Source organism: Phyllobates terribilis, unplaced genomic scaffold (assembly GCF_046119375.1).
Source record: "Phyllobates terribilis strain yellow unplaced genomic scaffold, ASM4611937v1 Scaffold_10__3_contigs__length_209671492, whole genome shotgun sequence".
NCBI classification, from domain to species: domain Eukaryota; kingdom Metazoa; phylum Chordata; class Amphibia; order Anura; family Dendrobatidae; genus Phyllobates; species Phyllobates terribilis.
The window spans coordinates 63,669,391-63,741,479 of NW_027362770.1; positions in this window are offsets into that span (position 1 = coordinate 63,669,391).

Here is a 72,089-nt window from a genome sequence, read left to right on the forward strand (position 1 = left end):
AGAGGTTCCACCATCCGGACTCGTAACAGCTTCCGTCTTCACTAGCTTAAAAGACAACATTTCCAGCTCAAGCAGTCGTAAAATGTATGAATTTAGTAGTGTGGCCTGTGGGGCGTTGGCTGCGTATTTGCGTTTTCCTTCCCAACATCTGCAGTGTAGAGTTCCAATGCGTGGGGACATCACATACCAGTCGGTGAGCCGGATGCTGCAAACTCTGCTGAAGCAAGGCAAGGGTGGCGGAAGCTGTATCTGACTTTCTAAAATGGGCACACAGGTGGCGTACTTTGACAAGCAGATCCAGCAGCTCTGGGTAGCTTTTGAGAAACCGCTGAACCACTAGTTTAAGCACATGGGCCAGGCATGGTACATGTGTGAGCTCGCCTCACCTCAGAGCCACCACCAGGTTCCGGCCACTGTCACATTGTGGGGTTTGTCACCTAAGCATATTAGCTTCAGCACAGCCTGCTGCCCCTTGGCCGAGGCAGTGCTGCAGTGCTTCCAGCTTGTGACTGATGTGGTCATTTTGGAGATGGAGGCTGAAGAGGAGGAGGAGGCTGAAGAGGAGGAGGAGGCTGAGGAGGATGAGGTGCAGGAGCTGTAGACTATGGGGGCAACCCTGATTGACCTAGGGCCCGCTTCTCGGCATCGGGATGATGTGTTCCGTCCCAAGGTCCGACTGGGTCCCAGCTAACACTATGTTAACCCAGTGTTCCATCAGCGAGATGTACCGTCCCTGCCCACAATCATTTGTCCACGTGTCCGTGGTTAGGTGGACTTTCCCAGTAACTGCATTGTTGAGGGCACGGCTAATGTTGTGGGACACATGCTTGTGTAATATGGGGATGTTGAATTAGTGACGGCTGGGAACAGAGTACCGAGGGACGGACGCTGCCGCCATCAGGTTGCGGAAAGCTTCCATCTCCACTAGCCTTAAAGGCAACATTTTGAGTGCAAGCAATCGCGAAATGTGGGAATTTAGTAGTGTGGCCTGCGGGGCATTGGTTGCGTATTTGCACTTGCGTTCCAAGGACTGGAGTAGGGACAACTGAATGCTGCGCTGGGACAAGGACGTGCTTGCTGATGGTGCTAGCTGAGAGTGTGCAATGACAGGTGCAGGGCAGGAGGCATCTTTGCATGCACTATGGACAGGGGATTCGCTTGCATGCACAATAGCGTAAGAAGCTGTAGTGTTACTCGCAGACACTGTTCCTGGACCCTAGAGTTCGGCCCACAAAGTAGGGTGCTTTGCTGTCATGTGCCTGATCATGCTGGTGGTGGTCAGGCTGGTAGTTTTGCTACCCCTGCTGATGCTGGCTTGGAAGGTTGTGCAAATGACCTTTTTGGGGTTATAGGCAGAGTGTTTAAAAAATAACCAGACTCGGGAAAGTCTAACAGGTGTCCTGGCAACGTCTTTTGTGTTGGTGTTACGGAGAGCGTTTGCCCGCCTTCTGTCTGCGGCCACCACACTGCTTCTTCCTGCCTGTTGGGGTGCTCTGCCTCCCTTCCCCTGTGCAGCTGTCCTCACTCTGCATGTCCTCCTGCCAGGTTGGGTCAGTTACTATATCATCCAGCACCTCGTCTTCCACCCTGGTCCTCCTCCTGACTTTGTGCCAATTGTTTCTCATCATCGTCCACCTCTTGTGACAGTTTCCCTCCATCGCCTTCATGTGACTGTGGCTGCTCAAATATTTGGGCATCGCTACATGCGATCTCCTCTTGCCCTGCTTCAAGTGGGCCGGGTGAGAGGCCTGAATCTGTAAATGGAAAAGTGAACAGCTCTTCGGAGTGTCCAAGTATGGGATCAGTTGTCTCTGGGTACTCGGCATGGTGGGAGGAAGGAAGATCAGAGTGAGGAATATGCAGTCCAGACTCATGGCTTCTGAGACTTGACTGTGTGGTAGACAAGGTGGTGGTGGTGGTGGTGGCTAAGTGACTGGAAGAATTATCTGCTATTATACTTATTACCACAATTATATATGATCCGTGTGATGGACAAACCACAGTGTTAAATACCTGGCCTGTAGGTAACTATTTTTAACATCAAACTGGTGTCAATAGCTTCACTGACACACTGCCCCAAAATTTAAATGGAGGTCAGAAATCGCCATATTTTCAGCGCAAATATATGTGATCCATGTGAAGAACAAACCACAGTTTTAAATAGCTGGATTTTTAGCGCCATAATATGGAAAGGACCTTGCTGTATTCTGCAGTGCCAACAAGCAAATGGCGCAGATAAACGGTGTTCTCTGGATTGCTTTTTAAGCAAATAATCAGGATTAAGATAAAAAAAAAAATATTCCTGGCCCCTGATACCTGGGCCTATTTCTACAAATATCTGTACAAGCACCAGCAGACAAAACTGAAATGGACCCTCTTGCTATGTGCACTGCAGTCTGCTATATAACCTGCCTGCCTAGCACTAATATCTCTGCAGCTGGATTAGTCCTTAGAAGGACTGTTAGTTGAGATGGATATGTGTCTCTAATATAGTCTGGTATACCTATACTAACTAGAAACAAGCAAATCTCTCCCTACCTCAGCAGCATCTCTACCTACACTATCTGATTGCGGAGTGACTGTGACGAGCATGGCGGCGCCAGGTCTGATATAGATCTGATGACAATATGTGGCCAGCCAACCACTGTAATTCCACAACCTACAAGGCTGCGGCATTACAGTGTATGGCAGGCAATCCCTGCATGTTCATTGGCTCTGTAAAGAGTGCCAAACATGCAGGGAGGGGACTCGAACATCCGCCCGAGCATCTCGCAATTACTCGGCGAGCTCAGAATTCATTGAGGGGCCACAAGCATGGCCTGTGAAAGTGAACGGGCGGTGGGTAACAGCACTGCTAGACTCTGGGAATCTGGTTACCCTGGTTAGGGCCACTTTTCCACTCCAACTGATCCCGGGGAAAAAAGTCAGCGTACGGTGCTTTCATGGCGATGCTAAGGACTATCCAATGGCTGGAGTGGACATTGAAACAGCCCATAGTGCCAAGTCCCACGAGGTCGGCATCGTTCAGGACTTGTTGCACCCTATCATTATAGGCCGGGACTTTTGTTTATTTTGGGATCTGGGGGAAGGGTTCAGGGTTCACTGGTACGGTTGAGAAGCCATGTAACCCTGAAGAGGTATCACCACACCCAGAATCAGATGTGTTTCCCTGTTGTGTTTTTGTGGGGGATGAAGAGGTAGTGTCCCCTGTGCCTGACATTCCAGAGTTAGGCATGACCAGCGAAAATTTTGGGTCTACACAACATAGGGACCTAACTCTGAAGGAAGCCTTTAATAATGTCACTGTCATAAATGGGGTTGCACAGGAGCTGGGGGCTGATGCAAGGTTTCCCCATTTTATGATGAGTGGGGGTTGTTGTAACGTGTCATGAAAGTGAGGGAGGAGAGTGGAGCAGTTAATAGTGCCAGGACCCAATAGATAGACATTGCCCATTCACATGTCTTGGGGGGACATCTGGGAGTGGAAAAAACGCATGAACGGATCGTGCAAAGGTTCTATTGGCCCGGGTGTCACCGGGAAATACTGAAGTATTGCAGGTCTTGCCCTACATGTCAGTTAACCGCCCCCACCTCTCACTTTCGAAGTCCCCCCCGTGCCATTGCCCATTATTGAAGTGCCGTTTGAGAAAATTGCTATTGACCTGGTCAGTCCCCTGGTTAGTCCCCTGGTTAAATCTGCTCGTGGGCATCAATCTATATGGGTTATCCTCAACTATGCCACACGCTATCCTGAAGCAATTCCACTGAGAAACTCCACTGCAAAGAGTACCAAAGAACGGGCTTACCAAAGGAGATACTGTACTGACTGACCAGGGAACTCCCTTTATGAGTAAGGTGATGAGTGAGCTGTGAAAAGTCCTGCAAGTCTCCCAACTGAGGACTTTAGTATACATTTCCAGATAGATGGCCTTGTGGAAAGGTTTAACAAGACTCTGAAGAGTATGCTCAGGAAGGCCATAGAAAAGGACAGTAGAGACTGGGATTGTCTGCTTCCGTATTTATTGTTCTCCATTCGAGAGGTTCCACAGGCCACTACAGGGTTCTTGCCATTCGGACTCCTGTATGGCCGACATCCGCGGGGTCTCCTGGATGTTGCAAAGGAAACCTGGGAAGCCAAGGTCACGGCCCACAGTAGCGTCGAGCATGTCGTTCTGATGCAGGAGAGGATTGAGAAGGTGATGCCCATCGTAAAAGAACATCTCCTCCAGGCACAAGAAGCTCAAGCCACGGTCTACAACCGGTCGGCCATGGTGAGGCAATTCAATCCGGGAGACCAAGTCCTCATGCTAATACCTACGATGGAGAGTAAGTTATGGGCCAAATGGCAAGGGACGTTTCAAGTGGTGGAAAAAGTTGGTGAAGTGAACTACAAGGTTCATCAACCAGGATGACGTAAGCCGTCTCAGATATACCATGTCAACCTCATCAAGCCCTGGCAAGACAGAGAGGTGGTGGAGACTCCATGCTTGCTGGGAAACCCAGAAGGTGACATTGAAGGAGTCGCAATAGCGGAAACACTAGCGAAGGCCCAGAAACAGCAGTGTCGGGAGTTGTTACAGAAGAACCGTGATCTGTTTTCGGAACTGTTGGGCTGCACAGGGATCATAGAACACAAGGTTCTAACGGCTCCACATGTGCAGGTGAACTTGAATCCCTATTGGATACCTGAGGCCTGACGAGAGTTGATATCCAAAGAGGTGGCTCGCATGCTGAAGCTCGGAGTCATTGAGGAATCCAAGAGTGGGTGGTCGAGCCCGATTGTCCTGGTCCCAAAGCCCGATGAGGAATGGAGGTTCTGCAATGACTATCGGAAGCTGAATGAGGTCTTCAAGTTTTATGCGTATCCGATGGGTATGCGTATCCGATGCCACGCGTCGATGAGCTGATCGAGCGACTTGGGCCAGCAAGGTACATAACCACCTTGGATTTGACGAAGGGATATTGGCAGATCCCCATGGCACAGGGAGCAAAAGAGAAGACTGCGTTTTCTACGCTGGATGGATGCTTCCAGAATGTCCGGATGCAGTTTGGACTGCAGGGGGCCCCTGCAACCTTCCAGAGCTATGGATCGAATTATTGAACCTCATAAGCAATATGCTGTGGCATACCTGGATGATATTGTTATCTTCAGCCCGGACTGGGAGAATCATCTGGAAAAAGTCCAGGCAGTGTTTGATGTTCTCAGGAAGGTGGTGTTTTCAATAAACCCGAAGAAATGTGCCATGGGGAAAGAAGAAGCCAAATACCTGGGTTATGTGATTGGTAGAGGCGAGATCAAACCCCAAATCAGTAAAGTGTGGCAATCCAAACCTAGCTGAGACCACTATAAAAAAAAAACAGGTTAGAGCCTTCCTGGTTATCGTGAAATAATACAGAAGGTTCATCCCAAGCTTTGCCATGATGGCCGCACCACTGACTGACCTTCTTAAGGGGACAAAATCAGCCATGGCCAAGAGATGAAAGTGGCTCTGTGCAGGCAACCGGTCGTGGTTTCCCCGGACTTCAAGAAAGAGTTCATGCTCCAAATCAGATGCCTCAGATGTCTGTTTGGGAGCAGTCCTTTCCCAGGAGTAACATGGGGGGAGCACCCTTGTAGCATCGGTGTCTCTGCCCCTTGCCAGTCAGAGACGCCGTCCCACTCACCTCCTCGCTCCCCGCGCTCCCCGATCTGCGTTCTCCAGCGCTCCTCTTCCTGCTGCCGGCGCGCGCAGCTCCCCGGTCACTGTGCTTAGGGCGCGCGAGCGCTCCCTCCCTCTTAAAGGGGCAGTGCGCGCTGTCCTAAGGAGTCCCCGGCCAATAGCCGAGGGTCCTCCACTATATAAGGCACCTTCTCCAAAATGGAGGTACCTGAGCAAAAGTTGTTGCACAGTGTTTCTTACCTCTGCTTCAGCCCTCAGGTCCCACTGCTAGCCTGACTACGAGTCCTGCCTGCCAGCCTGTTAACCTGCCTGTTACCTGCCGTGCCTGCCAGCCCGCTCACCTGGGAGCACTTGCCTGTTGCCTGCCTGTTACCTGCCATACCTGTCAGCCCGCTCACCTGGGAGCACTTGCCTGTTGCCTGCCTGTTACCTGTCGTGCCTACCCGGAGGCTCCTGCCGTCACTTGCCGTGACCACCTGCCAGCCCATCTAGAGACCACCCGCCATCACTTGCCGTGACCACCTGCCAGCCCACCTAGAGACTCCTGCTGTCACTTGCCGTGTCTACCTGATAGCCTACCTGGAGGCTTCTGCTCGCCAGGCTGCCTGCTGTGCCTACCTGCTATTCTGGTCAGTCCCTGCCATCTGTACGGTTGGAGTCACCTGCTCCCTTACAAGGTCATCCCCAAAGTAGCACCTGGTCCCTCTGCTCGGTCCCTCCCTGGTCACGGAGTCATTAGCTGCCATACGACCAGGGTCGGTCCGAGTTGATACTTAGTTACGCCCCTCAGGGTCCTTCCTTGCACCGCGGCACAGAGGTTCCACCTCCTGGACCCGTAACAGTTTGCTCGGGCCATGGAATCCGGTGGCCCCCAGACCCCCGCAATCTCCGACCTGCACCAGGAGGTCTTACGTCAGAGGGCTCAACAGGAGTCAGTCCTGTCCTTCCTGCGGTCTGTTAAATCTCTCCTAGGCGCTTTGTCCGATCCGTCTGGTCAAGCAGCGCCTGCTTCCGCAGCACCACAACTTAGTCCTATTATGGCGTCCGGCTATGGACCCCGGCTCTCGGCACCTCCACGTTTTGCTGGCAACCCCGCCTTAGCTCGAGGTTTCATAAACCAGTGCACCCTGCACTTTGAACTCTTGGCACATCAGTTGATCTCCGACTGGGCAAAGGTGGCATTCATCATGTCCCATCTCACTGGGGAAGCACTGGCATGGCTAAATCCCCTGTGGGAGAGAGGGGATACCCTGGTGTCCGACCTTTCGTCTTTCCTCGCTGCTTTCCGGAGAGTCTTCGATGAACCAGGACGAAAATCCTCTTCAGCCTCCACTCTGCTACGTCTCCGCCAAGAGAGTCTCACCGTGGGCCAATATGCCATACGTTTCCGTACCCTCGCTTCTGATCTTGCCTGGGTCAACGAGGCTCTGGTGTCCGTCTTCTGGTAGGGTCTTTCCAGTCAGATTAAGGACAAGTTAGCCGGTCGGGACATTCCTACCACCCTGGATGACCTGGTGTCACTAGCTACCCGGATTGACATCCGTTTCCAAGAACGTACCAAAGAGACTACCCGGGAGAGAAAGTTTCCTCGCCTTGCTCCTACTTTCCAGAGACCTGCCTCTCAACCAGTCACTCCACGGGCGCACTCGCCCGAACCTATGCAGATCTACCAGACCAAGATGGTCAAATCTCGCCAAGAGTCACGCCGAACCGAGGGGAGCTGTTTCTATTGTGGCAGTAAGGAGCATTTCATCCGTTCCTGCCCGGAGAAGCCGGGAAACTCCAGTGTCTAGGACTGCTCGGAGAGGTCGTCCTAGGCAAAAGTAAGCCCTCTCCGTCCCTGAATTTGTCTGTCTCTATCTCCTGGGGAGAGAACCGTCACTTTGAAATTGCTCACCTGGATTCTGGAGCTGCTGGAAACCTCATTTCCCAGTCCCTGGTAGAGAGATACCGGATTCCCACCAAACCTCTGGCTGAACCATTTTCAGTCGCCTCCGTGGATGGAAGACTCCTTCCGGAGACCATCCTGCTCGTCACTGGACCCATAACCCTGCAGGTGGGAATGCTGCACTCTGAGAAGATCTCATTCCATGTGCTGTCCGGACTCTCTCACTCCTTATTGCTAGGTCTACCCTGGCTCTAGACACATGAACCCGTGCTGAAATGGCAATCCGGTGAAGTACTCCGGTGGGGGCAGTATTGCCATAGGACCTGCCTGGTTCCGGTTCGCCCGGCTCATCCTCCACCTACCCCGTCTAATTTACACGGTCTACCGGCACCTTACTGGTCCTATGCAGATGTCTTCGGTAAAAAGGAAGCAGAGACACTGCCACCTCATAGGCTATATGATTGCCCGATCGACGTGGTACCCGGCGCCACTCCACCCCGTGGGCGTATTTACCCGCTGTCGTCGGCCGAAACCTGGGCCATGTCGAAGTACATCGAGGAGAATCTGGCCAGGGGATTCATCCGGAAATCTACCTCCCTGGCTGGAGCCGGATTCTTCTTCGTCAAGAAGAAAGATAGTTCATTACGCCCCTGTATTGACTATAGGGGACTCAACCAAATCACAGTAAAAAACAAATACCCCCTGACGCTCATCTCCGAATTGTTTGACTGTCTTAAGGGTGCTAGAATGTTTACCAAGCTAGATTTTCGTGGGGCATATAACTTGGTCTGAATCCGTCAAGGGTCCAGTGGAAGACGGCATTCAAAACCCGGGACGGTCACTATGAAAACCGTGTGATGCCCTTCGGTCTCTGCAATGCTCCTGCCGTCTTCCAAGAATTGGTCAACGACATCTTCCATGATCTTCTTTACTCTTGCGTGGTGGTGTACCTGGATGATATCTTGGTCTTCTCTCCGGATCTTCCCACACACCGGAGGGATGTTCGTCAGGTCCTGTTTAGGCTCAGGCAGATTCACCTCTATGCAAAATTCGAGAAGTGCCTCTTCGAGCAGACCTCTCTTCTATTCCTGGGCTATGTTATCTCTGAGACAGGCCTACGAATGGATCCTGAGAAGCTCTCTGCTGTCCTAAAGTGGCCCCGTCCGGAGGGGTTGAAGGAGATTCAGCAATTCCTGGGTATCGCCAACTACTATTGTTTCTTCATCCCGCACTTCTCTTCCTGGACTGCTCCCATATCTGCGCTCACCCGTAAGGGAGCAAATCCCAAGGAATGGTCGCCCGAAGCTGAGGAGGCCTTTCCTTAAAGCAAGCCTTCTCCTCTGCCCCAGTGCTGCACCGTCTGGACTGCAACAAACAGTTCTACCTGGAAGTTGATGCTTCCTCCTCTGGAGTCGGAGCGGTGCTCACCCAAAAGTCTTCATCCGGTAGAATGGTAACCTGCGGCTTTTTCTCCAAAATCTTCTCCTCCTCTGAGTGCAATTACTCCATAGGAGACCGAGAATTGCTAGCCATCAAATTGGCGCTGGAGGAGTGGCGCTATCTGCTTGAAGGGGCTCTATACCCGGTGATCATCTACACAGATCACAAAAATCTGGCATATCTCCAAAATGCCCAGAGACTTAATCCACGTCAGGCCCGGTGGTGTTTGTTTTTTGCCCGCTTCGATTTCATCCTTCATTTCCGCCCGGCGGACAAGAATGTCAAAGCTGATGCCTTGTCCCAATCTTTCCTGTCCTCCGATCAAGAGGAGGAGCCTATGCACATTATAGACCCCTCCAAGGTGATGAATGTGGCCCCCTTGGATTTGACTCGTCTTCCACCCGGCAAGACATTCGTAGCGGTTCCTGACCGTGAGAAGGTTCTTCGCTGGGGTCATTCTTCTAAACTAGCTGGCCATGCCGGCCAAAAGAAGACCTTCCTGCTCATTTCCCAGCATTACTGGTGGTCTACCCTGCGTAAGGATGTGGTAGACTTCGTCTCTGCCTGTTCATCTTGTGGCCGCAACAAAGTTCCCAGACACATACCAGCCGGTCATCTCCTGCCGCTTCCCATACCTGTTGCCCTGTGGCAACACATCGCTATGGACTTCATTACCGATCTCCCTGTTTCTGCCGGGTGTACTGTCATTTGGGTGGTCGCGGACCGCTTTTCTAAATTGGCCCACTTCATTCCCCTGCCTGGTCTCCCATCTGCACCTGAGCTGGCTAAGGACTTTATCCACCATATCTTCCGTCTCCATGGCCTACCCCTCCACATCGTGTCGGATCGAGGGGTTCAGTTCACCTCACGCTTCTGGAGAGCCACATGTAAACTGCTGGATGTCACCCTGGATTTCTCCTCCGCTTACCACCCTCAGTCCAATGGTCAAGTGGAGCGGATCAATCAGATCCTTACCAGCTACCTCCGGCACTTTGTTAATGCCCACCATTCTGATTGGGCGGACCTCCTTCCTTGGGCCGAATTCTCTTATAATAACCACGAGAGCGAATCCTCTTCCAAGTCCCCGTTCTTTTGTTGTCTATGGCCAACACCCCCGGATTCCATTTCCCGTCTCTGCTTCTGTGGACAACCCTGCCGTGGAGTCTCTTGTCAGCGAGCTTTCTACCATTTGGGAGAGTACTAGGTCCACACTTCTTCAGTCCTCCGAGCGGATGAAGAGATATGCTGATAAGAGACGTCTGGATCCGCCTCAATTCCGTCCGGGAGACAAGGTTTGGCTCTCCTCCAAACATGTGCGGCTCAAGATACCCTCCTACAAGTTAGGTCCTCGCTTCATCGGCCCTTTCGAAATCCTCAAGCAAATTAATCCAGTGGCCTACAAGTTAAAACTCCCGCCCACCTTACGGATTCCCAACTCCTTCCACGTATCTCTCCTCAAACCCGTTGTCTTTAACTCTTTTTCTCACAATCCAGGTACTTCCCCTGCTCCGGTTTCCGCTGAGGACATCTTTGAGGTAGAGAATATTCTGGCCGCTTAGAGGGTAAGAGGGAGAACTTTTTTTCTGGTGGATTGGAAGGGGTTCGGCCCTGAGGAGAGAACTTGGGAACCCAGGGAAAACATCCACGCCCCACTTCTCCTTGAAAAATTCCTTTCTGGCCTAAAAAAGGGGGGGGGGCGTAAAAGGGGGGGGTACTGTAGCATCGGCGTCTCTGCCTTCTTCCATGCAGAGATGCCGTCCCTCTCACCTCCTCGCTCCCCGCTCTCCTTCCTAGCCTGCTGTTGGCGCGCGCAGCCCTGTAGCTTCGGCGTCTCTGCCTCCTGCCGGGCAGACACGCCGTCCCTCTCACCACGCTCCCCGCTCTCCTTCTCGGCCTGCTGTCTGCACGCGCAGTCCCCCGGGCACTGTGCTTAGGGCGAGCGCGTGCTCCCCGCCTCTTAAGGGGGCCACGGTCGCCGTCCTAAGGAGTCCCCGGCCAATAGCCGAGGGTCCTCCAATATATAGGGCACCTCCTCAAAAATGGAGGTGCCCAAGCAAAGTTGTTGTACAGTTTCTGATCTCTGCTTCAGCCCTCAGGTCCCTCTGCTAGCCTGACTCCTCGTCCTGCCTGCCAGCCTGTTATCTGCCCGTTACCTGCCGAGCCTTCCAGCCTGCTCACCTGGAGCGCTCACCTGTTACCTGCCTGTTACCTGCCCTGTCTGCCAGTACGCTCACCTGGGAGCATCCGCCTGTTACCTGCTGAGTCCATCAGCCCGCTCACCTGGGAGCACCCGCCTGTTACCTGCTGTGTCCGTCAGCCCGCTCAGTTGGGAGCGCCCACCTGTTACCTGCCTTGTCGGTCTGCCCGCTCACCTGGGAGCGCCCACTTGTTTCCTGCCTGCCTGCCTGGAGGCTCTGCCATCACTTGCTGTACCCACCTGCCTGGTAAACCTAGAGACTTCTACCTGCTCTGCTGTCACGTACCGTGACCACCTGTCAGCTACCAGAGACTTCTGCCTGCTTGCTGTGTCCATCCGTCATACCGGTTAGTCCCAGCCATCTGACCTCTGGGAGCCACCTGCTCTCTTACAAGGTCGTCCCCAGAGTAGCACCTAGTTCCTCAGCCCGGATCCTCCCTGGTCACGGTGTCGTTTGCTGCCGTCCGACCAGGGTCAGTTCGGGTTGATACTTAGTCACGCCCCTCTGGGTCCCTCCTTGCACCTCGGCACAGAGGTTCCACCACCCAGACCCGTAACAGATTCGTCCGGTGTCGGGATCAGTACGATGGCCCATTCACTCCGTGATTCCTCGATGACTCCTAACTGGAGCATTTGTGTTACTGTAGCCGTGATGGCTTGCCTCCGGGCTTCGGGTACCTGGTATGGTCTCATTCGTACCCTTACCCCAGGTTCGGTGACAATGTCATGTTGGAGAACCGCAGTCCTACCCGGTAGCTCAGAGAACACGTCGGTATTCTGCCGCACCATTGAGCGAGCCTCCCATTGCTGCTGTTTAGTGAGAGCATCACTTATCCTGACCTCTCCCCCGGACGCACCCCTGGCTGAGGGTACATGTACTACCACTCGATAGCCCTTGTTAAAAGACCTGACCGTGGCTCTTATTATATATGCACACCTGTGCTACCTGGGCATCTAACAGATGTCCTTTCACGATGGGCATGACCGCCGCGATCCGGTCCTGCATACTAGCCACGTGTTCAATTATACTCCTGTGTGAAGTCAGCTCTTGTTCCCACATCTCTTTGGCTACGTCCAACAGACCCCTTGGGTGTCTGCCGTACAAAAACTCAAAGGGACGAGAACCCTGTTGAAGCCTGGGGTAACTCACGGACTGCGAGCATCAAATAGGGTAGTAACATGTCCCAATCCCTTCCATCCTTAGAAACCACCTTTTTTTAACATGGACTTGAGGGTTTTATTGAACCATTCTACTAGCCCTTCGGTTTGAGGTGGTACGCTGAGGTGCGCAATTGTTTTATTTTTAGCAGTTTGCACAGTTCCCTCATCACCGTGGACATAAAATGGGTCTCTTGATACATCAGGATCTTCTTAGGTAGCCCAAGGTGACAGAACATGGCAAACAGCTCCCGTGCAATCAGTTTTGTCGAGGTGTGGCATAGCGGTATATACTCCGGGTACCGGGTGGTACAGTCGACGACCACAAGTATATGTTCGTGGCCATGAGCGGATTTTACAATGGGCCCTACCAAGTCCATTGCAATCCGTTCAAAAGGTACCTCTATCACTCCTTCAAGATTGTTGGAAGACCATTTCCGGTGACTACCTCTTGAAGCTCATCAAGAGAATGCCAAGAGTGTGCAAAGCAGTCATCAAAGCAAAAGGTGGCTACTTTGAAGAACCTAGAATATAAGACATATTTTCAGTTGTTTCACACTTTTTTGTTAAGTATATAATTCCACATGTGTTAATTCATAGTTTTGATGGCTTCAGTGTGAATGTACAATTTTAATAGTCATGAAAATACAGAAAAATCTTTAAATGAGAAGGCGTGTCCAAACTTTTGGTCTGTACTGTATCTACTATCTATCAATATATCTAACTATTATCTACTTATCTATAAATCTATTTATCTATCCATCTATCATCTATTTATCTATCCATATATATATTATCTATCAATATATCTATTTATCCATATATCTAACTATTATCTATCTATAAATCTATTTATCTATCCATATATCTATCGATCCATATATCTGTTATCTATCTATCCATATATGTATTAATCTATTTTTCTATCTATCCATATGTCTAACTGTTATCTATTTATTATCTATTTATCTACAGTAAGGTAGCGGTATTGATCATGTTGGGGGGGGGCACCCACTTCACCGGGTCAATTAAAGCACACAAGCCACGTTTTCCAGTAAACTAAAGTACAGCAATTTATTACACGTCATAAACTGCTTATAGCATAGTCCATCTCAGCGGCTCGCAAGAATGTTACACATGTAATGCCTTAGAGCCTTTCAGTGGCAGCTATACCCGCTTGGCTTCAGATACAGACTTCAGCAAGGTACAGCATCAATGTCCATATAAAGAACCATTTTAACTTTGCCGGGTCTTAGCTGCTTTTCTCAGATCTGTTCTGCCACAGCTGTGGCTTTAAGGCTCCCCAACCGTGGTCTCCAAGCCAGGACTACTGGTGTCCCAAACACAGGGATCAGGCCTCTTGTCTCTAGTGTTGAGCCACCCCCGTAGTGTTCGAGTTCGGTTCGTCGAACACCCGTGTGTTCGCCGAACTGTTCGTCGAACTGTTCGTCGAACACCTTCGAACACCGTTAAAACCAATGGCAGGCAAACAAAAACACATAGAAACACATAGAAAACACCTTCAAAGGTGTCCAAAAGCTGACAAACTGCTCAGAAGACACAACTAACACATGGAAAAGTGACAAGTACATATAGTCATGCGAAAAGAAAAGAGGTGGAGGAGTAAAAGGAGGGGGAGACACAGATATAGGCATGTCATGCCCTTCTAAAATCCAAAAAGTGAGAAGCCGAGACGGCCAGTCGGCTCCTGCCCGTGCCACCTCCGTGTCGCCGGGTTTGTGCCAGAGCCGCGGTGAACCCTGACGGCCAGCCCCCCTCTCCCAATACTGGTGCCTGTCCGCTGGTGGGTCGAGAGAGCCCCCCTGTGGTGGAGGCAGCTCTAAGCTTTTTAATTTAAATTGTCCCTCTAATTTGAATGAATACACTTTAAATCCATTTACAAGGATCTATTGGAGGGCAAGTCTCATGCCAGCAGCCGCGTAATTCCAGCTCCAGTAGCGTCCACTAAAGCTGCTGCAGTTAAAAAGCTTTTATAAGGATCGAGCTCGGCTGTCCACCGCAAGGCATCCTAGTGCCAGTCCCAGCCCCTATGCCTTGGGGTGCCTCCTGATGCTCTTCACTAAGTATCCCGTGGTCCCGAAGCATTTCCTTTGAAAAAATTAAGTGTTCAAACTACAGGTGGTGTAGCTTGCTTAACAGCCGGGATAATCCGCTGACTAGCAGACACTGCTACTAGGCACAAAGTATTTCCTGGGCTAGATGCAGTTAAAAATTTGTAAGTAGATACTCTCGTTGGATGCTGAGAAAGCATTCCATAGAGTCTCCTGGCACGCCATATATGATTCTCTTAAAAAGCTTGGGGTAGGGGTCTAGGGGACCCTTTTATAGCCAAAATCACGGCCCTGTATCACAATACGTCACCTAGGCTGAAGATAAATGGAACTGTAGCACCGAGGGCTCGGTTGCTACAGACGTATTGCACCTCACCCAGAGGTGTGATATCTCACTCTCAGATAAGGATGGAGTGTGGATCAGGACCCGACACCTGCATGCATTACACCACATTGCCGTGGGGCAGGGCGACCAATATGCCCCTGAGATGGGCACGACAGTCACTGTCCCTGGCTGGAGTGGGGGGAGGGAACACTGAGGAAGGGGAACCCTGCAGTGCAGGAGCAGGGAGGAAGCAGTTCCTGGGTGCATTGAGAAGGGAGTATAAATGGTGGGCACCATCTTAGTTCAGTGCAGAGAAGTCTGAGCAGAAGTGGCAGGGAGCAGGGGCTCTGCATGAGCTCTGCTCCGGAGGCGGGCCTAGTAACAGAGGCCCAGGCCTGCAAGAGGGAGAAGGAAGGAAGAGGAGCGGAGAAGGCTCCAGGAACGAGGAATGAAGGGATCCCAGGGGTGCGGACGGGCGAGTCGCCACCGCACGCCCGAATCCACCTGCGTGGAGGGGTCAGGCCAAAGGGGGAGACCGGTCCCCGAACTAGTGGAGGCAGGAAACGACCCTCAGCTAGAAACCGGAGGCTCTGACATTTTATGTGGCGCAGCCCCTTGCTCCACCCGCTAGGAAGGCACCACATAGGGTCAGGGAAACTGGCGCCAAGTTTACCAAGAGGAGGCCCGAGGCAGCCGGACAGAAGTGTTGGTAAGAAAGGCCAGACAAAGGACACACAAAGGGGGTCCTGTGAAGTGCTCCAAAGTTATCTGGGAGTTGTCTGAGCCCCTCACCTGGTGAGCACAGTACGACGTGGGCAGCCGTTACCTGCAGACGTGGTCTGGATAATAAGAACTGTGAGTAAAGGCCCTGAACTGCATCACCGACTCCGTGTCGTTTCTGCTGCTGCCCTGCACCATCACCCCCATCCTCCGCATACACTGCCCTGAGGCTATACTCCTCCCGTGGGGAGTTATGCTACGCTCTGCTGCACCCACAACACCAGCCTTAGCGGTCTGCCCTGTAGCGGCGGTTCACTCTGACCGCAATCCACGGGTGGCGTAGTCGGACATTTAAACATCAAAACCACATAAATAGTTCCGCCACTGGTTTGACCGCCCTGAGCCACGGAACCGGATCGCCGCCACGAAGACTACAACCACCAGCATCCACCAAAAAGGGTCCGGCTCCGGGTGTCCCAAGGCCCAGGGGGTGCGTCAGAACATTTTCATCACCTTTCACAATCACCAATGGGACAAGGCAGGGATGTCCTCTGTCCCCTCTCTTATACATCCTAGTGACGGAGCACCTGCTCTCATCAATTCGCCATAACCCCAATATTAGGTGGATTGAGGTGGGAGGCACCGAGTACAAGTGCTCTCTATTTGCTGATGATGTCCTAGTATATATCACTCAATCACATATATCCATCCCTGCTGTTATGGCTGAAATAGATCACTTTGTTACATGGTAAAATTTTAAAATCAATGCAGCGAAGTCTGAGGCCCTCGATGTCTCTCTCCCTAAATCCATATAGGATTCCATCCAGTCCAACTTTCCCTTTGCCTGGCCCTCACAGGGTATCAAATACTTAGGAATTCCTATTCATAGAGACCTCTCCCATCTATGTTATCTTAATTTTGGGCCCTTTATTGAACAATTCCATACAGACCACGGTTGGCAAGTTAGAACTGTAAGATTCACTACGTGAACCACTGGTGTTTTGTGGAAAAGCACATGTACACCGCGTTCCAAATTATTATGCAAAAAGTGTTTAGGAGTGATAAGGGAAGAATTTGTTTGTTTGTCAGTTAAACTCATTGATGGTGATGTGTGTCAGGGCTCTTTATATCACTGTAAGCAATTGCAGACACCTGTGCTAATTAGTTTGGCAGGTGTGTCCAATGAAAGGCAAGACTACTTAAGAAGGCTCTCTCACATTATTAAGCAGCCTACATTTTCTGCCAAAATGGGAAAGAAAAAGGATGTGTCGGCTGCTGAGAAGCAACAAATTGTGGAGTGTTTAGGTCAAGGCATGACTACAATCAACATTGTGCGATGATCAGGATGAAGTGTCTTGGCAATCAAGAAGTATGTAGCTGATTCACAGTACACACGTGTGCGTGCTGATAAGGGCAAATTGAGGACTCTTTCCTACAGGCAATTACGTCAGGTTGAAAGAGCAGCGGCAAAAAAGCCTTGTCATAGCAGCAGACAAGTTTTTGAAGCTGCTTGTGCCTCCAACGTCCCCCGAACAAAAAGATGCAGGGTCCTTCAGAGGTTTGCAGCTGTGCATACGCCATCCTGTCGACCTCCTCTATCCACTTCACACAAGCAGAAACGGCTCCAGTGGGCCAAACATTACATGAAGACTGATTTCAAAACTGTTTTGTTCACGGATGAGTGCCGTGCAGCGCTCGATGGTCCAGATGAATGGAGTGGAGGATGGCTGGTTGATGGACACCCCACGCAAACACGGCTACAGCGCCAACAAGGAGGAGGTGGAGTAATGTTTTGGGCTGGAATCATGGGGAGAGAGATTGTCGGCCCCTTTAGGATCCCTGAAGGCGCTAAAGATGAACTCCATAATGTATGTGGATTTTCTCAAACAGCACTTCCTGCCATGGTTCAAGAAGAAGAACCGTGTATTTCACAGCAAGATCATTTTTCTGCATGATAATGCACCATCTCATGCTGCACATAAAACATCTGCATCTCTGGCTGATATGGGCATAAAAGGGGACAAACTTATGGTGTGACCCCCATGCTCCCCTGACCTCTACCCCATTCAGAACCTTTGGAGCATCATTAAAAGGAGTGTCTATGATGGCGGGAGGCAGTTCACATCTAAGCAACAGCTCTGGGAGGGTATTCTGTCCTCATGCAAAACAATTGAAGCAGAAACCATCCAAAACCTGACAAATTCAATGGACGAGAGAGTTCAGAAGCTCCTTTCGAACAAGGGGTCCTATGTGAAAATGTAACATCACCTAGAATAAAGTTTTGAGTTGAAAACTGTTTGATTTCAGTTTCTAACAACCTGCTAATGCTTATAATTTCAAAAATGACCATTTTTTTGGTCTTTATTAAAATGAAAAGGTTGATCGAAAAGTTTGGGGGATCTAAGAGTGTGGCAACCCAGTAGTCATGATTACTTCGAATTCTGACAATATGAGGGTCATGCTGCAGGTAGTGCAGCAAGAAGGCACTTATGTGTCTTGCGCATCTCGGAGCCCCAAAATTATTTTCCCGGCTAGATGCAGCTAAAAATTATTTTTAATTTTAAATCTGGTGAAGCTTATTATAGATGGCCTAATAGGATCAGTGCTGCACACTGCTACAAAGCCCAAATTATTTTCCAGTCAAGATACAGATAAACATGATTAGTAATTTGAAAGCTTAAAACGGTTGGTAGGGTGATTTTAACCAATCATCAAGCTTTTACTCTCCCGAGGATGACACAGGGGTAGAAAAGTCGTTTCGGATCCATGATTTGTTCATCTTTATGAACGTGAGTCTGTCTACATTATCAGTGGAGAGCCGCGTGCGCTTATCTGTCAGCACACCACCAGCAGCGCTGAACACACGTTCAGACAGAACGCTGGCTGCGGGGCATGACAAGATCTCCAAGGCGTAAGTGGCTAGCTCCGGCCATTTATCCAGATTGGAAGCCCAAAAAGAGCAAGGGTCCAGTGACACAGTCGTGGCTTCAATGTTTACTTGGAGATACTCCTGTACCATCGTCTCTAGGCGTTGACTATGTGTCAGACTTCTTGTCTCCTGTGGCCTTGCAAAGGATGGGCTAAAAAAGTGGTGAAATGATTCCGCAAAATTGATGTTACCAGCAGATACTGTGGTTCTGTTACGGTTTGAGTGCTGAACACTTGACGGTCCCACGGTTGGCAAGTTGGAACTATGAGATTCACTACGTGCACCACTGGTATTTTGTGGAAAAGCACATGTAAGATTCTGCAACAGTCTCTGCTGATACTCCTGCATGCGTGCATCCCTTTCTATGGCAGGAATAATTTCTGCAAATTTACTTTTGTACCGGGGATCTAACAGTGTGGCAACCCAGTAGTCAGGATTATTTCTAATTCTCACAATTCGAGGGTCATGTTGCAGGTAGTGCAGCAAGAAGGCACTCATGTGTGTTGCGCATCCAGGAGCACCAAGTCCCTGTTGTGTTGGTGGCGAGGTAACAATCATGCTTCCTTCCTCTGTCCTCTCCCCCCAACCTCGCACAACAGAAATGTGATCAAGGTCTCCCTCATCTGATGAGTCTTCCATCAGTTCGTCCTCCACTTCTTCCTGGGCTCCTGCACCTTCCTCACTAGTTTGGCTGCTACCATGCGCCCTGGTAAAATCATCTCCCCCACCCTCACATGCCTGCCGCCCTGGTGCTGCCGACCGTCTGGACCTTGCAGATGTTAGCCCTTCCGCATACAACTCCTCCTCCTCTACTTCCTCCACCTCCTCTTGTGCCACCACCTGACTCCGAATTCTGTTTAACATGTGCTCCAGCATGTAAATCACCGGAATAGTCATGCTGATAATGGCATCGTCAGCACTAAACATCTTCGTCGCCATTTCAAAACTGTGCAGAAGGGTGCATAGGTCCCTGATCTGAGACCACTCCTCCAGCGTGATTTGCCCCACCTCTGAATCTCGTTGGCCCAGGCTATACGTCAGAACGTATTGCACCAGGGCTTGTCGGTGCTGCCACAGTCGCTGCAACATGTGCAGAGTTGAATTCCACCGGGTAGGCACATCGCATTTTAGCCGGTGAAGTGGCAGGCCCAACGACTTCTGTAGAGATGTAAGTCGCTGAGCTGCGGGATGCGAACGGCGGAAGTGAGCACACAGCGACCGTGCCCTCTGCAGAAGGCCATCTAGTCTGGGATAGTGGGCTAAAAATTGCTGGACAACCAGGTTCAACATGTGAGCCATACAAGGCACGTGTGTGACATTGCCCCGGCGAAGGGCCGCACCCAGGTTTGCAGCATTGTCGCACACGGCCTTCCCTGGTTTCAGGTCCAGTGGAGACAACCATTCATGAAATTGGTTCTCCAGAGCTGACCACAACTCCTCAGCTGTGTGACTCACATTTCCCAGACATTTCAATGTAAAAACCGCCTGATGACGTTGAGCCCTACTGCCAGCATAGTAAGGAGGTGTGCAGGATCCCTTCTGCGCAGTTAGAAAGCTTGTGGCATGACCAGACAGGCTTTGGGTGCAGGTGGAAGACCGAGAGGAGGTTGAGGAGGCAGAAGCAGTGGAGGAAAAATGACATAAAGAGGATTGACGCACAACTCGTGGGGACGGCAAGACTTGGACAGCAGCCCCTTGTCCTGCTGTCACCATAGTTACCCAGTGCCCAGTCAGCGACATGTAACGCCCCTGTCCATGCCTACTCGTCCAAGTGTCTGTGGTGAAATGCACCCTGTCACACACAGAGTTTCTCAAAGAAGCGGTGATGTTGTGTGCGACATGCTGGTGGAGCGCAGGCACACCTTTCTTTGAGAAGTAGTGCCGACTGGGCATCTGGTACTGGGGCACTGCGACGGACATAAGGTCTCGAAAATCCTCTGTGTCCACCAGGCGGAAAGGCAGCATTTCTGTAGCCAAGAGCTTGCAGATGGTGAAATTCAACCTCTTAGCTTTCTCATGGCTAGGAGGAAATGGTCTTTTACTTGTCCACATCTGAGGGACCGAGGGCTGGCTATTGTGCTTAGACGGGGTTGATAAGGGTGTCCCCGGCAAACTGCCGGTCTGTGAGGAAGATGCAGGCGGACATGTTAGGTTGCCTTGATCCAAAGGTGGTGCTATCGATGTCGGACAGCGCTCAAGACCAGCTGGTGTTACCACCTCCAAAGAAAATGATGACCTGCCAATCACGCTGGCTGTTGCGGGTAAAGAGGTGGCAGGTCTGCGCCCCAAAACAGGTGTGACTGCTGTCCCCCCAGTCACAGAGGATGAAGAGGCCGCGGATGCACAAGATATGGCAGACGGTGGTTGGCCCGGCCGGCTAGACCGCATTGTAGCACACTGAGCTTCCCACTGCAACTTATGCTTCATGTCCATGTGCCGGTTCATGCATGAAGTACTCAAACTATGTATTTTTTGGCCTCTACTTAGCTTTTGCTGACAAATGTTACAGATAACACGAGTTGGGTCATCTTTATCGATCTGAAAAAATGCCCAGGCTATGCAAGGCTTAGCACCCATGCGACCTGAAGAGCCACCACGACTTGTGGTGAGAGGCAGAGTTGTGTTTGAGGATGCAGTTGTTGACGTGCTTCCAGTACTACATCTCTGTCCAGGAAGGTGCAACCTGACCTCGTCGTCACTAGCATCTTCCTCCACCTCCTCTGCTGACCTCATCTCTTGGCTGACTGTGGGTTGACAGTAAGTGGGATCTCCGACCTCATCATCATCACCCTGTGCGTTATCACACCCGTCGTCCTCAGAGCCAACCTGTTCCTGCCCTGACAAAAAACTAAAGTTGTCGCTCCAATCAGGTATTTGAGTCTTATCATCGTCTTCCTCATTGTCTCCACCAACAGGAGTTACAGTTTGGGAATGAGGGTCTACATTATGGTCAGAACCTTCTGCGTCTGGCCCTGGATCCGACTCATAAAGATTCTGGGCATCAGTGCAGATCATTTCCTCGTCTGGATTCACAGAAGCGCTGGAGTCGACCTCTGATTCCCAGGCTATAGTATGAGTAAACAGCTCTGCAGACTCAACCATCTGTTCTACCTCATACTCAGACGGGCAGCTGGAGATTTGGGAGCTGTGAGGAAGCAAGTGCGATTTGGGTGACACCTTTGAGGACTGGAGTATTTGTGATGTTGAAGTTGATGTGGAGGAGAGCCCACTTAAAGGAGCACTTGATATCCGTTGAAGCACCTGCTGTTTTTGTGCCTCATCTGGAATTTGTAGCGATTGGCGTGGCCGTAAGAAAGGGATCTTATCACATTGTCCGCTAAAAGAAGTAGACATTTTAGTTTGGCTGGAAGATGGTCTTTCTTCTGCACCTACCCCACGGACACAACCTTTTTTCCCCTTCCCAACACGCCTATTCCCCTTTCCACCAGCAGCAGGCCTTTTTCCACTCATTTTGGTGGTTAACTAATTCACAACTCTGGAGTTGTTTGCACAAAAAAACAATGGATGGTAACCGAGCAGAGCTGAGTGGCCAAACTGTGGTATTAGGCCAAAACTATTGGCTGGGTTAGATGCAGAAAAAAGTTATTTTTAATTTGCAACCTGATGGAGGTCAGTATAGATGGACTAATAGACCAAGTCCCACACACCGCTAGAAGCCCAAATATTTTTTCAGAGCTAGATGCAGAAAAAAATTATTTTTAATTTGCAACCTGATGGAGGTCAGTATAGATGGACTAATAGACCAAGTCCCACACACCGCTAGAAGCCCAAATATTTTTTCAGAGCTAGATGCAGAAAAAAATTATATTCAATTTGCAACCTGCTGGATGTCAGTATAGAAGGACTAATAGAACAAGTCCCACACACTGCTAGAAGCCCAAATATTTTTTCAGAGCTAAATGAAGAAAAAAATTATTTTTAATTTGCAACCTGATGGAGGTCAGTATAGATGGACTAATAGACCAAGTCCCACACACTGCTAGAAGCCCAAATATTTTTTCAGAGCTAGATGCAGAAAAAAATTATTTTTAATTTGCAACCTGATGGAGGTCAGTATAGATGGACTAATAGACCAAGTCCCACACACCGCTAGAAGCCCAAATATTTTTTCAGAGCTAGATGCAGAAATTTTTTTTATTCAATTTGCAACCTGATGGAGGTCAGTATAGATGGACTAATAGACCAAGTCCCACACACTGCTAGAAGCCGAAATATTTTTTCAGAGCTAGATGCAGAAAAAAATTATTTTTAATTTGCAACCTGATGGAGGTCAGTATAGATGGACTAATAGACCAAGTCCCACACACTGCTAGAAGCCCAAATATTTTTTCAGAGCTAGATGCAGAAAAAAATTATTTTTAATTTGCAACCTGATGGAGGTCAGTATAGATGGACTAATAGAACAAGTCCCACACGCTGCTAGAAGCCCAAATATTTTTTCAGAGATAAATGAAGAAAAAAGTTATTTTTAATTTGCAACCTGATGGAGGTCAGTATAGATGGACTAATAGACCAAGTCCCACACACTGCTAGAAGCCCAAATATTTTTTCAGAGCTAGATGCAGAAAAAAATTATTTTTAATTTGCAACCTGATGGAGGTCAGTATAGATGGACTAATAGACCAAGTCCCACACACCGCTAGAAGCCCAAATATTTTTTCAGAGCTAGATGCAGAAAAAAATTATATTCAATTTGCAACCTGCTGGAGGTCAGTATAGAAGGACTAATAGAACAAGTCCCACACACTGCTAGAAGCCCAAATATTTTTTCAGAGCTAAATGAAGAAAAAAATTATTTTTAATTTGCAACCTGATGGAGGTCAGTATAGATGGACTAATAGACCAAGTCCCACACACTGCTAGAAGCCCAAATATTTTTTCAGAGCTAGATGCAGAAAAAAATTATATTCAGTTTGCAACCTGATGGAGGTCAGTATAGATGGACTAATAGAATGATGCTATGCCCAAAAGATTTTACTTCACTAGGTGCAGTAAAAAAATTGGTATTCTATACACAGGTGGTATATCTTGCAACACAGATAGGCTACTCCACTGACTAACACACTCTGCAATAGGCCAAAAAGGATTAGCTTTGCTAGATTCAGCCAAATGCTGTGAAAAAAACTTGCACAGCACTGGCACAGACCTGCCTGGCAAAAACTGATAGGAACTGATGTAACCTAGTCCTGAAAAGGACTCCAATTACAATTAGTCTTTACTCCCACAATCTATCTATTTAAGAGCACAGACCTGCCTGATAAAAGTCGTAGGAAATGCTGTAACCTAGTCCTTAAAAGGACTGCAATCACAACTATTCCCTACTCCCAAGCTATCTGTATATTTGTGCGAAAATTGGCTTGAAATTAACAAGGTATAGCGCACACAGCAACAGCGGTGCCGTCTAACACGCAGCTGCAGCAGTGAGAAAATGGTGGCGACGGGGAAAATGGCTTGGTCTTATAGGGCAAGGACATGTGACATACACTGCCAATCACACATGCCCTTGCTTGTGTGAAAAAAAGCACTTCGCTCCGTGTGTGCGCTGCTGATAGGCTGACAGATTGCACCTCCCCACTGCAAATGCGGGAAAGAGAAAAAAAAATGGAGATCTTCATTGTTCCTGCAGAGATCCATCCCCTGCCCCTCCCCCCGCCCCGCTGTACACTCAAACTGCGTATTAACATTAATTTTCATCATTACTGAGAAAAAATCCAGTTATGATTTTGGTGCACGAACAGTTATCGAACATAACCTCGAACAGCCGAATTTTTCTCAAATTGTTCGTGTTCGCCGACCGGCTCGAACACCGCCCAAAACAGCTCGAATTTGAGATTGGCGAACAGTTCGAGTAGAACAACGCTCATCTCTACTTGTCTCACCAGGCCTCTCTCTAACTGTTTCCAAACCACCCGGATTTATATATCTTTCTGTGCACACAGGACCTGTGATGAGGTCACAGTCAGGTGATCAGTCACCTGAGGGGAGGTACATGGTCAGCCAGAACACACCCCCTGGACATTTTAGAAATGCAGCAAGGCACTGCATTACATATCCCCCCCTCTATTCAAACCTGTGGAGTTGAACACATAATATACACATTCACATTATAACCCACGGTTCACACAGAGACCATGTACTTGACAATTGCGCTGCTCAGCCCCTGGAACATTAGTCATCAACATTAGCCCATTCCTTAGGGACCAACAATCTGTCATTGTCACTAACTTTGTCAAGTCACATTTCCGAGTCGTAACCTTGTCTGACCTCCCCCACTCCCAGCGGTCAGTACAGCAGTGTGACTCACATGCCCTTGTATCTAAGGTCCGGTCTGACTCCGTACTGTCCCGTACTCTATTGGGTCATTTGTATGGGCCCCTCAGACCTGAGTTACTGGAGGTCTCACTACCTCTAAACCCACGCCCACTATCCTCAGGACATTTTGGAAGGTCTCTAACTTCTACTGTAGCCGTTCTATTATTTGAAGGGCCCTTTTTTCTGTCTGGTCTCACAATTTCTAGACGGCTGCCATCTTCTGCTGCTCAGGCGATGCTGTCTTTCAACTCACAGTCTTGCGAGATTCAACTCTTCTAACTCCTGCAGGTAGGTCACTCGGTACTCCATCAGCATGCGTATATATGCAAGATTTTCTTCCGTTCCTACAGTGGAGAATAACACCATGCCGTTTTCATCTGGTATCCAGTCCTGACGATCACGTGGACTGCTTACTTTCATCACACCAGACTTCTTTACCATCATTTGCATGGTTCGGCCATTTCTCCCAATGAGCTTTCTTACCAGAGCATGAGGCACCCGGATAACCTCTTCCCGCAGTCTTAGACAACTGGAACTCATGAGAAAAGCTCAAACGGCTTGTTCCGTCTTCAACCGGACAAACCACTTCGTGCGAACACATCGCCAGTGAATGTCACTTAGGATAGCCACCCTCTTCACAGTGACTTCGATTGTGGACAGGACCACCAGCTGTTTAGCTTCTGAGGTCGAGTACACCTTATAGGCTCCCACGGCCTTCTTAAACTCTTCATGTGTTGACTTTCTGGTGCAGTCTTCTCTCAAATCTGCGGGTACATCTATGAGGCACTTGTACCGAGACGTTTCTGTCTCACCAGTGGTTTCCAGACGATTATCTGGCTCAGGTTTCAGGGACAACTGACTTTCAGCTTTTTCACCCTGTATGCTTTCCCTGAGCTGCCTCACAGCTATGAACTCAAAAATTCTCGTCTTGACAACTTCCATTCCATACTTATCTTCTTTTAACACTCTCTCAGCCCTACTCAGGTCCACCTTCTCATGGTCTAAAGGATTAAGGGTAATTTGTTTGCCCTTCTCCTTCTCCAAGGGGGCCTCGTTCACTCATTGGTATTTTGCCAGGAAACCTTTGAGCTCGACAACGTCTTCCTCTAGCTCAGCTACTCGCCTCTCAGCAACACATCTCTGAAGCTCATCCTGCTTCAACTGCTCTTTTATCAGCAGAAATCTCTCAGACCCCTCTGTCTCCAATGCGCCCACTCGGCTCTCGATAGCCAGTCTCTTAAGCTTCTCTTGCTTCAAATGGGCTTGTAATGCCTCCTTGAGCTCCTTGATCTCAGCTCTTACATCCACTGAATCATCCAAGCTTGCATTATTCGAGGAGGCATTTGCTTCATACCTCCCTTCTTTGATAGACTCCTCCATATTTTCCCGCTCAGCTTCCATCCTGCCGATTCTATCCTTAAGGCACATCTCTGCCCTCTGGAGATCATCACAGAACGTCTTCAGCTCCTTCACCTGAGCTTCCAGTCCCGAGATCTTTCTACGGAGATCATCATTCTCATCACGGGTGTCCTGTAGAGTAGTGTCAATCACTTGGCGCCTGTGCTCTGCATCCGCCTAATCATCCTCTAGTTTTTCCTTAACCTTGAGGAGATCCTCATAGTCTCTCTTAGTTTGTTGGAGTTCCCTATTGAATTTTTTCCGCAGTTGTTCTAGGTCTTGATCACGTCCAGAAACTTCATCCTTCAGCGTCTCCTTCTCAAGCTTCAACTGCAAAACCTCCTCCTTGGTTTTGCGGAGGTCCTCCTTATTTTCCTGGAACATTTCCTTCCATTGGTTGATTTCCTCCCTGCCTTCCTCCAGTTCTTGGTCATGATTGGCCACTTCCTCTTTCATGGCTGTCGGATCCTGATCCTTTTGTCTCAGTAGATTATCCTTCTTGTAATGAATCTGCAAAACTGCATCCAACTCTTCCATCTGATCTTCATTGTTGTCTGATACTGTACTGGAGGTTGCTACTGGCAATGTCACCTCCTCTTCTCTCATGATCTCCTCTGCTTCTAAAGGAGGATCCACACTCGGAGTAAAGGCACACAGCATTGCATTTTCTTTATCTGCCCTTTCAGCAAAGGCTACAGGAGCAACTTTTTTGTGGCCCTTGCGCCTTTGACGACTAGAGGGGGACTTTCTCACCTTGTTTAACTCCTCCTGACTGAACTCTCTTTCTACTTTTGTAGTGTCACCTTCAGCTGTGGGGTCTGTATCAATCCCCCTGGTGTTGTGGACTAACAAGTCACCTCCCACTTTGACATCAACCCCTTCTACTGGAGCTACTCAGTTATCAACGGTCGAATTGTCATTTTTAGGCGGTACCAACACGCGACCAGCAACCAACTTTGGTATTCTATGCTCCACCCCCTTTTGGACAACCACACCTGTAGGGGGTACTTTAACAAAAAAAAACGCAATAGTCTTAGGACCCAGTTCACAACATCTCTTACTAGCTCCCTGGGCACTCTGGGATAGTACCGGCGCCACAGGAGAACTGAAGGAATGGTCCGCTGCCACCATTCTCTAAGGTGCCAACAGCTCCTGCCATTCCTGCACCAAGTCCTGTTATCGTTTCTCAAATACCTGCTGTTTTTTCTCAAATACCTGCTGCAAGTCCTGTTGTCGTTTCTCAAATACCTGCTGTTGTTTTTCAAATACATGCTGCAGGCACTTTAATCGCTCAACAGTTTCAGTCTCATTTGCTGCTCCCTTTACAGCCATCTTTATCAGCTCCAGCATTTCTTCAGGTTGCTCTATTTTGTTGAAGAGCATTTGCAGCCAGCAATCTAACCCCTTCTCCATTCTGTCTGGGAATACTGCTCACAAAGCTCTCCCCGGAAAAATTTTCGTGGCCCCACCAAGCCACAGAAAACCAGGTTTGAGTGCGGCGACAATTTTCGTAACCCTGTCGAGTTACAGCCAGATGCTTTAATCTTCATGGCCCCGCCAAGCCACAGCAAACCAGGTTTGAGTCCGACGACAATTTTCGTATCCCCGCCGAGTTACAGCCAGATGCTTTAATCTTCGTGACCCCGCCGAGCCACAGCAAGATGCTTGCATCCACGTTCGTTGTCCTGTGCCATTACCCCTAGCAACCAGGCTGCAGTTGCCCGCATTGTCTAACCAATTGTAAGGTAGCGGTATTGATCATGTTGGGGGGTACACTCACTTCACCGGGTCAATTAACTCACACAAGCCACGTTTTCCAGTAAACTAAAGTCCAGCAGTTTATTACACGTCATAAACTGCTTATAACATAGTCTATCTCAGTGGCTCGCAGGAATGTTACACATGTAATGTCCTAGAGCCTTTTAGTGGCAGCTATGCCCGCTTGGCTTCAGATACAGACTTCAGCAAGGTACAGCATCAATGTCCATATAAAGAACCATTTTTTCCTTTGCCGGGTCTTAGCTGCTTCTCTCAGCTCTGTTCTGCCATAGCTGTGGCTTTAAGGCTCCCCAACCGTGGTCTCCAAGCCACGTGCCTTCCAGGACTACTGGCGTCCCAAACACTGGGATCAGGCCTCTTGCCTCACCAGGCCTCTCTCTAACTGTTTCCAAACCACCCGGATTTATATATCTTTCTGTGCACACAGGACCTGTGATGAGGTCACAGTCATGTGATCAGTCACCTGAGGGGAGGTACATGGTCAGCCAGAACACACCCCCTGGACTTTTTAGCAATGCAGCAAGGCGTTGCATTACACTACCCATATATCTATCTATTTATTATCTATTTATCTATCCATATATCTATTTATTATCTATTTATCTATCAATATATCTATTATTTACCTATCTATCCATATATCTATTATCTATCTATACATCTATCAATAAATCTATCCATATATCTATTATCTATCTATCCATATATCTATTAATCTATGTATCTATTTATCCATATATCTATTATCTATCAATATATATGTATATCCATATATCTACTATTATCTATTATCTATTCATATATCTATCTATCTATCCATATTCTGTATCTATTATGAATCTATTCATATATCTATTAATATATTCATCTATCTATCCATATATCTATTATCTATCAATATATCTATATATCAATCTATCTAACTATTATCTTTCTATAGATCTATTTATCTATCCATATACAGTATCTATGTATCAATCTATCCATCGATCTGTTATCTATTTATCTAGCTATCAATCTATCTACCTATCTATCCATATACAGTTGTGCTCAAAAGTTTACACACCCCGGCAGAATTTTTCCTTACTTGTCCTGGTTTCAGAGAATATGAATGATAGCAAAAAACTTTTTTTCCAGTCATGGTTATTGGTTGTGTGAAGCCATTTATTCTCAAACTACTGTGTTTTCTCTTTTTCACTTTTAATGACAACCAAAAACATCCAAATGACCCTGATCAAAAGTTCACATACCCCAGTTCTTAATACCGTGTATTGCCCCCTCTAACATCAATGACAGCTTGAAGTCTTTTGTGGTAGTTGTGGATGAGGTTCTTTATTTTCTCAGATGGTAAAGCTACCCATTCTTCTTGGCAAAAAGCCTCCAGTTCCTGTAAATTCCTGGGCTGTCTAGCTAGTAATAAACCAACCTCATCCTTACCTTTCCGCCTCAGTCCAAATAATGAAGGTCCCAGGAAGATCCCATGAACAGAGCAGCCACATTTTATGTGACTGCTCTGTTCATTTGCAAATCAGGTCACTGCATGCGCAGTGAGTATTTTTCCACGCATGCAATGAGTTGAACTGCAAGCATGGGAAAATACTCACTGCGCATGCGCAGACCTCATTTGTCAGCAATACATTGAGTCAGTGTATTGCCGGCAAATGAACAGAGCGGTGACATACAGTGTTGCTGCTCTGTTCATGGGATTTTCATGGGACCTTTGTTATTTGGACTGTATCGGAAAGGTGAGGATGAGGTTGGTTTATTATTTTATCTTTACAGGTTTACTACAGGTGATCGTGGGCTTTGGTGATTAGGTGTAAGATGAGTATATGGTGTTTTTTTATTTTTTATTATTTGCAGGGGCTGCGAACATTGGGGACAAGGTATAGGTGAGTAGAATGTGTTTTATTTTTATTTTAATATATTTTTATCAATTTTAACATATTTTTTTACATTCAGCACAGCTCAGGTGCCAGCGGATGGGAGACTACTGCTTAGAAATAATTCAAATATCTTAATTAAAAATAGTGACAAATGGGGGTCAGTGATGATTTTGGATGTTGATTTATATGAGAGGGAATTGCAGAAACTTTTAAGTGATGAAAAAAATTATTGTAAATTAAAATCTGATCCCACTAAAAAAGTAAAAGAGTAATTAAATATTTTGTTAAAAGAAGGTATTTCACTAGGCTGCATTTCTATCAAACAAGCAGAGTATATGAACCCTCCGGCTATTAAAATCCCATTGTTCCATGCATTACCTAAATCACACAAAAACTTGTTTCCTCCCCCCTTCAGGCCTTTAGTCTCCGGTGTGAATTCTCTCCTAGAGAACCTTTGCCAATGGCTGGATGATAGATTACAGCCATTAGTACAAAGATCACCATGCTGTGTGATAGTAAACATGTCTTAAGCTTATCAAAAAACCTTAAATGGTCATCCAATCACCTTTGGCTAACTTGTGATATCCAAATATTATATTCTTCGATACCTCATCAACTTGTAATTTTTGCATTAAAAGACCAGTTACAAAAATATACTAGTTACTCTGAGGATTTGATTGAGTTTATCGTCGACACTACTGCTTTTTTGTTGAAAAACAATTTTTTTACTTTTCTCGACCAATTTTACTTACAATTATTGGGCTTTTCGATGGGCGCTAAATTTTCGCCAATGATAGCCCAAATTTTTTTATACTGGTGGGAGGAAAATTATATTTATACACATCTAAATCCATTTTCTATAATTTTGTTTCAAAATATGCGGTTTATCAACAATATTCTTAAAATCTGGATTGGTCCCAAAGAAAATATTCCATAATTTATTAACCCTGCTATTCTGTTCGGGTCCATATGTCCCGAAATGAAATTGGAGACCCTGCAGATTATTTATTATGCGGATCTGAAACTTGTGATTAATTGACTTTTCCTCATTTGAGGGGTTCTTACTAATGAGTGTTGTTTTTTTGGGGGTTTGTTTACTTTTTGCTACACGCTGCTTGCTACACTTGTACTGTCTGGGTCAATATGACCCAATAACATTTTATACTGTTCAACAGGTCACTAATTATTTCCGCCTGCAAAATGTATTTGTTTTCCTACGTACTTAATCTCATTATTCATCCAGTCATTTCTCTTTCAATTCTGTGAGAGAGGACACTGAGCTGTGAATGCACATCTTTACAGGTATGTAGCATATAAGCTATGCATTTCTTCTCAAATTATTCAATTCTGTTCTTTAGATTGCATATTGTAAAGCCATTTTTTGATCACTGTGTCATGATGTAAGCTAATGTGTGTCCGTCTAAGGCTGAGTGCCCACCATGCGTTTTTCAAGCGTTTTCGCAGCGGAATTTCAGCAGCGAAAACGCTTAAAAAATGCTTGGTAAAACGTGCCCCATGGTCCCCAATGATAATCCTCATGTGCTGTGCACATGCTACGGAAATTTCCACTGTGCATTATCATTGCAGAAAAATGCGCAGCATGTCCATTAATTTTGCGGACACGCAGCATAATTGCCGCCATTGACTTGCATTGAAAAGCATATTATCCGTGTCAGCACATTTGCACACACGGATATTATGCGATTCTATGTGTGGATGGTACCCGGGTTTGGAGACGAGGAGACTCTCCTCCAGACTCGCGTACCATAGAACCTGTTAAAAAAATAATTTAAAATAAAAAATGAAGATTATACTTACTTTCTGATGGCCCCCCGTATTTTCTCCGCTCCGTCTGGTCTGTTGTATTGGTCGCGGTGGTGTGAAGGACCTGCCATGACATCATTTAGTCATGTGACAGGTCACGCGACCGCTGACGTCGGCGGTCGGGTGACCTGTCACATGACTCAATGACGTCACCGCAGGTCCTTTCACACCACTATTACTTGGTCACACTATATAAATCCATGCTGGTTGCATGGATTTATGTAGTGTGACCAAGTTGTCAAGCACTTTTCCAAGTGAAGCTAAAATCACTTGGAAAAGCGCTTGATAACCCGCATGCAGAAATGCATGTGTAGCGCCTCTGCCAGAGGTGTGATATTCCACTCCCGGGTAAGGATGGAGTATGGACCAGGGCTCAGTTAGCTACATACAGCACACTCACCCCATTTCCGAGGGACAGCTCAACGGTACTCCCATTAGACAGAAATGCAGGTACGACAGACCATGTCCCTGGCTGGAGTGGGGAGGGGGGAGGAAAACCCAGTGATGTAGGAGCAGATAGGGGTTGGTTCCTGAGCGTAGATAGGAGCCCATTGGTTGCTGGTCACCTGGGCTCATGGCTAGAAGGAAGTATAAAAGGTGGGCACCATCTTAGCTCTGAGTTGTTGAGTAGAGACAGGGAGAAGAGGCTCTGTAGGAGCTCTACTCCAGAGGGGGCCTAGAGAAAGGCGGAGGAGGAGAGTGGAGAGAGAGAGAGAGGAGGTGAAGGGGAGCTGTGGTTCCTCTCAGCCCAGCTCCACGGGAAAGGAGAAGAAGGAGGAACAGAAAAGAGGAGAAGAAGAGACAGAGAAACAGAGGGGCTCAGGAACAAGAAGGTGGAAGGGACCCTAAGAACCCACGAGAATACCGGGTGAAGGGTCAGGCAGATTAAGGGTACCGGATCCCAAGTTGGTGGAGGAGAAACAACCCTCAGCCAAAGACCGGAGGCTGTGACCATTTATTGGTGCAGCACCTCATCAAACCTGCTAGGAAGGCACCATAAAGGACAGCAGGGAGCGGGGCCCACGTTTACCCGCACAGATCCGCGGCAGCTGGACAAAAGTGGGTCACTGGTGAGGCAGGCCAGAGGAAGGATCGAAGGGGGTCCTGAGCCATACTTCTGAGCTGCCTGGGAGTTGACCGAGCCCCATACCTGGTGGACGCAGCACGGCTCGGGCGGTCACTACTGACAGAAGTGACCCGGAACAAATGAACTGTGAGTAAAGACCCTGGACTGTAACTTGTTGTCTGTGTGCTCCTTCGCGCCTCCAGCACTACCGGTACTGGGACTCTCACCACCATCACTCCCACCATTCACTACACTGCCCTGGGGCTGCACTCTTCCCGTGGGGAGTCACACCACCTCAGCTGCACCCACCATCAGCCCCAGCGGTCTGCCCTGCAGCGGCGGTTCCTAATGACCGCAAATCCACGGGTGGCGTAGTCGGACATCACTTAAAACATCTAAAAGACTGCCATTGGTCTGACCACCCTGAGCCACGGGACCGGGTCGCCACTACTACCCCCATCGTCTCCCTACTACCCGGTTCCGAGTGCCCCACGGCCCAGGGGGCGAGTCACATGCAAAAACACTTGACAAACGCTTCTACCAGGTGGGAAAAACACATGTAAAATCCGCATGCGTTTTTCCTGCCAGGGAGAAGCAGAAAAAATATTTCTGCATCGTGAGCACTTAGCCTCAAAGTACCCATAGGCTTGTGTTGACTGAATGTTTGTCTAGGAGGGGGTGTATTCTCACTGATGTGATATATTGATTGCATGGATGAGCATTGAGTACAGATTTGAACAGGGTCTGTTTTAGGGCCCCATCACACACACACAGATGCACCCTGCAATTGCGATGCTGCAACGTCACAAACGCGAGGCTCCAGCATCGCAAGCGTAGCGGTCTCACTGCACTTTCTTCATCGCTGGGAGAGCGATGTGACCCTTACTGTAGTATATAAGTTCTTTTTGTTAGGAAACTGGTTATAGATTTTTTTGTCTTTTATTGTTATTTATTTATATAGTTCGTTTTTTTCATTATTTTTCATTTGTTGTTTTATAAAATATGTTAACACAAAGTTATATTTATTTAGATTTCATGTTATAGTAATAGAAATCTAAAGCATGTTTGTTATTTGTGTGCAGAATGCTATAAAGCGAACATAGTTGCAAACAGCCCATGTAACCTTTTTCTGAAAAAAATAGATAAAAATTATGTTTTAATTTCATTTTTCATTTGTTTATGATCAACCATGTTCACATATAGTTTACTAATGAAATAGATATTCAAATAAAACACTATAGATTTTGATATCTATAGGAAACCTACCTCCGGGAATTCCTTGTTGCATGCTAACAGCAATCACCCCAGTCATGTAACTAGGAATATCCCAGTAGGAGAGTATATCAGAGCAAAAAGGTGTTGTTCTAATGAAATAATTTATAAAGAACAAAGCGCTATTACTGACAAGCGATTACAAAACCGTGGATATAAAACATCGGTATTAAACAGAGATAAAAACATTGTTAACTCCAAGTCAAGAGAGGAATACTTAGAACTTAATAGGGGCAGGAATAAAAACCATGATGCAGTATTTAAACCATTTTTTTCTACTGGGTATAGTGACCAATACAACACTATTGTAGGTATTATTAAAAAATATTTACCCCTGTTACATACAGACGAGGCTTTAAAGAAAATTCTTCAATGTGGTTGTACTTTTGTCCCAAAAAGAGGTTTAACCCTTGGTAATCTGCTGTCTCCTAGTGACCACACAAATAAAAAAAAAAACATTAACCCATCGAACTGGTTAAGTTCTTTGGGATCTTATAAATGTGGCCAAAAGACTTGCAGTTTATGGTCGTACATGTTGAACAATAAAAGCTTTACATCATCAGATAGAAAATGATTTTTCTCTATCAGGTCTTTCAATAACTGCAGCAGCACATTTGTAATTTATATTATACATTGTACTATATGCAATTTGAATTATGTAGGCTGTACTACAAGGACTTTACGCAGACGTATTTCTGAACATATTTCTGATGTACAAAACCAGACCACCAGAAGTTTATCAGGGGCTTCCCAACATTTTCTCATGAGTAGTGTTGAGCATTCCGATACTGAAATATCGGGTATCGGCCGATATTCACTGTATCGGAATTCCGATACTTAATTCCGATACTTTTATAATATCGAATACCGGAATCGGAAGTTCCCATAATGCCTGCGCTCTGCAGTGTCTGTGAAGGATGACAAGCTGGATGGCAGCGCTCAGCTGCGATCCAGCCTGTCATCAGAATGCCATCCCAGTGTGGGAGAATTCTCCTGATTGTTTAAAAGCCGGCGGGCGGTAAAAAGCCGCCGGCTTTTAAACAATCACACAGCCCCATACTGCTTCCCCGCAGCCTCCCACCCCGATCCTCCGCTCCCCTCGCCACCTCCCATCCCGATCGTAAGTTAGGACCGGGCGGGGAGCGCAGCACCAAGGAGCAGGGAGCGAAGGACCCGGGCGGGGAAGCCGGCAGTGAAAAGACTTCACCGCCGGCTTTCCCGTTCTGTGCTGCGCTTTCCCGCCGGTTATTTCAAATGAACAGCTGAGGTATCAGCTGATGCCGATCAGCTGTACATTGGAAGTCGCCGCGTTGCCCTCAGAGGGTTCATGTGAGTTCATGCTTGACTGCATGAACTCACATGAACTTTCCCACGGCCGCACAGGTCAGCCACTCCTCCCAGACCCGTCATGATTAGTGTGTGTGTGTGCGGGGTGTGTGTGTGCGGGGTGTGTGTGTGCGGGGTGTGTGTGCGGGGTGTGTGTGTGTGCGGGTTGTGTGTGCGGGGTGTGTGTGTGTGCGGGGTGTGTGTGTGTGCGGGGTGTGTGTGTGTGCGGGGTGTCTGTGCCTGCAGGCAGACATAGGCCGATGTGACACTACTACTCCCATCGGCCTATGTCTGTCCCCCGTCCACTCGTGCCAGCAGGATCAGCTCGATGGGAGCAGTAGTTCCCATCAGCCTGATCCTGCTATATAAATTGCCCTACTGTGTCCCCAATAAATGTTAGATACATGTCATTGGTGGCCAGTGGTTACCTAAAAGAAATTAGTTTATACATTACCTGTCCCCGCCGATCGCCACCTAAAATAAAGTAAAAAATAAAAAACTACACCTATACTCACCTAGACACCTAATTCCCCGAAGCCATCGATCTCCTGTAATAAAATATAAAATAATAAACCACAACCTTATCCTTACCCCTCCGTAGCAGTCCACGAGTGTCCCACGAAGATCTCCAGTTCAGAGCGGCCACATAGAATGTGACCGCTCTGAACCGCTGCCGCCGCTAGAATGACAGGGCCGTAAGGGTTCACCAGAGTTAAGGCAGCGCTGCTCCGGTTAGCTGCTTTACGGCACTGCTGTATCGTGAGAAATTCCCACGGTACAGCACTGACGTAAAGGAGGTCTCCGGAGCTGCGCTGCCTGAATGCACTCCGGTAACCTCAGTCAGTGGCTCCCGCTGCCGGGAGCGGACGTGTTCCCAGCAGTGTGAGCTTACAGCAGCCATGCACAGCTGTCACCATCTCCAGATGTGACAGCTGTGCATGGGAGATCAGCGCAGGAACGTGGACAGGTAACTATTTTTTTTTAGTAAACTAAGAATTAAATAAAATGGTGTTTTATTTCAAATAAATTATTTTTTTCTGGGTGTAGTGTGTTTTTTCTTTTTAACACTTTGTAGGTTAGTAATGGGGGTGTCTTATAGACGCCCATCATTACTAACCTGGGCTTCATGGCAGCTGGCGCTGACATGAACCCCACCACTATTACCCCCTGCCACCGCACCAGGGCAGCGTGGAAGAGCGAGGCTAAGTGCCAGAATTGGCGCATCCTATGGATGCGCCATTTCTGGGGCGGCTGACGGCTGGTGTTTCTAGCCTGGGAGGGGACCAATATTCATGGCACCCTTCCTGAGCTATTAATATCAGCCCCCAGCTGTCTGCCTAGCCTTTGCTAGCTATTAAAATAGGGGGGACCCCAAGTCATTTTTTTGGGGGGGGTCCCCCATTTTAATAGCTAGTAAAGGCTAGGTATTCAGCTGGGGGCTGATATTAGTAGCCTGGGAAGCTCCGTGGGTTTTACCCCCTTCCCAGGCTTCAAACATCTGCCCCAGCCGTCTGCTTAACCTCCGCTAGAGACTAAAATTATGGGGGATCCCACGCCATTTTTTTTTTAAATAAATCCTTTATTTTAACACTAAATGACATTTGAGGACTTAATAAAGATGCAGTCCCTAAATTATTATTTATTTTTTAATAAATTTTTCCCAAAACTTTTGACGTGGGCTTCGCCATATTTTTGTATGCCAGCCAGGTACAGCATCCAGCTTCTATGAACGCGCCATTTTCCGGGGCGGCCGCGGACTGCAATTTTCAGCGGGGGGGGGGGGCAGAAAGCTTGGGCCTCCCTGCGCTGCAGATTCCATCCCCCAGCTGCCTAGTTGTACCTGGCTGGACACAAAAATAGGGAGAAGCTCCACGTTTTTTTTTTTTTAATTATTTCATGAAATTCATGGAATAATTAAGAAAAAAAGGGCTTCCCTATATTGTTGTGTCTGGCCAGGTACAAATAGGCAGCTGGTGGTTGGGGGCAGCCCGTTCCTGCCTGCTGTACCTGGCTGGACACAAATATAGTGTGAAGCCCCACGTCAATTTTTTTTTAATTATTTCAGGAAATTCATGAAATAATTAAAAAAAAATTATGTGGGGCTTCGCCCTATATTTGTGTCCAGTCAGGTACAGCAGGCAGGAACGGGCTGCCCCCAACCACCAGCTGCCTATTTGTACCTGGCCGGACACAACAATATAGGGAAGCCCTTTTTTTTAAAATTATTTCATGAAATAATTAAAAAAAAATTGACGTGGGGCTTCGCACTATATTTGTGTCCAGCCAGGTACAGCAGGCAGGAACGGGCTGCCCCCAACCACCAGCTGCCTATTTGTACCTAGCCGGACACAACAATATAGGGAAGCCCTTTTTTTCTTAATTATTCCATGAATTTCATGAAATAATTAAAAAAAAAAATGTGTGGCGCTTCGCCCTATTTTTGTGTCCAGCCAGGTACAACTAGGCAGCTGGGGGCTGGAATCTGCAGCGCAGGGAGACCCAAGCTTTCTGGGCCCCACCCGCTGCAAATTGCAGTCCGCAGCCGCCCCGGAAAATGGCGCGTTCATAGAAGCGCCATCTTCTAGCGCTGTACCCAACTCATCCAGGGCCCTGGTGCGGTGGCTCACTGGGTAATAAAGGGGTTAAGGCCAGCTTGGCATTATCAGCTGGCCCTAAGCCCGAAATTCATGGGGTCACGCCAATATTAGACATGACCGCCATGAATTTCTAGTAAAGTATTTAAAAAAAACACAAACACCCAGAAAAAAGTCCTTTAATTGAAATAAAGACACAATTCTTTATTGTTCTAAATTAAACCATACTTACAGTCACGCCCATTCCAGCTGAAGCCAACGATCTCCTGCAATAAAAGTAAAATAATAAAGCAACCTCATCCTTACCTTTCCATGGTTCCCAGGACAGCTTCAGCTCTGCTACATCGAGATGACAGGCTGGACCGCAGCAGAACGCTGCTATCCAGCCTGTCATCCCGCAGACACTGAGAAGCGCAGGCATGCTTGCGCTCCTCAGTGTCTCGCTGTGACGGCATCCAGATGAGCCGAGGTCATGTCCAATGAACTCAGCTCACCTCATGCACGTCACTGACAGCGTGGGAAAATTCTCCTGCACTCAGCGCTTCAGCGTGAGAATTCTCCCACGCTGTCAGTGACGTGCATGAGGTGCGCCGAGTTCATTGGACATGACCTCACCTCATGCACGTCACTGACAGCGTGGGAAAATTCTCACGCTGAAGCGCTGAGTGCAGGAGAATTCTCCCACACTGTCAGTGACGTACATGAGGTGAGCCGAGTTCATTGTCGGCTCATCTGGATGCCGTCACAGCCAGACAGTGAGGAGTGGAAGTATGCCTGCGCTTCTCAGTGTCTGCGGGATGACAGGCTGGATGGCAGCGTTCTGCTGCGGTCCAGCCTGTCATCTCGATGTAGCAGAGCTGGAGCCGTCGTGGGAGCCATGGAAAGGTAAGGATGAGGTTGCTTTATTATTTTTCTTTTATTGCAGGAGATCGTTGGCTTCAGCTGGAATGGGCGTGATGGTAAGTATGGTTTAATTTAGAACAATAAAGAATTGTGTGTTTATTTCAATTAAAGGACTTTTTTCTGGGTGTTTGTGTTTTTTTTAAATACTTTACTAGAAATTCATGGTGGTCATGTCTAATATTGGCGTGACCCCATGAATTTCGGGCTTAGGGCCAGCTGATAATGCCAAGCTGGCCTTAACCCCTTTATTACCCAGTGAGCCACCGCACCAGGGCCCTGGATGAGTTGGGTACAGCGCCAGAAGATGGCGCTTCTATGAACGCGCCATTTTCCGGGGCGGCTGCGGACTGCAATTTGCAGCGGGTGGGGCCCAGAAAGCTTGGGCCTCCCTGCGCTGCAGATTCCAGCCCCCAGCTGCCTAGTTGTACCTGGCTGGACACAAAAATAGGGCGAAGCTCCACGTTTTTTTTTTTTAAATTCATGAAATTCATGGAATAATTAAGAAAAAAAGGGCTTCCCTATATTGTTGTGTCCGGCTAGGTACAAATAGGCAGCTGGTTGTTGGGGGCAGCCCGTTCCTGCCTGCTGTACCTGACTGGACACAAATATAGGGCGAAGCCCCACATCAATTTTTTTTAATTATTTCATGAATTTCCTGAAATGATTTAAAAAAAATTGACGTGGGGCTTCGCACTATATTTGTGTCCAGCCAGGTACAGCAGGCAGGAACGGGCTGCCCCCAACCACCAGCTGCCTATTTGTACCTGGTTGGACACAACAATATAGGGAAGCCCTTTTTTTCTTAATTATTTCATGAATTTCATGAAATAATTAAAAAAAAAAAATACGTGAAGCTTCTCCCTATTTTTGTGTCCAGCCAGGTACAACTAGGCAGCTGGGGGATGGAATCTGCAGCGCAGGGAGGCCCAAGCTTTCTGCCCCCCCTCGCTGAAAATTGCAGTCCGCAGCCACCCCGGAAAATGGCGCGTTCATAGAAGCTGGATGCTGTACCTGGCTGGCATACAAAAATATGGCGAAGCCCACGTCAAAAGTTTTGGGAAAAATTAATTAAAAAATAAATAATAATTTAGGGACTGCATCTTTATTAACTCCTCAAATGTCATTTAGTGTTAAAATAAAGGATTTATTTTAAAAAAAATTGACGTGGGGCTTCGCCCTATATTTGTGTCCAGCCAGGTACAGCAGGCAGGAACAGGCTGCCCCCAACCACCAGCTGCCTATTTGTACCTGGCCGGACACAACAATATAGGGAAGCCCTTTTTTAAAAAAATTATTTCATGAAATAATTAAAAAAAAATTGACGTGGGGCTTCGCACTATATTTGTGTCCAGCCAGGTACAGCAGGCAGGAATGGGCTGCCCCCAACCACCAGCTGCCTATTTGTACCTGGTTGGACACAACAATATAGGGAAGCCCTTTTTTTCTTAATTATTCCATGAATTTCATGAAATAATTTAAAAAAAAAATGCGTGGGGCTTCGCCCTATTTTTGTGCCCAGCCAGATACAACTAGGCAGCTGGGGGCTGGAATCCGCAGCGCAGGGAGACCCAAGCTTTCTGGGCCACCCCCGCTGCAAATTGCAGTCCGCAGCCGCCCCAGAAAATGGCGCGTTCATTGAAGCGCCATCTTCTGGCACTGTACCCAACTCATCCAGGGCCCTGGTGCGGTGGCTCACTGGGTAATAAAGGGGTTAAGGCCAGCTTGGCATTATCAGCTGGCCCTAAGCCCAAAATTCATGGGGTCACGCCAATATTAGACATGACCACCATGAATTTCTAGTAAAGTATTTAAAAAAACACAACACCCAGAAAAAAGTCCTTTAATTGAAATAAACACACAATTCTTTATTGTTCTAAATTAAACCATACTTACCGTCACGCCCATTCCAGCTGAAGCCAACGATCTCCTGCAATAAAAGTAAAATAATAAAGCAACATCATCCTTACCTTTCCTTGGCTCCCACGACAGCTTCAGCTCTGCTACATCGAGATGACAGGCTGGACCGCAGCAGAACGCTGCCATCCAGCCTGTCATCCCGCAGACACTGAGAAGCGCAGGCATACTTCCACTCCTCAGTGTCTGGCTGTGACGGCATCCAGATGAGCCGAGGTCATGTCCAATGAACTCAGCTCACCTCATGTACGTCACTGACAGCGTGGGAAAATTCTCCTGCACTCAGCACTTCAGCGTGAGAATTTTCCCACGCTGTCAGTGACGTGCATGAGGTGAGCTGAGTTCATTGGACATGACCTCACCTCATGTATGTCACTGACAGCGTGGGAGAATTCTCACGCTGAAGCGCTGAGTGCAGGAGAACTTTCCCACGCTGTCAGTGACGTGCATGAGGTGAGCTGAGTTCATTGGACATGACCTCACCTCATGTATGTCACTGACAGCGTGGGAGAATTCTCACGCTGAAGCGCTGAGTGCAGGAGAACTTTCCCACGCTGTCAGTGACGTGCATGAGGTGAGCTGAGTTCATTGGACATGAACTCGGCTCATCTGGATGACGTCACAGAGAGACACTGAGGAGCGCAAGCATGCCTGCGCTTCTCAGTGTCTGCGGGATGACAGGCTGGATGGCAGCTTTCTGCTGCGGTCCAGCCTGTCATCTCGATGTAGCAGAGCTGGAGCTGTCCTGGGAACCATCGAAAGGTAAGGATGAGGTTGCTTTATTATTTTTCTTTTATTGCAGGAGATCGTTGGCTTCAGCTGGAATGGGCGTGATGGTAAGTATGGTTTAATTTAGAACAATAAAGAATTGTGTCTTTATTTCAATTAAAGGACTTTACTCTGGGTGTTTGTGTTTTCTTTTAACTTTGACTATGGGGTTAGTAATGGGGGTGTCTTATAGACGCCTCTCCATTACTAACCTGGGCTTGATGTCAGCTGGCATTATAAGCTGACATCAACCCCAACCCTATTACCCCCTGCCACCGCACCAGGGCAGCGTGGAAGAGCGAGGCTAAGTGCCAGAATTGGCGCATCCTATGGATGCGCCATTTCTGGGGCAGCTGACGGCTGGTGTTTCTAGCCTGGGAGGGGGCCAATATTCATGGCACCCTTCCTGGGCTATTAATATCAGCCCCCAGCTGTCTGCCTAGCCTGTGCTAGCTATTAAATTAGGGGGGACCCCACGTTATTTTTTTGGGGGGGTTCCCCCATTTTAATAGCTAGTAAAGGCTAGGTATTCAGCTGGGGGCTGATATTAGTAGCCTGGGAAGCTCCGTGGGTATTACCCCCTTCCCAGGCTTCAAACATTTGCCCCAGCTGTCTGCTTAACCTCCGCTAGAGCCTAAAATTAAGGGGAACCCCACGCCAATTTTTTTTAAAATAAATCCTTTATTTTAACACTAAATGACAAGTACAGTAATCAACACTGTCACTGTACTTCATATATATGTGACTGACATGTTTCTATCTATCTAATCTATGTGTGATTCTCTATTCTTTCTGTTCTAAATTGTCGGGTACAGATGCTGAATTGCCGGCTGGCTTTCTTAAAGAGACGGTGCATGAAAACACTATTATTTTTTTAAATAAATCCTTTACGCTAAATGACAAGTACAGTAAGCAACACTGTCACTGTACTTCATATATATGTGACTGACATGTTTCTATCTATCTAATCTATGTGTGAAGCTCTATTCTTTCTGTTATAAATTGTCGGGTACCGCTGCTGAATTGCCGGCCGGCTTTTTTAAAGAGACGGTGCATGAAAACACTATTATTTTTTTTAATAAATCCTTTACACTAAATGACAAGTACAGTAAGCAACACTGTCACTGTACTTCATATATATGTGACTGACATGTTTCTATCTATCTAATCTATGTGTGATTCTCTATTCTGTCTGTTATAAATTGTCGGGTACCGCTGCTGAATTGCCGGCCGGCTTTTTTAAAGAGACGGTGCACGAAAACACTAATATTTTTTTTAAGAAATCCTTTACACTAAATGACAAGTACAGTAAGCAACACTGTCACTGTACTTCATATATATGTGACTGACATGTTTCTATCTATCTAATCTATGTGTGAAGCTCTATTCTTTCTGTTGTAAATTGTCGGGTACCGGTGTATGCCGCTGATGAATTGCCGGCTTTTCATGTCATTCTACATTATTCTTAGTTGTTTTACTTCATGTAGAATTAACCTACAAGGAAAGAAAGGGTTTATTTTCATTCCGATATTTGTGTCCCATTGACTTGCATTGGTTTCCGGTATCGGAATCGGCGATATCCGATACTTTTTGGGTATCGGCCCGATCCAATCCGATACGATATTTCCTGATATCGGAAGGTATCGCTCAACACTACTCATGAGACATAATGGTGATACCTCTTATTTACGTGTTACAGCTATTGATAAAATTAATTTACCCAAAAGGGCGGCAATAAAAAGAACTTTTACACCATAAAGAAGCCTATTGGATTCTAAATCTAAAAACATGTTAACCAGAAGGTCTAAATTTAAAAAATGATCTTTCATTAATATATTAATCCCTGATATCCAGGATAGTAATATTTTCCCTTTTTTTTTCCTTTTCAATCTGTGTACATACCCACATAGGGTTAACCCCAATTCCATGTGTTCAAGTTGCTCTGTTTTTCCAGCACATTTGTTTCTAGTTATTGCCATTTGTGTGTCTATTTGACTTTGGTTTCTTAGGCTATGGGTCACACTATGACTAAGAACATTTGAGTTTGAAACATGGTATTGTGACGCCTAAGTCCCATTGTCTTGTTTTTACTTTTTCACGATACATGGAGTTTTAACTTTTTTCACATTACCTGGAATTTCGTATTCGATTTTTTGCTTTTCTGTGGATTCTGCTGGAGGTTTGGAGCCTGACTCTTATCATTGCACAAATCAGGTGAACCTCCTGAAGAAATTCTAAATGGCGAGCTGAACTTTTTTCTTTAATGATAATACAGGGGGTGTACTCACTTATGAGTACTGTGTGTGTGTGTGTGTGATATATATTATTGTACTGATAATATAGGGGTGAACTCCTTTACCTTGAGCGCTGTATAAATAATAAACTGGTAATACAGGGGTTTACTCACTTATGCTGAGTGCTCTATTCATATAATACTGGGATGGTACTCCCTTGCGCTGAGTGCTTTATATATAATAGCTGATAATACAGGGGGGGTGTACTCTCTTATGCTGAGCACTGTATACATAATGTACTGATTATATGATGGTGTACTCAGTTATACTGAGCACTGTCTTTATGTAATGTATTGATAATAAAGGGGGCGTACTCACTTATACTGATCACTTTATATTCATACTTCATGTATAATACAGGGGTGGATTCACTTAAGCTTAGCTCTGTATAAATAATGTACTGATTATATAGGGGAGTATTTTTTTTTATGCCGACCACTGTATATATTATATATAAAATGTACTGATCTTATGGGGTTGTACTCACTTATGCTGTCTGTGTATATATAATGTACTGATGATACAGAGGTGTAATTTCTTAAGCTGAGCGCTGCTTAAATGTACTGTATATACACTGCTAAAAAAAATAAAGGGAACACTTAAACAACACAATGTAACTCCAAGTCAATAAGACTTCTGTGAAATCTACCTGTCCAGTTATGAAGCAACACTGATTGTGAATCAATTTTTCCTGCTGTTGTGCAAATGGAACAGACAACTGGTAGAAATGATAGGCAATTAGCAAGATACCCCCTATAAAGGAGTGGTTCTGCAGGTGGTGACCACAGACCATTTCTCTGTTCTCATCCTTTTTGGCTGTTGTTTTGGTCACTTTTTCATTTTGCCATTGCTCTCACCCCTAGAGGTATAGTAGCATGAGGCAGTGTCTATAGTACAACCCACAGAAGTTGCTCAGGTAATGCAGTTCATCCAGGATGGCACATCAGGGTGAGCTATGACAAGAAGGGTAGCGGTGTCTGTCAGTACTGTGTCCAGAGCATGGAGCGGATACCAGGAGATGTGGAGGGAGCCATAGGAGGGCAAAAACCCAGCAGCAGGACCGTTACCTCCTCCTTTGTACAAGGAGGAGCACTGCCAGAGCCCTGCAGTAATGGTGTGGGGTGACATTTCTTTGGAGGGCCGCACAGCCCTCCATATGCTCGCCAGGGGTAGCCTGACTGCCATTAAGTACAGAGATGAGATCCTCAGACCCCTTGTGAGACCATATGCTGGTGCGGTTGGCCCTGGGTTCCTCCTAATGCAGAACAATGCCAGACCTCATGTGGTTGGAGTGTGTCAGCAGTTCCTGCAAGATGAAGGCATTGAAGGTATGGACTGGCCCGCCCATTCCCTAGACCTGAATCCGATTGAGCACATCTGGGACATCATGTCACTCTTCATCCACCAACGTCACGTGTCACCACAGACTGTCCAGGAGTTGGCGGATGCTTTAGTCCAGGTCTGGGAGGAGATCCCACATGAGACCATCCGCAACCTCATCAGGAGCATGCCCAGGCGTTGTAGGGAGGTCATACAGGCACGTGGAGGCCACACACAATACTGAGCCTCATTTTGACTCATATTAAGGACATTACATCAAAGTTGGATCAGCCTGTAGTGTGTTTTTCCACTTTAATTTTGGGGGTGACTCCAAATCAAGGCCTCCATTGGTTAATGAACTTGATTTCCATTGATTTTTGTTGTCGGTACAGAACAAAGTATTCAAAGAGATTATTTCATTCAGATCTAGGATGTGTTATTTGAGTGTTCCCTTTATTTTTTTGAGCAGGGTGTATATCTCTAATCTCTCTGTACAGGAGGTGTACTCACTTATGCTGAGCACTTTATATAAGGAAAAAGAGAGACACTAGGATAAATAAGGTGTAAGCAACTTAAAATTTCATAAGCTTTATTCCATCAAGTTAAAAATATGAGTATGGATATCCAGACATTGGCAGGGGGGCCTAAAAATTGACCAAATCGATGGGAACAGCATGGAGGGAAAACGCCTAGAAGCATTTCAGACTCCCAACTCGCTGCTGTCAACAACGTTGTCAGAGGTATTACGCCACTTTTACAGTCACAATAAAACATACAAAAATGAAACCAAAATGGATTTTCCTGGGAAATGTGTTAAGGGACATCCTTTCCAGGGTAATGATTTGTACAGAAGGCAAAATAAATAACCAAAAATACTCCTCGACAACGTGGGCTATGTTTACACGTAGTGTTTTTTATGCATTTTTGCAATGCTTTCAACCAAGACAAATGCATTCACTGGGAAATGTCATTTTAACAGTTTACAGTCTTATCTGGTCATGTGGTGTGTGACACATCATCAGACACATCCTGTTTAATTTATGAAGGAGGGAACCTGAGAGTCAAATATTACTTTTACAGCCTTACTATTCTTAAAGGGCCAGCTGTCGGCTACGATTTGTTGTTCCCATTATTAAAGAGTGTCTCCTATATGGTTATTGCGTATGCAGAGGCTGCAAGGGCTGCCAAAAACGTGGACGCAACCCAATACCCCTTTGAAGAGACATAGAGGAGGGTCTCGGCAAAAAAAAAAAAAAAAAAATGCTCCCATTATAAAGGAGTCGGTCTCCTATAGTGGTAATTCCCATGCTGTGACTGCCAGGCCTGCCAAAATTTTGAAATTTTGGAAAAATCCCCACAAACAATTTAAAGACACATAGAGCTGGGTTATAGTAACAACATGTTCCCATTAGAAAGGAGAGGGTCTGCTATCCAGTTAAAGGGTCTGCAGTGAGTCCAACGGCTGCCAAAATTTAGGAAAAACCCTACTAGCAATTTAAAGACACATATAGCTGGGCTACAGTAATGAGTATGACATGTTCCCAATAAAATGGAGTGGGTCTCCCATACTCTTTGCCTATGCAGTGGCTGCCAAAAATTTGGAGGCCAATGCCCCTTGCAAGAGATGTAGATATGGAGAAGGAGGACAAGAGCAAATAGACAAAATCAGGAAGCGTATACTCATGTCTGGGTGTGAAGACAGAGGTTCATGGGAATAGAGTTAGACCACCCCAAAAAATGACACTGTATTTGAGTTTATTACACTGCTATCATTCAATGGTGAGAAGTCTGGCCTTTGTTCATTTTTATAAGAGTCAGCCTGTCAGCATTTTCAGGTGACAGGCGGATGCGCCTATAGGTTATAATTCTACTGGCGGCACTAAAAACCCGCTCTGAGAAAACGCTACCGGCAGGACAGGCCAGGACCTCCAAGGCATAGAGCCAGTTCATGCCACGTGTCCAGCTTGGATACCAAATAATTATGAGGCAAATAGGAATCACGGAGGATGTTGGTACAGTCTGCAAGGAACTCCCTCACCATCTTCTGAAACTTTTCCCTCCGTCGGACAGTACCCCGCGCCTCAGGGTCTGTGCGATGGGAGGTGCTGAGAAAACTGTCCCAGAACTTTGACAGTGTTCCCCTGCCTCTGCTGGATTGAATTTGTCTGTCTCTTGCCTGTACTCCTTGGTTGTCCAAAGAACTGTGACATCTGCCACTAGCGTTTTCAGATGAGAATTTTTTAAGTAATTCCGCAACAAGGGCCTTCTCATACTGTACCTTGTTGTTAGGCTGGTCTGCCGTTGAAATAAGAGATAGAAAGTTCTCCTTTTTGTAGCAAGGGTCTAGTAGTGTCACCAACCAGAAACTGTCACCCAAAAATTTGGACAATGCATGGGTCACGGGAAAGGCAGCATAACATAAACTCAGCTATGTGTGCCAGACTGCTAACAGGCAAGACTTCCGTGTCCTCACCAAGAGGACAACTGACCTTGTTCTCCTCATCCATCTTCCTGTCCTCAGGCCATCCAAGCTGAACAGGCGGTTTGACAGTTGTGCAGGTAGTACCGTCTATAGCGCAGGAAACTAGCTCCTGTTCCTCCTCCTCTTCCTCATTGTCACCGAATCCACGTTGGGATGAGATGAGGCTGGACTGTGTGGAATCGCCCTTTATGATTCCGTGCTCCAGCTCATCGTGCTCCGCCTGCAATGCATCGTCTTTGATTGTGAGCAGAGAGCATTTCAGAAGAAAGATGCGAGATGGTGATGCTAATTATGGCATCATCACCGCTCACCATCTTGGTGGAGTGCTCAAAGTTTTGGAGGATGGTACATATGTCTGATATCCATGTCCACTCCTGAGGTCTTATGTGTGGAGTCTGAACTGAATGGCGACGGCCTTGTTGATGCTGGTACTCAACAACTGCCCTCTTCTGCTCACAAATCCTTCCCAACATCTGCAATTTAGAGTTCCAACGTGTGGGGACATCGCAGATCAGTCAGTGAGCTGGAAGCTGCAAATGCTGCTGAAGCACGGCAAGGGTGGCGGAAGCTGTAGCTGACTTTCTAAAATGGGCACACAGGCGGCGTACTTTGACAAGCAGATCCGGGTAGGTTTTGAGAAACTGCTAAACCATGAGGTTAAGCACATGGGCCAGGCATTCACACATGACATTGCCTGGCTGTAGGGTCAATGGTGTGAGCCACAGATCTGCCTGCTCTTTCAGAGCTGTCCACAACTCTTCAGCATTGTGCAGTTTGCCACCTAAGCATATTAGCTTCAGCACAGCCTGTTGCCACTTGGCCGAGGCAGTGCTTCCAGCTTGCGACTGATGTGGTAATTTTGGAGATGTATGCAGAGGAGGAGGATGACTATATTTACTATTTCACTATGTTAACCCAGTGTGCAGTCAGCGAGATATACCGTCTGTGCCCACAAGTACTTATACATGTGTTCGTAGTTAGGTGGACTTTCCCATTAACTGCGTTGTTGAGGGTACAGCTAATATTGTGGGACATGTGCTAATGTAATGCGGGGATGGCACATCGGGAGAAATGGTGGTGGCTGGGGACAGAGTACCGAGGGACGGCCACCGCCATTAGGTTGCAGAAAGCTTCCTTCTCCACGAGCCTAAAAAGACAGCATTTCCAGTGCAAGCAGTCGCGAAATGTGTGAATTTAGCAGTGGGGCGTTGGCTGCATATTTGCTAATTGAAAGTGTTCAACGACAGGTGCAGGGTGGGAGGCATCTTCGCAGGCGCCATGGAGAGGGGATTAGAGTGCACACACAATGGAAGAAGCAGTGGTGTCACCCACAGACACTGTTTCTGGACCTAGGGGATTGGCCACTTAAGTCAGGTGCTTTCCTGCCATGTGTCTGGTCAGGCTGCTAGTTTTGCCACCCCTGCTAATGCTGACCTGGCAGGTCGTGCAAATGGCCTTTTTGGGGTTATTGGCAGAGTATTTAAAAAACAACCCGACTCGGGAAGACCTAACAGTTGTACTGCCAACTTAAGTTGTGTTGGTGTTATGAGGAATGCTTTCCCGCTTTGTGTCTGCAACCACACTGCTTCTTACTGCCTGTTGTGGCATTGTGCCTCCCTTCCCCTGTGTGCTGCTGTCCTTGCTCTATGTCCCCCTGCCAGGTTGGGTCAGTTACTAGATCATCCACCACCTCGTCTTCCACTTCCGCACCCTGGTCCTTCTCCTGACTCTCTTGCAATTGTGTCTCATTATTATCATCCACCTCTTGCGACTGTAATTGCATTTTCCAACCATTGTCTGTGTGACCTGCTCCAATATTTGGGCATCGCTGCACACGTTTCTCTTGACTTGCTTGAAGCTGGCCGGGCGTGAGGCCTGAATCTTTAAATGGAAAAGTGAACAGCTCTTCAGAGTGTCCAAGTGTGGGATCAGTTGTCTCTGGGCACTCTGCATGGTGGAAGGAAGGAGGGTCAGAGTGAGGAATATGCGGTCCAGACTCATGGCTACTGAAACTTGACAGGGTGGTAGTGGTGGTGGCAAAGTGACTAGAAGCATTTTATGATATCCAACCAATAACCTTTTGATATTGCTCTGGGTTCAATAGTGGTGTACTGCGGTCCCCTAGTAATTGGGACAGGAAGGTCGAGCGAGAAGATGTGGGTGTTTCTTGTGGCACAATTTCAGCTTGGCCACGTCATTGGCTTCTGCATGCACCATCACCATCATGTCCCTTGCCCACTTTAAATGGAGGACAATATTTTCCACATTCACGAGAAATTGCTGATTTTGGAATGCAATTATATGTGATGCGTATGACAGAGAACCACAGTTTTAAATAGAAGACCTGTAATTTATTAATATTCTACATAGAGACCTAGTATGAATAGCTTCACCGACATACTGCAACAGCATGGAAAAGGAGGCCAATATTTTCCACGTTCAGTTCATATTTCTGGATTTTTATCGCTAAAATATGGGACAGATCTGTCTGTACTCTGCAGTGCTAACAAGCAAATAGAGCAGAAAAATGGTGCACTCTGGCTTGCTTTTTAAGAAAATAACCAGGATTAAAATAAAAATATAAAAAAAATTGTTCTGGCCCTGACATGTCTACAAATATCTGTAATTATTACAGCAACAGACAGAACGTTCAATGGACACTCTTGCACTATATTCACTGCAGTCTGCCACATGCACTGCCTGCCTAACTCCTCCCTAGCACTGATTATACACAGCTGGATTAGTCCTCAGAAGGACTGTTAGTTCAGATAAATATAGATATATGTTGTGGAATACCTATACTAATTATGAACAAGCAAACTCTACCTGATTCCAGGGTAGACAGTGATGAGCTTAGCGCACCAGGTCTTATATGGCTGGCCACACAGCATGATCAGGTCTAATCACTGTAATGCCACAACCAACATGGCTACAGTATTACAATATATGGCAGGCAATCTCTGCATGTTCATTGGTACTCTATAGAGCTTCAAACATGCAGGGAGTGGACCCGAGCAATCCGGAAATATTCGCCGAGCTTGTCGAGCACCGTGATGCTCGGGTGAGTACCGAGCAGTGGTGAGAACGTTCGCTCATCACTAGTAATCATCTCTTAGACGGGTTTCTGCCTGGAGCCTTTAGTCATAGAGTATGTACATACACAATACCAGCATTATATACAATACATTAAGACGGCCTCACAGGGTGTATAATTAACACCTAACGCCAAACAGCTGATCAAGAGTAAGAGCACAGGACATGCTTAATCAAAAAGAGCTTATACAGAAAAATGCAATCTATACTTGTGAATTCATAGTACAATGAAGACCTTCCAATGGAGAAAGAGAACAAAGCACCAGTAGAGGAAATTATATGCTAAATTTGTATATAATGTTGAGCCGGTAATGAGAACAAATATTCCATAGAAAAAAGGGGTTAATAACTAATGATGGGCAAACTCTAAAACGCACGGGTGCTCGACCCAAGCAATGAGCCCAATGTAATTCTATGGGAAACTCGAGCATTATTCCAGCGGCCACCCCACACCCCGGCGGTCTGCAGAGGGACTAGAAATTGCGGAAATTGATGGGACCGTGCTCAAATAACATGGAAACAGCATGGGGAAGACCCCTGGAAGCATCTCTGACTCCCAGGTCACTGCTGTCAACAACATTGTCAGAGGTATTACACCACTTTTACGGAATTGCAATAAAACATTCAAAAAATGAAGCCTAAATTTATAAAAAAAATGTTAAGGAACGTCCTTTCCAGGGTAATGACATGTATATAAGGCAAAATAAATAGCCCAAGGTGTGGAGGAGCTTTTTTTGGTTATATTCACACATAGCGTTTTTTATGCATTTTTGGCACTTTTGCACTGCTTTCAACCAAGACCAATGCATTCACCAGGAAATGTCATTTTAACATTTTACAACTTTATCTGGCTATGTGGTGTGTGACACATCATAAAGAAACATGCATACAGTGCTGAAAAATCTTGGGAACAGCATGGGGAAGATACCTGGAAGCATCTCTGACACCCAGGTCACTGCCTAAAAGTGTGCTCATCATAAGTGATCCTTGGCGCATGCAAAGATGCCTCCCACCATGCACCTGTCGTTGCAGACTTGCAATAATCACCATCCACATCCTTGTCCCAACGCAGCTTTCAGTTATCCCTACCACATTACTTGGAATTCTAGCGCGAGTATGCAGGCAGCCACCCACGCACAGGCTGCAATACTATACTGCCACAATTTTGGACAGCTGCTTGCACTTCAAATGTGCACTTTTAGGCTCTTGGAGGAAGAAGTTGTCCACAACCTCATGGCAGCGGTCGGGTGTTCATACTCGGTCACCAGCTGCCACTTTTTTTTTCTCCTGGTGTCGTCTCTGCCTTCCACAAGCACGGGTCCCACAACATTACCCGTGCCCTCCCCAGTGGACTTACTGAGAAGGACAGCTTAACCACAAACATGAGGTCAAGTGAATGTGGCCAGGGACGGTTCAGAGCCAGTCCACAGTTTTTTTTTTTTTTTTTGCTGAGTTGTATTTCACCACAGCCATATTCTTTAGCTTGGTGAAAGGACTTGGGGAAACCAAATCTACCCAGCTGTCATTTCTCCCAGGAAGTCCTCTAAAGCAGCTTTCACTTGAAATGTGGACTTTTAGGCTCATGGAGGCGGAAGCTTTTCACAAACTCATGCCGGCAGTCGGGTGTCCATACTCGGTCCCCAGCCGCCACTATTTCTCCCGGTATCGTCTCCGCCTTCCACAAGCAAGGGTCTCTGAACATTACTGCTAGTACTTTTCTGTGGGAATCTGCTTGCCTCCTGCCAGCCTGTAATATTTCCAGTGTACTATGGTACGACACCATGGTATTAGTACTGCCCTCAGTACCAGTAGCAAGACCATCCCCAATTTCCTTCTCAGGAATTTTATTTGGTAGACTGGCTGCCCACATACATTAGTTTCTCACAAAGGAGCTGAAGATAGAGTGGCAGTAGGTGCAAGTTTCTCCAGCCTGTTAGATATCCGAGGGTAAACGGAAGCTCATTGGATCAGTGGTTAGCATTGAAGCCTTGCAGTGCTGGGATCCTGGGTTCAAATCCCAGCAAGGACAATATCTGCAAGGATTTTTTATGTTCTCCCCATCTTTGCCTGGGTTTCCACCTCAGTAAAAACGCTGCCATAGAGTGTCCAGGAACCTTCCCACACACTTTTCCCTTTTTTTTTTTTCTTAGCCAGGTCTGCTTTTCATTAGGGTGGGCCGGTCCCACCAGAGAATCCTCTGGTAGGCCCTGGCTTGTCCATCAGTAGAGTTCATGATAGCGCAAACCTTGCAGCAGCTATGGGGTTCTTGAGCTGGGGAGAAGGGTGAGCCCTCAGAATTTAATCCTCTGGTGGGCCCAATGTTCTTCAGTTTGAAACAGCTTCTCAGTGGGAGTTGTATTTCACCACAGCCATATTCTTTAGCTTGATGAAAGGACTGGCATAGAGGGGAAAGCGTATTTACACCGGCTGTCATTTCTCCATCACCAGGTTCTGCCCATTGTCACACACTACCATGCCTGGCTGTATGTTCAGCGGTGAGAGCCACAGATCAGGCTGCTGTGTTATGGCTTTCAACAATTTTGAAGCGATGGGTGGTTTGTCACCTAAACATGTTGCTTTCAGCACAGCCTGTTACTGCTTGGCCAAGACAGTGCTTTCAGCTTGTGACTGATGTGGTCATTTCGAAGATGGAGGAGGTGCAGGAGCTGAAATGTGATTACATTGGCGACTTATTTATTTATTTTTTTTTCTTCCTCCATTATTTAAGACGAATGCAATCACCGGGAAATGTCATTTTAACATTTTGCAACCTTATCTGGTAATATGATGTGTGACATCTCATCAGACACATCCTGTTTTATTTATGATGGAGGCACTCTGAAAGTCATAAAGCCTATCTTTATAGGGACATCAGACAGCCCTTACTATTCTTAAAGGGCCAGCAGTCTGCCCTTGCTATTTGTTAGAGAGCCATCAGCCGGCTATACTTTGTTCCCATGATTAACAAGTGGGTCTCCTATACTGTTATTGCGTATGCAGTGACTTCAAGGGCTGCCAAAAATTGGACGCAACCCAATACCCCTTTGAAGAGACATGGAGGAGGGTCTCAGTAAAAAAAAAAAAAAAAAAAATGTTCGTGTTATAAAGGAGCAGGTCTCCTACAGTGGTAATGCCCATGCTGTGACTGCAAGGGCTGACAAAATTTGGGAAAAACCCCACTAACAATTTAAAGACACATAGAGCAGGGCCACAGTAACGACATATTGCTATTAGAAAGTAGAGGGTCTCCCATTGTTGGCCTATGCAGTAACTGCAATGGCTGTCAAAAATTTGGAGGCACTAAAGCCCCTTGCAAGACGCGTACATATGGTGGTGGAGGATGCGGAGAAGGAGGAGGGCAAGAGCAAATAGACAAAATCAGGAAGCGTATATCCATGTCTGGGTGTGAAGACAGAGGTGCATGGGAATAGAGTTAGACCTCCCCAGTAAGACACTGGATTTTACTTTGTTACGCTGCTATCATTCAGTGGTGTTGAGAAGTCTGGCCCAATCCAGCCCTTGTTCATTTTTATAAGAGTCAGGCTGTCAGCATTTTCAGTTGACATGCGGATGCGCTTATCAGTTATAATTCCACCAGCGGCACTAAAAACCCGCCCTGATAAAACTCTAGCGGAAGGGCAGGCTAGGACCTCCAAGGCGTAGAGAGCCAGTTCATGCCACGTGTCCAGCTTGGATACCCAATAATTATGAGGCAAATGGGAATCACGGAGGATGTTGGTACGGTCGGCAAGGTACTCCCTCACCATCTTCCGAAACTTTGCACTTCTCAGGGCCTGTGCGATGGGAGGATCTGAGAAAACTCCCCCAGAACCTTGAGTGTTCCCCTGCCTCTGCTGGATTGGATTTGTGGCTCTCTCGCCTGTACTCCTTGGTTGTCCAACGAACTGTGACCTCTGCCCCCTGCTTTTACAGATGGGAATTTTTTTCAATAATTCCAAAACAAGGGCCTTCTCGGTCTGTCCTGCAAAGGAATAGAGACCAAGTTCTCCCTGTAGCGTGGGTCTAGAAGCATCACCAACCAGTAACGACTGTCACCCAAAATGTGGACAACGCGAGGGTTACGGGAAGAGGCAGCGTAACATAAACTCGGCTATGTGTGCCAGAATGCAAAGAGGCAAGACTTCCATGTCCTCACCAAGAGAACGACTGACCATGCTCTCCATCTTCATCTCCTCGTCCTCAGGCCATTCACTCTGAAAAGGCGGTTTGACAGTTGTGCAGGTAGTACCATCTATAGCGCAGGAAACTGGCTCCTGCTCACCATCCATCCATCAATTCAATGCAATCATATAGTTCCTTGCTCCGTCTGCAATGCATCCTCTTTGATTGTGAGCAGACAGCGTTTCAGAAGACAGAGAAGCGGGATGGTGATGCTAATTATGGCGTCATCGCTGCTCCCCATCTTGATGGAATCCTCAAAGTTTTGGAGGATGGTACATATGTCTGACATCCATGTCCACTCTTGAGGTCTTATGTGTGGAGTCAGAACTGAATACCGACGGCCTTGTTGATGCTGGTACTCAACAACTGCCCTCTTCTGCTCACAAATCCTTTCCAACATCTGCAATGTAGAGTTCCAACGTGTGGGGACATCGCAGATCAGTTGGTGAGCTGGAAGCTGCTGAAGCATGGCAAGGGTGGTGGAAGCTGTAGCTGACTTTCTAAAATGGGCACACAGGCAACGTACTTTGACAAGCAGACCCAAAATATCTGGGTAGGTTTTGAGAAACCGCTGAACCATGAGGTTAAGCACATGGGCCAGGCATAGTACGTGTGTGTGAGCTCTCCTCTCCTCCAGAGCCGCCACCAGGTTCCGGCCATTATCACACATGACCATGCCTGGCTGTAGGTTCAGCGGTGTGAGCTACAGATCTGCCTGCTCTTTCAGAGCTGTCCACAACTCTTCAGCATTGTGCAGTTTTACACCTAAGCATATTAGCTTCAGCACAGCCTGTTACCGCTTGGCCAAGGCAGTGCTTCCAGCTTGTGACTGATGTAGTCATTTCAGAGATGGAGGATGAGGTGCAGGAGCTGTTGCCTGTAGGGGCAACCCTGATTGACCTAGGGCCAGCAATCCTTGGTGTCGGAAGGACGTGTTCCGCCCCAAGGTCCGACTGGGTCCCGGCTTCTATTATGTTAACCTAGTGTGCGGTCAGCGAGATGTAACGTCCAAGCCTATAAGCACTTGTCCGTGGTTAGGTGGACTTTTCCGGTAACTGCGTTGAGATCATGGCTACTGTTGTGGGACACGTGCTTGTGTAATGCGGGGAAGGTACTACAGGAGAAATAGTGGTGACTGGGGACCGAGTACCGAGGGATGGCCACCATCAGGTTGCTGAATGCTTCCGTCACCAGGAGCCTAAAAGGCAACATTTCCAGTACAAGCAGTCGTGAAATGTGGGAATTTAGTAGTTTAGTGTTGGCTGCATATTTGCCTTGTGTTCCAAGGACTGGGGTATGGACAATTGAACGTTGTGCTGGGACAAGGATGTGGACGTGCTTTATGATGCTGCTACTTGTGTGCAGGGCAGGAGCCACCTTCATAGGCACCATGAACAGGGGATTGGCTTGCATGCACACCAGTGGAAGAAGCAATGTTGACACCAGCAGACACTGTTCCTGGACCCTGGGGTTCGCCCCACAAAGTCGGGTGCTTTGCTGCCATGTGCCTGATAATGCTGATGGTGGTCAGGCTGCTAGTTTTGCCAACCATGCTGATGCTGATCTAGCAGGTGGTGCAAATGACCTTTTCGGGGTTATCGGCAGAGTCTTTAAAAAAACAGGTCTTCCCGAGTCTGGTTAACAGTTGTACTGCCAACTTCCTTCAAGTTGGTGTTATGGGGAATGGTTGCCTGCCTTCCGTCTGCAGCCACCATACTGCTTCTTCCTGCCTGTTGGGGTGCTCTGCCTCCCCCTGTGTGCTGCTCTGCATGTTCTTCTGCCAGGTTGGGTCAGTTACTATATCCTCCACCACTTCGTCTTCCACATCCGCACTCTTGTCCTCCGGACTTTCTTGCAATTGTGTCTCCTCATCGTCCACATCTTGTGACCCTTTCCCACCGTCGCCTTCATGTGACTGTGGCTGCTCAAATATTTGGGCATCGCTACATGTGATCTCCTCTTGGCCTGATTTCAAGTGGACCGGGCGAGATGCCCGACTCTATAAACGGAAAAGTGAACAGATCAGCTGTCTCCGGCCCTCTGCATGGTGGGAGGAAGGAGGATCAGGGTGAGGAATATGCAGTCCAGACTCACGGCTACTGAGACTTGGTGAGATTGAGGCTTCAAGCTCGTCAGGAGGAGAACACTTGTAGCTATGCCCAAATATCTGAGCTGTCACGGTCACATGAAGACAATGGTGGGAAAGTGCAATTACTGTCACAAGAGGTGGATGATTTAACATAATTGCCAGAAAGTCAGGAGGAGGACTAAGGTATGGAAATGGAAGACCAAGGTTGTGGATCTAGTAACTGACCCAACCTGGTAGAGGGACATAGAGCGAGGACAGCAGAGCACCACAACAGGCAGAATGAAGCAATGTGGTGGCTGTAAACACAAGGCGGGGAAGCTCTCCCTGTAACACCAACAAGAAGGAAGTTGCCAGTACAACTGTTAGGTCTTCCCAAGTCTGGTTGTTTTTTAAAGACTCTGCCGATAACCCCAAAAAGGCAATTTGCACCACCTGCCAGGCCAGCATCGTCAGCGGTAGCAAAACTAGTAGCCTGACCACCACCAGCATGACCAGGCACATGGCAGCAAAGCACTTGACTTTGTGGGCTGAACCCCAGGGTCCAGGAACGGTGTCTGCGGGTGGCACCACTGCGTGTGCGTGTGTGTGTGTGTGTGTGTGTGTGTGTGAGCCAATCCTCTGTCCAAGGCGCATGCGAAGATGCCTCCTGTACTGCATCTTTAATTACACTTTCAACTAGCGCCATCAGCAAGCACGTCCTTGTCCCAGTGCACTATTCAGTTGTCCTTGAAACGCAAATATGCAGCCAACGCCCCACAGGCCACTCTACTAAATTCACACATTTTGCGACTGCTTGCGCTGGAAATTTTGCCTTTATGGGCTCATGGAGACGGAAGTTTTCCGCAACCTAATGGCAGCGACCATCCCTCGGGACTCTGTCCCCAGCCGCCACTATTTCTCCCGGCAGGTAAACAATGCAGTTACTTGGAAAGTCCACCTGAACACGGACACGTGGACAAGTGCTTGTGGGCAAAGATGATAACCCAGTGTGCAGTCAGCGAGATTTAACGTTGGAAGCCGGGACCCAGTCAGACCTTGGGACGGAACATGTCCTCCCGACGCTGAGGATTGTGGGCCCTGGGTCAATCAGGCTTGCCTCCTCTTCCTCGTCATCGTCTCCATCTCCATCCCTGAAATGACAACATCAGTCGCAAGCTGGAAGCACTGCCTCGGCCAAGCGGCAACAGGCTGTGCTGAACCTAATATGCTTAGATGACAAACCACACATTTCTGAAGAGTTGTGGACATCTCTGAAAGAGCAGGCTGACCTGTGGCTGACACTGCTGAACCTACAGCCAGGCATGGTCATGAGTAACAATGGCCGGAACCTGGTGGCGGCTCTGAGGCGAGCTCACACATGTACCATGCCTGGCCCATGTGCTTAACCTCATGGTTCAGCGGTTTCCCAAAACCTACCAGGAAATTTTGGATCTGCTTGTCAAAGTATGCCGTCTGTGTGCCCATTTTAGAAAGTCGCCTACATCCTCCGCCGCCCTTTCCGTGTTTGCAGCTTCTGGCTCTCCGACTAGTATGTGATGTCCCCACGCGTTGGAACGCTACATTGCAGATGTTGGTAAGGCTTTGTGAGCAGAAGAGGGCAGTTGTTGAGTACCAGCATCAACATGGCTGTCGGTATTCAGTTCAGACTCCACACATAAGACCTCAGGAGTGGACATGGATGTCAGTCACATGTACCATCCTCCAAAACTTTGAGGACTCCAACAAAATGGTGAGCGGCGATGATGCCATAATTGGCGTCACTATCCCGCTTCTGTCTTCTGAAATGCTCTCTGCTCACAATCAAAGAGTATGCATTGCAGGCGGAGCACGATGAGATGGAGCAAGGAACCATAAAGGGCGATTCCACACAGCCCAGCTTAATCTCATCCCAACGTGGAATAGGTGACTAAGAGGAAGAACAAGAGCTAGTTTCATGCACTACAGACGATACTCCCTGCACAACTGTCCTACCGTCTGTTCAGCGTAGATGGCCTGAGGACAAGTAGGAGGAGGAGAGCATGGTCCATCGTCCTCTTGGTGAGGACACTTAAGTCTTTCCTGTTAAAGTCTGGCAAGCATGGCAGAGTTTGCTATGCTACGCTGCCTATCCCGTGACCCTCGCATCCTCAAAATTTTGGGTGACAGTCATTACTAGTTCTAGACACACGCTACAAGGAGAACTTTATATCTTATTCCTGAGGTGGACACTTCTACAAAAAATGGGGCAGTACCAGAAGGCCCTTATTGCAGAACTATTAGGATTTATTTTTTTTTGATCTGATAACGCTGGCAGCTGAGGTCACAGTTCGTTGGACAACCAAGGACTAGAGGTGAGAGACACAACTCTCCCAGAACTTTGGCAGTGTTCCCCTGCCTCTGCTGGATTGGAGTTCTCAGACCCTCCCATCGCACAGGCCCTGAGGCGCATGGTACTCTCTGATGGAGGGAAAAGCTTGGGAAGATGCTGAGGGAGTACCTTGCCGACCGCACTAACGTCCTCCGTGATTTCTCTGTGCCTTATAATTATTGGGTATCGAAGCTGGACACGTGGCATGAACTGGCTCTCTATGCCTTGGAGGTCCTGGCCTGCCTTGCCACCAGCGTTTTATCAGAGCGGGTTTTTATTGGCGCTGGTGGAATTATAACTGACAAACACATTCGCCTGTCAACTGAAAATGCTGACAGGCTGCCTCTTATAAAAATGAACAAGGGCTGGATTGGGCCAGACTTCTCAACACCACCGAATGATAGCAGCATAACAAACTCCAATCCAGTGTCTTTTCTTGGGAGGTGTATCGCCATGCACCTCTTCACACCCAGACATGGGTATACGCTTCCTGATTTTGGCTATTTGCTCTTGTCCTCCCCCTTCTCCTCATCCTCCCTCACCATATCATTCACCACCATATCTATTATATCACCACCTCTACCTGTCTTGCAAAGGACATTATTGGGGTTCCTCCAAATTTTTGGCAGCCCTTGCAGTTACTGCATGTGCAATAACAGTATAGGAGACCCACTCGTTAATAATGGGAACAAGAAAGCATAGTCGGCTGATGGCTCTCTAACAATAGCGAGGGCCGCCTGATGACCCTATAAAAATAGGCTTTGTGACTTTCAGAATCCCTCCATCATAAATGAAACAGGATGTATCTGATGCGTCACACACCACATGGCCAGATAAGGTTGTAAAACGTTAAAATGACATTTCACAGTGAATGCATTTGTCTTGGTTGAAAGCAATGCAAAAGTGCAAAAATGCATCACAAACGCTACACGTGAAGATAGCCCATGGTGTAGAGGAGCATTTTTGTTATTGGCTATTTATTTTGCCTTCTATACAAGTCATTACCCTGGAAAGGATGTTCCTTAACATATTTCCCAGGAAAATCCATTTTGGCTTCGTTTTTGTATGTTTTACTGGGAGTCCGTAAAAGTGACGTAATTGGTCTGACATTTTTGACAGCAGTGACCTGTGAGTCAGAAATGCTTCCATGGGGTCTTCCCCCATGCTGTTCCCAAGTCATTTGAGCACTGTTCCCATTGATTTGGGCAAATTTTTAGTCCCTCTGCAGACCGCTGGGTGGAGTTATCGGCAACAAAAAATGCTCGCGTTTCCCATAGACTTGCATTAGGCTCGTTGCTTGGGTTAAGCACCCGAGCATTCCAATTTGCTCGACCCGAGCAACGAGCGCCCAAGCATTTTAGTGCTCGCCCATCACTAATAACCAAAATGCAGCTGCTCATTTAGCCCGTTTGGCTGAAAAGATTTAAATCATTCATTTCAGTTCTTATTGTAAAATTTGTTTATCCCAAATATCTTTCATAATCGAAGGTGTTATTAATTCTTTGACCAAAAATGATAAAACTCAAGTCGCCAGTATGTTTCTCTTGGACATGTCTTGAGATTGGCATCTCTTATGTCTCCTATTCTCCTCCTAAATTCCCTTTTTCGTCTAACCAATATAATTTAAAGTACAAGGACATTGAAACAAATAGACCACGCCCATCATTTTGTAGTTGGCAAAATGCCTATTTTTGTGTGTTTAAACCAGTCTTTGCAATCTCAGATGGGTTCCCTACTTTGATGCAGCTTTTGCAAATACAACTTCCACAACTGAAAGTGCCAAAATTTCTTCTCTTATCAAGCCATGTGCCTTTGTTCTTTGGGGGGACGTAGGTGCTATGTACCAATTGATCTTTAAGGGATCTCCCTCTTCTAAATGTGATGGCAGGTGTAGCGGGAAGTAATTCAGAAATTTCGGTATCCGCAGTGAGGATATCCCAATATCTCTTACCTCGGTGGAACAGTCATCAAAATTTCACTAGCTCAGGGGCACTGCTATGGTGAACGCTTGTGCCCCCACTTATGCCAACCTGCTCCTGGGTTGGTGGGAGGACAGAATAGTATTTGGAGATGATGAGATGTCATGGTGGAGCCTCCAGATACTGTTCATGGGACATTGTATCGATGATATCCTAGTACTATGGATAGGGGACTCGGACACTTTTGATAGATTTGCCAAGGAATTGAATAACAACTTTATTGGGTTAAAATTGAAATTGTTAATACATCCCAGCTCCATAAATGCCTAGAGCATTGATTTTTATATAGCTATATTATAGTCGATGTGTCCATGTTATATATAAGTATATGTGAATATACTCTCAAATCAATATAAAAGTAAATAACAAGTTTAACAAAAAAAAAATAAAGATAGGAATAATATTCCAATTACTGCATCCCGAATGATATATTGCAATTCTGAAATAATATATCGGCCAAAAAATTAATTTAATAAATAAACATAGTATCTCTACGAAAATTCAAACCTTTGGGTTGTTTTGAATCTAATTGATTTATCCAATAGGCTTCTCGTATGAATAATTTTTCTTCTTCCAGTCTCCTCCCCTTTAAAGGAGCAGAAACTTTCTCCAAACCATGAAAGACAAATTCATTTAAGTCACCATTATGGATTTCTAGAAAGTATTTCACTGCACCTGAATAAGTTCTATTTCTGTTAAGATTTTGAATATATTCAGATACATTACTTATTTTTTTTAAATTTACGATTTCTACAACCAATATAATTAAGATTACAATGTTTGCATAAAATACAATAAACAACAAATTGTGTGTTGCAGTGATGAACGAACTAATGTTAAATTGTCCATTCATTTTAAATGATTTTTTTGCTTTTATACATGTTGCATTTAGCACTGGCACATTTAAAGAAACCTTTTTGCAGGTAACTATGTTGGATTGTCAGAAATATTCGGGTTGCTGGTGAACAAACTGGGAGACAAAGCACTGCCCAGCAAGCAGCCCTTAGTAGTGAACGTGGAAAATATTGTCCTCCATTTAAAATGGGCAAGGTGAGTGGCAAGGGACAGGGAAGTTGACGTGATGGTGCATGCAGAAAACAAGGCCGAGGCCGTGGGTAAGCTGAAATTGTGCCAGAACAAACACCCACATCGTCTCGCCTGACCTTCCTGTCCCAATTAATAGGGGACCGCAGCAAACCAATATTGAACACAGAGCAGTGTGAAAAGGTTATTGGTTGGAAAGCAGATAATGTTTCCAGATACTTAGCCACTACCACCCTGTCTTCCACACGGTCAAGTCTCAGTAGCTGTGAGTCTGGACTGCATATTCCTCACCCTGATCCTCCTTCTTCCCACCATGTCGAGTGCCCAGAGACAATTGATCCCACACTTGGACACTCCGAAGAGCTGTTCACTTTTCCATTTAAGGATTTGGGCCTCTCGCCCAGTCCACTTGAAGCGGGGCAAGAGGAGATTGCATGTAGCGATGCCCAAATATTTGAGCAGCCATGGTCACACAAAGGCGACGGTGGGAAAGTGTCACAAGAAGTGGACGATGTTGAGACACAATTGCCACAAAATCAGTAGGTAGAACAGGGTGCAGAAGTGGAAGACTAGGTGGTGGATGATATAGTAACTGACCCAACCTGGCAGGGGGACATACAGAGTGGGGACAGCGGCACACAGGGGGAGGTAGGTGTAGCACCACAACAGGCAAGAAGAAGCAGTGTGGTGGCTGCAGACAGAAGGCGGGCAATCTCCGTATCATTAACATGATAGAAGTTGCCAGTACAACTGTTAGGTCTTCCCAAGTCTGGTTGTTTTTTAAAGACTCTGCCATTTTCACCACCTGCCAGGCCAGCATCAGAAGGGGTAGCAAAACTACCAAACTGACCGCCACCAGCATGATCAGGCACATGGCAGGAAATCACCCGACTAGGTGGGCCACATGCCAGTTTCCAGAAAGTGTCTGCGGGTGACACCACTGTTTCTTCCTCTGTTGTGTGCGCAAGCCAATCCCCTGTCCATGGCGCATGCAAAGATGCCTCCTGCCCTGCACCAGTCGTTGCACACTCTCCTAGCACCATCAGCAAGCACGTCCACGTCCCTGTCCCAGCGCAGCGTTAAGTTGTCCCTACCCCAGTCCATGAAACGCAAGCGCAAATATGCAGCCAACGCCCCACAGGCCACACTACTAAATTCACACATTTTGTGAATGCTTTCTCTGGAAATGTTGCCTTTTAGACTCAGTTCTGTCTCCAGCCATCACTATTTCTCCCGGTTTGCCATCCACACATTACAATAGCACGAGTCCAATAACATTAGCCGTGCCCTCAACAATGCAGTTACTGGGAAAGCTCACCTAAGCACAGACATGTGGACAAGTGCTTGTGGACAGGGACGGTACATCTCGCTGATGGCACACTGGGTTAAAATGGTGGAAGTCGGGACCCAGTCGGACCTTGGGACGGAACACGCCCTCCTGACGCCGAGGAATGCTGGCCCTAGGTCAATCGGGGTTTCCCCGTGTCTTCAGTTCCTGCACCTCCTCCTTCTCCGAAATGACCACACCAGTCGCAAGCTGTAATCACTGCAGCACTGCCTCAACCAAGCGGCAATAGGCTGTGCTGAAGCTAATATGCTTAGATGACAGTGCACAATGCTGAAGAGTTGTGAACAGCTCTGAAAGAGCAGGCAGATCTGTGGCTGACACCGCTGAACCTACAGCCAGGCATGGTCGTGTGTGACAATGGCCGGAACCTGGTGGTGGCTCTGAGGCAAAGGCGAGCTCACACATGTACCATGCCTGTCCCATGCGCTTAATCTCGTGGGTCAGCGGTTTCTCGAAAACCTACCCAGAGCTGCCGGATCTGCTAGTCAAAGTATGCCGCCTGTGTGCCCTTGCCGTGTTTCAGCAGCGTTTGCAGCTTCCGGCTCATCAACTGGTGTGTTATGTCCCCACGTGTTGGAACTCTATATTGCAGATGTTGGGAAGGATTTGTAAGCAGAAGAAGGCAGTTGTTGACTACCAGCATCAACATGGCTGTCAGTGTTCAGGTCCGACTCCACACATAAGACCTCAGGAGTGGACATTGATGTCAGACAAATGTACCATCCTCCAAAACTTTGAGGACTCCACCAAAATGGTGAGCGGCGATGATGCCATAATTGGCATCACCATCCCGTTTCTCTGTCTTCTGAAATGCTCTGCTCACAATTTAAAGAGAATGCATTGCAGGTGGAGCACGATGAGATGGAGCAAGGAACCATACAGGGTGATTCCACACAGCCCAGCCTCATCTCGTCGCAATGTGGATTAGATGAGGAAGAGGAAGAAGAACAGGAGCTAGTTTCCTGTGCTATAGACGGTACTACCTGCACAACTGTCATAGCGTCTGTTCAGCGTGGATGGCCTGAGGACAGAGAGAAGGAGGAGAGCATCGTCAGTTATCTTCTTGGTGAGGACACGGAAGTCTTTCCTCTTTGCAGTCTGGCACACATGGCTGAGTTTGTTAAGCTGCCTTTCCTGTGACCCTCACGTTCTTAAATTTTGGGTAACAGTCATTACTGGTTGGCGACACATCTAGACCCACGCTACAAGGAGAACTTTATATTTCTTATTCCTGAGGCGGAGAGGTCTACAAAAATGGGGCAGTACCAGAAGGCCCTTGTTGCGGAATTTCTTAAAAAAAATTCCCATCTGAAATCGCTGGCAGCAGAGATCACAATTCATTGGACAACCAAGGAGTACAGGTGAGAGACACAACTCCAATCCAGCAGAGGCAGGGGAACACTGTCAAAGTTCTGGGACCATTTTCTAACCCCTCCCATCTTACAGGCCCTGAGGTGTGGGGTACTCGCACAAGGAGTGCAAAGTTTGGGAAGATGCTGAATGAGTACCTTGCCGATCATACCAACGTCCTCTTTGATTACTCTGTGCCTTTATAATTATTGGGTATCCAAGCTGGATACATGGAATGAACTGGCTTTCTACGCCTTGGAGCTGGTATACAGACAGGCGGGTAGTCAGGCTGGATAGGGACCAGTACAGACTGGGATACAGGAGCAGAGCAGGTCATAGCAGAGGTGCGGACAGGAAGCAGAGCAGAGCTGCACGTGCGGATGGGAAGCAGAGCAGAGCAGGACCGAGCCCAGGAGTGGCCAGGCGGGAATGTCTCATTAGCTGCCAGGCAAGACAGGGCTCTGTTGACGGGGAAACAGGACCAGCAGACAGATACACACAAGGTACTTGCTATGAAGTAGCGAGTGGACACAGAACTCACAAACAGAAGTACAGAGATAACGAGTTGGAGTAAGGTACTGGTACAGACACTGCACCAAAGGGAATGATTGAACATAGAGACAAACAGGTAACGGGATAGGACACAGTTCAAACTGGAAATGACACAGGAACGAGATATAGGTGCAAGCCCGGGCATTCGGCCCCCAGGGTGGTGGAAATAGACTAGAAGTCACAGGTACAGGTAACTGGCCTTGGTACTCAGCCCTCCGGGTGGCAGATGCAGGGCAGGACAGGAGAGGACCTGGCAACTCAGTTGCACAGAACACACAAAGTGTTGCTCAGGCCCCTCCTACTTGGCGGGGGTGCCTTAAGTATCCAGTGCCTCACAGCAATAGACTGGGTAAGAATTAAGAATGCATGTACTGTCCCTTTTAAGAATCAGGAAGTTCCAGCGACGTCAGCTAGCAGATAAGAGACATGCACACAGCAAGTAGAGGAGCATAGTGCACATCCTGGACTGGTAGGTAAGTCTTGCATGATGGGAGATAAGTCATGCCAGCATGCCGCCAGGGATGTTACACACTGCATAGGCAAATGACTCGCCCCCAGGGCTGTGGGGTACTCGGCAGCCGGGCCTTACGGCTGCTTTTGGGGGAGATCACGGTGGCTGGCCCAGTCAGTGCAAAAAGGGGATATTTAAAGGGGATTTGTCGTGACGCCACCTGTGGTGTCTGAGGATCACTAGCGCTGCGACAGTACTCTGAGGCAGATAATAGGGCAGCTTGAGAGGGAACGGCTCCCCACAGGTGCAGCCGGACTCAGGGCAGTGTAGATAAAGGGAGGTGCGCTGGGTGTTGTAGTGCAGGGAGGGAAATGGCACCGGCAAAATAAAGGAGCGGAGGCAGCTCAGTGCAGTCATCCAAGATTTACTCGCAGTTCTTAGACAGTCCACAGGTGCACTGTACTGGTGCAAGCCTCCCACGTCGCACTGTGTTCACCCGGCAGGGGTTCAGTCCTTCCTCGGGCAGCTCGGGTGTACCTGGCACAACCCCACTTCCTTATGTGCCTTTCTAGACCGACTTCACGCTGGGTCTTACTCACTCCTGCCCTGCGCTTCCCACTGTGAATCCTGTTCGGGTGCTGCGAGGTCCCCCTTGTCTGTCGGAGTTGCACAAACCTGCTTGACCTTACTTGGATTGGAGTGGGGGTTTGGCTTCTGGCTGTAGAAGCCAGAGGCCTTCGGTTTTTCCAGCCAAGGCTTGAAGCTGCACGAGTGGGCCAGGGGCCAGTCCCCTTCTTGCGGCCTAGTTCCTCCTGACACTTGGCAGGTTCGGGGTGTACGGGTGCCGCCCGCACTCGCAGTACTCCCCTAGGATCCCTTCTGTAAAATAGAGCCTACTCCCTGCTCCCCTCCTGGGCCTCAGTCCTAGGCCCTTGTAGTGGAGCAGAGCTCCTACAGAGACTCTGCTCCCAGACTGTTCCTCTGAACTGTCCCTACTCAACCAACCAACTATTTTAAGATGTCTACCTTTTTATATATCTACTGTATGAGTGCTCCCATAAATTACTTCTTCCACCCACACTCACTACTGGTTCCCCCTAACTTTGGGTTCCCCTCACCCCAGCCAGGGTCAGAGCTCAGCAGAAAACTACATTGCGTCTTGCTCCTCCAGCTGGCCTGGGGTAGTGTAGTGTTGGATGTAGGTGTTGGGGTTCCGTGCAGCACTCCCTCCTTACCTGAGAGAATGGAGACACCACACCTCTGGGTAAGGTGGAGTATCTCTGTGGCGACCGAACCTTCAGGGGCGCCACACAAACACTATGGAAGACTCGCTTTCTAATAATAGGAACTTTTTTTTTTTTTTTTTAACTGAGATCCTCCTGTCTCTTCAAAGGGGTATTGGGTTATATGCGAACAAATTCTTGGCAGCCCTTGCAGTCCTTGCATACGCAATAACAGTATAGGAGACCAACTGGTTAATAATGGGAACAACAAAGCATAGCCTGCTGATGACTCTCTAACAATAGTAAGGGCCGCCTTTTGCCCATATAAAAATAAGCTTTGTGACTTTCAGAATCCCTCCATCATAAATGAAACAGGATGTGTCTGATGCATCACACACCACATGGCCAGATAAGGTTGGAAAACGTTAAAATGACATTTCACAGTGAATGCATTTGTCTTGGATGAAAGCAATGCAAAAGTGCAAAAACACATCAAAACCGCTACATGTGAACGTAGCCCAAGGTGTGGAGGAGCATTTTTGTTTTTCGTTATTTATTTTGCCTTATATACAAGTCATTACCCTGGAAAGGATGTTCCTTAACATATTTCCCAGGAAAATCCATTTTGTCTTCGTTTTTGTATGTTTTATTGGGAGTCCGTAAAAGTGACGTAATACCTCTGATAACGTTGTTGACAGCAGTGACCTGGGAGTCAGAGATGCTTCCAGGGGTCTTCACCATGCTGTTCCCATGTCATTTGAGCATTGTTCCCATCGATTTTTGGGCAATTTTAAGTCCCTCTTTAGACCGCCGGGGGAGTCATCAGAAAAATGCTCGAGTTTCCCATAGACTTACATTGGGCTCGTTGCTTGGATCGAGCACCCGAGCATTCCAATTTGCTCGACCCGAGCATCGAACACCCGAGCATTTTAGTGCTCACTCGCCCATCACTATTATATTGTCCATTAATTTTAAATAATTTTTTTGCTTACTTACACATGTTGCATTTAGCACTGGCACATTTAAAGAAACCTTTTTGCAGGTAACTATGTTGGATTGGCAGAAATATTCGGGTTGCTGGTGAACAAACTGGGAGACAAAGCATTGCCCAGCGAGCAGCCCTTATTGGCTATGCTTCAATGTCCATTAGACAAAATCTGATGTAAAATATCATCTTAAAATAAAACTGGGATATATTTATTAATGCAAACGATGGGTCCATTCAAATCATTGGAGCTACGAGTTTTAGGTGACCAAGTATATTGTCTTGTTAGTTTGGTGGCTTTTAAAAGTAGTAATTTTATCACTATAACCGCTAGCAATAAGTGTATTTTTTATGATTTTACTTTCTTGATGAAATATGTCTTCATCTGAACATAGAATCATAGAATCATAGAATGGTAGAGTTGGAAGGGACCTCCTGGGTCATCTGGTCCAACCCCCTGCTCAAAGCAGGATTCACTAGATCATCTCAGACAGATGTCTGTCCAGCCTCTGTTTGAAGACGTCCATTGAAGGGGAACTCACCACCTCTCGTGGCAGCCTGTTCCACTCATTAATCACCCTAACTGTCAAAAAGTTTTTTCTAATATCTAATCTGTGTCTCCTCCCATTTAGTTTCATCCCATTGCTTCTAGTCTTTCCTTGTGCAAATGAGAATAAAGATGATCCTTCTACAATGTGACAGCCCTTGACATATTTGTAGACAGCTATTAAGTCTCCTCTCAGTCTTCTTTTTTGCAAGCTAAACATTCCCAAATCCTGCAACCGTTCCTCATAGGACATGGTTTGCAGACCAGTCACCATTCTGGTCGCTCTTCTCTGAACTTGCTCCAGTTTGTCTATGTCTTTTTTAAAATGTGGTGCCCAAAACTGTACACAGTATTCCAGATGAGGTCTGACCAAAGAGGAGTAAAGACCGATAATGACTTCACGTGATCTAGACTGTATGCTTCTGTTAATACATCCCAGAATTGTATTTGCCTTTTTTGCTGCTGCATCACACTGTTGACTCATGTTCAGTCTATGATCTATTAGTATACCTAAGTCTTTTTCACATGTACTGTTGCTTAGCTCTATTCCTCCCATTCTGTATATGTTTTTTTCATTTTTATTGCCCAGATGTAGTACTTTGCATTTTTCCCTGTTAAAAACCATTCTGTTGGTTGCTGCCCACTGCTCCAGTTTATTTAGGTCTTTTTGAATCCTCTCTCTCTCTTCTCTAGTATTAGCTATCCCTCCTAGCTTTGTGTCATCAGCAAATTTAATCAGTTTACCCTCAATTCCTTCATCTAAATCATTGATAAAGATGTTGAACAATACAGGTCCCAGGACGGAGCCCTGTGGTACCCCACTTGAGACATTCATCCAGCTGGATGTGAAGCCATTTACAACCACCCTTTGAGTCCGATCACTAAGCCAGTTATGAATCCACCTAACAGTTGCCTGGTCCATTGCATACTTGGTCATTTTTTCAATAAGGATGGTGTGAGATACTTTGTCAAATGCTTTGCTGAAGTCAAAATATACTATATCTACAGCATTTCCCTGATCCACCCAGTCAGTGATTCTGTCATAGAAGGAAATTAAGTTAGTCTGACATGACTTGTTAGTTACAAACCCATGCTGACTCTGGTTAATCACTTCATTCTTATCTATGTACTTACATACATGTTGTTTAATAATTTGTTCAAAGATCTTTCCTGGTATAGAAGTCAGACTCACCGGCCTATAGTTCCCTGGGTCCACCATCTTCCCCTTTTTGAAGATAGGAACAACATTTGCTCTTCTCCAGTCTTCTGGGACTTCTCCTGTTCTCCAAGAATTTTCAAAGATTATGGAGAGTGGTTCTAAAATTTCTTCTACGATCTCCTTCAGTACTCTGGGGTGTAATTCATCTGGACCTGGAGACTTGAACTCATTTATGTTAGCTAAATATTCCCTCACAATCTTTCTGTTTACAGATAACTTGGATTCCTCTATTCCTTTAAAAGGACAGTGAAGATCAGTTGATGTTACATTTTCTTTCTGAGAGAAAACAGATGCAAAATAGGAATTAAAAAGTTCGGCCTTCTCAACATCCTCTCTTACCATTTCTCCATTTTCATCCTGTAAAAATCCTATAGCATCTTTGACTTTTCTTTTACTTCTGACATACCCCCAAAATCCTTTTTTATTGCTTTTGACATCTCTTGCAAGCCGTAATTCATTGTCAGCTTTAGCTAACCTGATACGTGCCCTACAGGATCTGCAGACTGCATTATAATCTTCTTTAGATATGCCTCCCTCTTTCCATTTAATAAACATTTCTTTCTTTCTTTTTAGCATGTGTTTAAGTTCTGTGTTCATCCATCCTGGTTTCCTTAAATGCTTCCCATTCTTCCTACTTTTCGGGATTGTTAACGATTGTGCTTTGAGAATCTCATTTTTAAAAATTTCCCATCCTTCCTGGACATTTTTGTCCTTAAGGACATCCAGCCATTGGATCCCTCCTATTCTCTTTCTGAGTCTCTTAAAATCTGCCTTTCTAAAATCTAACCTTGAAGTTTGAGTCTTCACATGTCTTCCTCCTCTAGTTATCCAAAATTCTATAATAGCATGATCGCTGCCTCCTAGGGTCCCAGCCACCTTTACCTCCTCAACCATTTCCTCCCTGTTTATAAGGATTAGATCCAAAGTAGCAGATCCCCTTGTTTTCTCCCCTACCTTTTGGAAGATAAAGTTGTCAGCAAGAGAGGATAAGAATTTGCTTGACCTGTTAGTTTTGACATGTTCTTGACATGTTCTTTTTGCCCTTATAAATTCTCCATAAGGGACAGAATTTATAGTATGTGATTGTTGGCTCGTAGGATCGTCTTCCCACTTACTGGCTTGCGATTTATGGTGCTAACAATATTCTTTATAATTGGGCAACCCTGCAAGGTCAGGTCCAGAAAATTAACCTTACTATCAGGACACGTTGAGGTAAATTTTAAAGTTTAGGTAATTTAAATCAAGAGCATCTTGTCCATCATCAGACGTGATCTGAAATTATACAGCCAAGAAAAGGAACTCAATGCAGGTAAAATATAAATTTTTATTCAACAATTATACACTACATACATGGTAAAAATCACGTAAAAAAAGAGCGAAAAATCACTACAAGAAGCAAATCACAAGCAGTAACAAGTATATCAAATTTTTGTGGAAGTGCAGAAAAAAGCTGAGTTGATATGGAAGAAAGCTGCTTGACACAATGGTTTGTATATCACAATGAATAGCATAATCAAATTATAAAGAGTGCCACAGTAAAAAAAGTATGTATGTGTATATACGGTATACAGTGGAGCAACTTAAATGCAAAGCAATATCTCCACCCAGTGGCATCAAAGAGAACTGCAATTATGACAAAATCCTATTGCAAGATGTGGTGGCAGTATAAAATGTCAATTAGACCAGAGAAAATATAATTATATCAGACAAGTGTCAAGATGTAAGTTATAGGTGTAAAATGGCTACTGCAAAACATGTATGCAATAGTAGAATAGAGGTGTATAAACAAAAGCTATCAAAAATAAACAGATATAGAACAACACTTCCTGAATGTAAAGAGTTTAGTTACCCAAACTTGCACCCCTCTATTGAGCGTTTTGCGTAATTGCTTCTTCAGAGAGGGGATCCGATATTACTGCAGTAATAATCATGGTAGAGAAGGTTGGCGTGCACTCTGCAGAGTGAGTGAGGTGGGGTATAACCACAGAGTCAGTAGGTAGAGATTCACCGCATACTCTTAGTTGTAAATTTTCAATGACAAAAAGTTTATTTACATAAGTAGTGATTGCACACTAGCATAAATATCAAAAGGTGCAGAGTGCGTCTGTAATAAATTAACGTTTCAAACCTCC